General features: G+C 34.8%; 5 protein-coding genes and 2 long non-coding RNA genes across 7 annotated transcripts; 6 read left to right on the forward strand and 1 right to left on the reverse strand.

Moving 5' to 3' along the window:
- The first annotated feature begins 3679 nt into the window (after positions 1–3679).
- LOC105632758 (2-oxoisovalerate dehydrogenase subunit alpha 2, mitochondrial) lies at positions 3680–7855 on the forward strand. The gene is made up of 9 exons (XM_012215198.4): positions 3680–4054; positions 4957–5094; positions 5232–5414; positions 6011–6168; positions 6283–6382; positions 6659–6770; positions 6874–7013; positions 7124–7309; positions 7437–7855. Exons 1-9 carry the CDS (start codon positions 3797–3799, stop codon positions 7602–7604), a joined length of 1443 nt encoding a protein of 480 aa, XP_012070588.1. The 5' UTR covers positions 3680–3796; the 3' UTR covers positions 7605–7855.
- A 5645-nt stretch (positions 7856–13500) lies between these two features.
- LOC105632756 (3'(2'),5'-bisphosphate nucleotidase 1) lies at positions 13501–20525 on the reverse strand. Its single transcript, XM_012215197.4, has 8 exons — positions 20258–20525; positions 17919–17994; positions 15991–16064; positions 15682–15887; positions 14339–14549; positions 14159–14257; positions 13832–13985; positions 13501–13739 (listed from the first exon to the last, which is right to left on the reverse strand). The coding sequence occupies exons 1-8, from the start codon at positions 20477–20479 to the stop codon at positions 13576–13578; spliced, it is 1206 nt and encodes a 401-aa protein (XP_012070587.1). The 5' UTR covers positions 20480–20525; the 3' UTR covers positions 13501–13575.
- Positions 20526–32034: 11509 nt separating this feature from the next.
- LOC110009329 (uncharacterized) lies at positions 32035–35771 on the forward strand. Its single transcript, XR_016319883.1, has 2 exons — positions 32035–34578; positions 35469–35771. It is a non-coding gene; the product is annotated as an uncharacterized LOC110009329 (long non-coding RNA).
- Positions 35772–43602: 7831 nt separating this feature from the next.
- LOC149497686 (uncharacterized) lies at positions 43603–44103 on the forward strand. The gene is made up of 2 exons (XM_089719254.1): positions 43603–43743; positions 43870–44103. Exons 1-2 carry the CDS (start codon positions 43603–43605, stop codon positions 44101–44103), a joined length of 375 nt encoding a protein of 124 aa, XP_089575380.1.
- Positions 44104–45673: 1570 nt separating this feature from the next.
- Positions 45674–61450, forward strand: LOC149497687 (pectin acetylesterase 9-like). The gene is made up of 6 exons (XM_089719747.1): positions 45674–45794; positions 46043–46184; positions 46350–46432; positions 47376–47505; positions 59756–59840; positions 61245–61450. Exons 2-5 carry the CDS (start codon positions 46064–46066, stop codon positions 59800–59802), a joined length of 381 nt encoding a protein of 126 aa, XP_089575873.1. The 5' UTR covers positions 45674–45794; positions 46043–46063; the 3' UTR covers positions 59803–59840; positions 61245–61450.
- A 1198-nt stretch (positions 61451–62648) lies between these two features.
- LOC149497688 (uncharacterized) lies at positions 62649–63146 on the forward strand. Its single transcript, XM_089719745.1, has one exon. The coding sequence runs from the start codon at positions 62649–62651 to the stop codon at positions 63144–63146; it is 498 nt and encodes a 165-aa protein (XP_089575871.1).
- A 4317-nt stretch (positions 63147–67463) lies between these two features.
- On the forward strand, positions 67464–69157 carry LOC149497689 (uncharacterized). Its single transcript, XR_016319887.1, has 2 exons — positions 67464–67549; positions 68952–69157. It is a non-coding gene; the product is annotated as an uncharacterized LOC149497689 (long non-coding RNA).
- The last annotated feature ends 2932 nt before the right edge of the window (positions 69158–72089 follow it).

Here is a 72089-nt window from a genome sequence, read left to right on the forward strand (position 1 = left end):
AGGTAGTGCTTCCATTCCTTTAAGCAATCAACTATTGCCAATAGTTCTTTCTCGTGTGCTGCATATCGCCTCTCGATGTCAGTCAACTTTCAGCTTCTGAACGCTACTGGATGGTCTTCTTGCATCAACACTCCATCCAAGGCAAAGTCAGAGGCATCCGTTCGCACCTCAAAAGGTTGTAGCATATTTGGAAGAGCCAATACAGGTTATGCTATTATAGCCCCTTTGAGATTCTCAAAAGCTTTTTGACAATTTTGCGACAATACCCAAGCCAGACCCTTCTTTAACAACTCCGTCAGCGGCCAGGTCTTGTGTGAATATCCTTGTACAAAACGCTTATAGTAGTTGGTCAATCCCAAGAAGGATCATATTTCTGTCACGCAAGATGAGATCCTCCACTCTTTAATGGCATGGATTTTTGCTTCGTCCATTCTGACACGGCCCTGTTCAATGACATGTCCCAAGAATTTGATGCGTTGCTGGCTTAACGCACATTTTTCTTTTTTTAGGAACAGTTTGTTCTCTCGAAGCTTGTTAAAGACCAGTTGCAAATGTGCTTTGTGTTCTTTTATACTATGTTGTACACCACGATGTCATCTAAGCACACCACCTCAAATTTGTCCAAATACTCATAGAATACCTGGTTCATTAGATTACAAAAAGTAGCAGGTGCATTAGTTAAACCAAAAGGCATGACAAGAAATTTGAATGCTCCATGCCGAGCCACACATGTTTTTTATTCATCCCCCTCTGCTATACGGGCTTGGTGATAGCCTGATCGAAGATCTAACTTGGTTAAGTACCGAGCTTGTGCCAACTGATCGAACAGATCTGCTATCAGTGGAATAGGATATTTATTCCTCATTGTGACCTTATTCAGAGCTCGGTAATCGATACAAAATCTCATACTACCATCTTGTTTCTTCTAGAATAGTACTGGGGCCCTGAAATGAGCCTTAAAGGGTCTGATAAATCCTGCCTCTAGGAGCTCATCTAGTTGTCTCCTCAACCCGCTAATTTTGGTGGTGCCATTCTATAGGGGGCCCGAGCAGGAGGTTTAGCCCCAAGTAGCAACTCAATCTAGTGATCTACATCTCGATGGGGAGGTAAGGTTTTAGGCAACTGCCCCGGCATAATATCCTGGTATTCCAACATCACTCATTGATGAACTCAGGGTGGCCAGTGGGCTCTGTCTCTTCTTTATGGATTGGAATTACTACATATGAGGGTTCATCCTTCTTTATCCCTTTCTTAAACTAGAAGGCCGATAACAACTTCTTTTCATTAATCGGACTAGCAGTTGCTAGCACAACACACGGTTGTTTCCCCATCAGAAGAAGGAAATTCGCAGTAGGGATCGGCATGCCTTTCACCACATTCAAGAAATCCAACCCCAATACAATATCAAAGTCGTCCATCGGAACCACTGTGAAATTTATTTTCCCTTCCCAAGACCCCACTCGGCATAGGACATCAGTAAAATGTCCCACTGTCTTCACAGCCTCGGAATTCACAGCCTTCAACTTCCCCAAGTCCTTCTTCACCTGTAGTTTGAATTTCGATACCATTGGACAATTCAAAAAGTTATCTGTTGCTTCCATATCTACCATCGCCTTTGCTGACTTTCCATTCAGATTGAAGTCAATATACATCAATCCCTTTTTAGGTGGTTCAGTCTTTTCCCCTGCTTGTCGTTCCAAGGCCCCCAGGAATCTCAATGCTCCAACCACAGTGGGATCAAAACTGCCTAAGTCTGAAGCCTGTCTTTCATGCTCTTTTTCTTCTTGGAGCTAGAGGGCATTCATGGCCTTGTCTCTTACCATGCATTTTGACATTCTATGCGGCCCTTTACAAAAGAAACATTTGATGGTTCTAGCCACTCCTCCTCCTATATTATTTCCTCCTGGTGCTCTACGTTCCTCTCGGAAAGTGAAGTTCCTTCGTGGCTAAGCATTCCCGACTACTGCCTGACTTGGGGCATTTTTATAGTTGGAGTTCCAAGGCCTCCTTTCCATATTCACTTCTGAATTGGTTGAACTTCCTCCCCCACCTGTGGGTCTTACCCACTTGTTGGGGCGATTGTCACCCGCACCTAGTTGAGCAAATTTACGTTTGGGAAAGTTCCGGCCTCTACCGCTTTTATGGCTGATTCATAGTCGTTGACCTTCTGAGTGTCCATTTTGTCCTTAACCCAAGGCTGTAGTCCTTCCATGAAAAAGTATAATCGATCATCACTTGATATAATTTTGATATCCAGCATGCATTAGGTGAATTGTCACACGTACTCCTGGACAAAATCTGCTATACTTTTGACAACCTTCGCCAGGCATGATATGCTATTCTCTCAGGGTAGAATGCCGATTTCAATACTTGGCAAAACTCCTCCCAAGTGCCCATGCTAGTCTGGCCAACTCGGACCTCCTCAACTTTGGTGCGCCACCATAGCTTGCCATCTTCTGCTAAAAACATTGTGACAAGGCTCAATTTTTCTTCATCTGAGGTGGTATTCGTGGCCTTAAGTATCCAGATTGAAGAGGAAATTATCCACTGCCCATGCATCTCGCACACCTTTGAGAGGTGGGGGATCTGAAATTTTCATTTTCCCATTTCTCGGAGGGTGGATTTCTGCATTTCTAGTAGCAATTGAGAGTAAGTTGACCTTTTCTTTGACTACCTCGTAGTCTTTCATCCTTTCTGATAGTTTCGACAACTCCTCACAAACTCGTTCACCTTTGTCTTGGCCTCATCAACCACAGGCTTTATGTAATCACAAAATTCAGTGTGGGCCTCATCCAACTCCCTTAGCAACTCCACCAAGGTCTACACCATAGTCTCAAGATTCTTGATCTTTTCTTTGTCTCCTGCCTCACCACCTTGAGTTGCCGAGGCAGGACCTTACTCCCCATCTCCTACCTCACCACCGGTAGTGGCTGACGTGAGACACAGGGCATAAATCGAGCGATTCAATTCAGAGAGTGTGGTCTACATTTCCACCGCTTTCTCCTCTAGCGCATCAATGCGCTCTTTGGCCTCTTGCCATTCCGAAATAATTTTTGGCTCACCAACAATAACATTCTTTTCTATAAAAGCAGCAAGCTCTTCCACCCGCTTCTCTAAAGCTTCAACATGGGAGGATTTCGTCATTTTCATCACTCAATCTATCTACAATTCAATGCTCTGATACCAAATGTCACGGTCCCGTATCACGCACCAAGATTGGACCGTGTGGCGCTTGCTTGACATACCCTCAAACAAGTCGGCCAAGGATATCAATTAGTTATCTGTAAACCAATAATGGGCATTAGAACAACATAATACCGATATATGATCATATGCATTTGAATATAAGAACAATTCAAGCATCATCGAGGAATACATAATAAAACATATTACAACATCGCATATAGGGGCAAAATAGTAATTATTAATTTTATATTAAATATTACATCGAGGCAACCAATATTACAACAAGGCAACCAATGGCACCTTCTAGAGACGTAGAACTACTACGAAGTACCAAAACAAAGACTCTAACATTCTAATGACTTAACCACTCGTCAACCCCTGCACCCGGTTACTGGCTAAGTTCGCTGTCACGGTAACTTGTACGTATTCTTATACTCACGTGGTAACGCAACCTTATTACTGAATGTGCGAAACGAGGTAGCTATCCACAACCAACTTATGTAAATAATAATTAACAGAAACAAAAATCAGGTCTTTCTCACTCTCTAATCTCTACAACATTTCACTTATCTTAGCTATTGGAATAAGAGCAACGATCTCTGTTCCTCTCATGGCTCTCTGTATAAGAAATACAAGAGCAATTGTTAGCCATGTCAAATCAAGAATGGGTCTTTTTTGTGTCCTCAACCGCAGTGCTTCTGTTTCTTCTTCAACCCATAATAGCAAAACTCAATCTACAGCTCTATTCGCTCAAGATTTCAAGAACCCAGTAGCAAATTTCTATCACAAAGTGTCCTGCCGGTTTTTATCCTTCAAAGCCGATAGCGAACAGTTGGGTTCCCACTGTAGCTGCCTTGACAACAATCAGGTATAAATTTCTACCCATTGGGTTTCTGAAATAGGGAATTTATCTCTCTCACTTCATTGGTGGCTGTACCATAGGGTATCAATTAGAGAGAATTTCTTTTTTTTCCTTGGTAGTCGAAGCGTGAAAATGATTGAGTTGTGGGAAAAAATCAATTAAGTTGTTTTGTTTTGTGTATTAAAGATTATTTAACTTCTAGAATTTTAAATATAAATTGTTGCTTTATCGGTAATCGTATTGTTGAATGCTGAAATTTGTTTATAGTTAGTACATTTTGAATGAAAATTTTTGTTGAAATGGAAAAGGAAAAATAGTCTCAAATTACTTACCAGGAAGTTTATCGCGGATTTGTGGGAGGTTGTGGAGTTAACAAGAAAATGAAGTAAGGATAGCACTGTTACTGTTCAAGTTATACTTTTTTTGGTACTTGATGGGCTTCTTGCTCTGGCAGTGAACTTGTAGGTAGCAAATGTAAGAGGTTTCACTGCAATATAATTTCTTTATTTGGGAAGTTTAGTAATGTGCTCTGAGCAGAATACTTCTTGTTTACTTCATAAGTCTTACCACGCTTAACTAGTGACTACCAGATGTTTATATGCTTCTGAATATATATTATAATTAATCTGGTTAACTATGACATATGTGTGTATAACAGGGGATCGTAATGTGGCATTTCAGTGTCATATGATTGTCATATGATTGATAAATTACAAGGTCAAGAATGTTTACATGCTATTCTATAGGGATCAGTAGAGAATGGACTGAGAAACTATACAAATCTTAGAGACTGTTATTACTAAGTTACTTCAAAAATGAACAATGTTTGTGCTGGATGCATCATGTACGCATGCGTCTATGAACACAAATGTATTTGTATCGATGTAACCTCCCTTTATCTATGGCAGGTTTTGGATTTTCCTGGAGGAAAAGTTGCATTCACTCCAGAAGTGAGGTTCTTATTTGGATCTACTGAGGAGCGCATACCCTGTTATCGTGTCCTTGATGACAATGGTCAGCTAATTGAGAATATTAACTTTACAGGGGTATGCTTACCTATTTTCTTTCCTTTTCCCTTCCTCCTTGGTGGAAAATTGTTGCTCATTATTGATATATCAATGTATATTACCCTGTTCCAGTTCTGAGTCCACTAGAAAAGACTTACAGATTGTAATTTAAATAGGTCAGCAAGGAAATTGCTAGGAAAATGTATATTGATATGGTGACACTTCAAACTATGGACACTATCTTCTATGAAGCACAGAGACAAGGAAGAATTTCATTCTATGTGACAACAGTTGGTGAAGAAGCCATCAACATTGCATCAGCTGCAGCTCTCACAATTGATGATCTTGTTGTCCCTCAGGTGACTAGTTCATGCATAGACATGTGTATTTCCCTAGAGCACCTCCCTCTCTATTCTGTGGAGACTCATACATGCTGAAACCCAAACCCATGCATGTGTGTTTATAATGTTCCCTTAGATCATTAGTTATTTTCGGTTGTTTTGAATACGTTTCCTATGCCCATGAGGAGTTCGATTTCACTTTTCCCCTTGGGCATTTTTTTCTTGTGTAGTTAGGATACTGTTTATCTTTTGAATGTATGAAGTCTTAATGACTGACAAGTGAGCTTAAAATGGTGGAAAACATGATTTCTTCAATTGCATTGGTAGCAGCACTTGTGATTGATTATCTTGTTCATCAGGTTACAAGCACATTAAGCAGCCTTCTCTGGCCCCCATCCCCATCCCCACCATTTCTCTACCTCTCCCTCATATGCGTGTGTGAACATACATCCAATTAACACACACTGCTTGTACAGTACGTTTCTCTATATTTTTTGTTCCTGATGAAGAACTGCTGCAATCTTTCTCTTTTATGCATCCATTTGAACATTTCCACCTTATGTTGAGCAAGCTTAAATGATATTAAAAATTGTTTTCTTTATTACTTTTTGCAGTATAGAGAGCCAGGAGTTCTTTTATGGCGTGGATTCACTCTTCAAGAATTTGCAAACCAATGTTTTAGTAATAGAAGTGATGATTGCAAAGGTAGGCAGATGCCTGCCCATTATGGATCAAAAAAGCACAATTACTTCACTGTAGCATCAACAATTGCGTAAGATGAAAAACCTTTTGTACTTCTAGTTATGAGGCTGTTGTTGTTGTTATTCGCTCTCTCTTTTTTTTTTTGAGTTACTAATCGAGGTGTATTTTATTTATTGCACTTCAGCTCACAGCTTCCACATGCAGTTGGTGCTGCATATTCTCTAAAGATGGATGGAAAAGATGCTTGTGTTGTCACTTATTTTGGTGATGGTGGATCAAGTGAGGTATATCTCCTCTGAAAAATCAAAACCATTACATGCTATTATTTTCCATCATCTTTGGACCATTTTGTTTAATTACCTGCAGAAAATTAAGCTTCCAAGAGTGACATTTTTATTTAATGATTTTTTGTTAGTGTCCTTTCATTTGGGTAACTATTCATTTCTTACAGCAAAGAGATGCTGTGATGATTATTTCCAGTAGTAACTAAATGAACCATTTAGCCTCAATGAATTTTGCTTTGAGTTTCTCTTTTTCTAATATGCATCAAATATTGTTAGGGAGATTTTCACGCTGCTTTAAATTTTGCGGCGGTCATGGAGGCACCAGTTATATTTATCTGTCGGAACAATGGATGGGCTATTAGCACTCCTCTTTCCGACCAGTTTCGAAGTATTCTTCCCTCTTCTGCATTCTCATATTTGGGAAATCGTAGTAAATAAAGCCTTGCTACATATAAAAGCAATTTTCTCTGAGGCATTCTATTTATCGGCAGGTGATGGTGTTGTTGTTAGAGGACAGGCTTATGGAGTTCAAAGCATTCGTGTAGATGGTAATGATGCTCTGGCAATGTACAGTGCAGTTCATGCTGCTCGTGAAATGGCAATCAGCAAACATACGCCGATCTTAGTAGAGGTAACAGGAGAATATTTCTCTCCCTTTTCTTCTTTCCTTTGGGGTTAGTTTGACAATTTTGTCTGCTGGGCATGCTCATATTTGCTTTTTGTTTTTTCCCCTATAAACAGGCTCTAACATATCGAGTAGGACATCACTCCACATCAGATGATTCCACAAAGTATCGTTCAATTAATGAGATTGAACTGTGGAGATCGGCACGAGATCCTGTTACTAGATTACGAAAATGGATAGAAAGCAACGGTTGGTGGAGCAATGAAGCAGAGTCAGACCTCAGAAACACTGTGAGGAAGCAGGTAAGCATCATAAGATAAAAGTATTCTGAAATGCTATACTAAATGTCTAAACCTCCATTTCAGGTTGCATTTGAAAGTTTATGTGGTTCACTGTAAAAGGTTCTCACTGACAACTATTTATTAACAGCTATTAAAAGCAATTCAAGTGGCAGAGAGAGTTGAAAAACCTCCAGTTGCAGATGTTTTTACTGATGTGTATGATGTTCTCCCATCCAACCTTATAGAGCAGGAGAAGTTTCTAAGAGAAGCCGTCAGGAGACACCCACAAGATTACCCATCAGATGTTCCTTTGTGAACCTTTTTCCATGATAAATAAACGGGATATCTGATATGCTTCATTTATGAGAATTTGAACTGAACCAATAGTTGCAGGGTTAAAAATCCTTAAGGTTGGCAGGGGCTGGGCAAGGTGCTAGGTTGAAGGGCCCTAGCTAGTACACGGGCTTGGGCAAAATAATGGAGTGACACTAGGAATAAGACTTTTGGGTCGTTTGTTATAACTGAATTCTAAATATTGTATATGAATAAACAACTTATTGAATTGAACGACTAAGGTTCCCTTTGTATCCATAAAATAACTTAGTTCAAAAATATTTTTATGGAAAACATCTTTTTTAATATTTTTCAAAATGATTTATTTTTCGTTATTTGGTTATAATATTAAAAATTAGATAAAAATATTAAAATTTTTATCTCATAAGATTATAAAAATATTAATAATAACAATAGAAATTTTATAATTTAAAAATTTTATTATTAAATATGAAAATAATACAAAAAATATATAAAAATCATGAAAGCCGGAGGTGGCCGGTGGTAGTTGTTGGTGGTGGTAGCTAATGGTAAATGGTGATCAATGATAGTGACTATGATGATTAATAAATTAAAAAATATGAATTTATAAAGTTCATCGATATCCAGAAAGTGTTTTACTCTTGTGAAAAATGGAAAATTGTTTTTCTTAAAAAATTACTTAATTTTCCTTTGATCAGAAAAATATTTTCTGTTGACTTATTTTCCTGAGAGTCCTAAACAATGAAAAATTGTGAAAATTATTTTTCTATAAGTTATTTTATGAAAATAAACGGAGCTTAAGTTGTAAATAGAGTTACGATATTGAGTGATTTTATTTGTTTGGTATACGGATGATTGCATTTTACATATTTAACATTAAAAATATAAATTACATTCTATACAGTAATACCAAATATATAAATATATTTATATTCATTTATCAATTGTAGATGAATAATTTATCTTTAACATTATATAATTTTCAATGGATATTATATATTTAAATATATGAATATATGAAAATGGGGATGACTAAAGATTTTAGCCAATGGCTACCTGACATGATATTGACTCAACCTGAATGGGTCAGGATAAACGAGGGTGGCACGTGGGTCGAATTTGTTGATTTAAAATATATAACTCCTATGTGCAAGTAAATAATTTTTTTCACCCAATCCGACCGATTAAACGCATGAATCCGCCAGGGGTTAGAAACGGATTGAATTGGGTTGAGTACGGATTCAACATAAATCCGTGGATCAAATAAATGATATTAATAAAAATATTCTTAAATAAAATGTAATTATTTAAGAGAAATTACTAAAATTTAATAATACAATAATTTTAACAAATTACAAATATATACCAATAACAATATTAAATTTCTTAACATGATTATTATCATCATCATAATCAACCATGACCACTTAAATTTCCTAATAAGGAATACAATCAGTAAAATTAAAAATATATGATAACATAATTATACAAAAAGTTATAGATTACGATATATATATATTCTAATAGCAACCATTCAAAGCAAGTTTATATAGAAAGAAAAAAAAAAAAAAGCAATAGTTTAAAAGGTAATATCTACTAAATATGTAAATAATTTCGTATTTATGTTTAAACTTGTAAATCAAATCAAATCAAATTAACTAAATAATTCATAACTACACATATACATATATGTATATTTATTTATTTGACATTATTTATGGATTGCGTAGGATCTATGGTTTATCTAGTGAATCCGTGACCCAACTCAACCCGTGAATTATAAAGATGACTCACTCAATCCAATCCGTTATATCTTCAAACCTGTCAGGTTGGTTTGGTTACTCGGAGTGGATCCGATTAGAACGGGTCTTGTGCAGCCCTAAGTAAATCCGACTCATTTGGTGGCAAAGGGATATGGATTTTAGAAATTAAATCTGAGTCAGGTTTGGTATGTGCTCATACTCGTATAATCCAACTCGAAGAGCGCATTTTAGTCTTTCTTTTCTCTTTAAATTGTTGACTTATAGCTCTACAACATTTGACTGAAGCAATGCCTTTCACATTCTAGTATTTTTTACGCAAAATATATAAATTCACCCTTGAACTTACTTGTTAAAAACCTTGTAGACGTAGTATTCTCAACTTTCAGGGAGAACTATTGTGCCCCTAATATTGCATATTTTTCTATTGTAACATTAATTCGTAGAATTTTTATTTTTTATATACAAAATATTGAATTGATGTGTGGTTAACACAAAATTTAGAACAATAAATTTTCACATTTTTAAATCATTTAATAGTTGTTTAATTGATCTAATTTATAAGTTGAAGTATTTAGTAAAAAGTTGAAGAAAAAATATAACCACACAAGGCATAGTTACCCATCTTAATTCTAATATTTTGACGATATTCCCCCAAAAATTAGTGATCTTGTTTTATTTGAAGAAGAAAGGATATGATGAAGTTTTGTTATGGAAAATAGGATTGTGCATTTCTGGTTTTGATTCGATTTTCTTTTTTTTAGAAAAATTAGAACGAGAGCCATTACTTAGTTCTTCCAAATTTGAATCAGAATTGGAAGCGAAACCAAATGATTTAGGAATTAGAACCAACATTCTATTTGAATTCAGTTTTTTGTTTTCAATTCTTCTATTTTCCAGTTAAAAAGTGCCACACTATTATCTACAATGATTAGGTGTTGGTTTAGTTCCATTTGATTCTTAGTAAGAATCGGAATTAAAATTAATATGAAAAATTTTTTTGATTCAGTTCCAATTCGATTTGAGTTTGATTCAATTCCCTTGAGAACCATGCATAGGCTTAATTGAAAACTTCAATTGAGCATATGAGAAGTCAGAAGAATCAAGTGACAATAATGTTTATGGTAGTTTGATCCATTCGGAGAGCAAGAAATCTCTATATTTATCAAAATAAGTATACGATAAAAAAATAGGTTAGGAATCAAGATTTATCTCTACTTGAGGGAATTTCAATTAAACCATGTTGTTTCCAATGATGCCATCTCTTTGAGCTCAGTAATTGATAAAGGTTAATTTAGACGTTGCATTATCAGAATATGCAGGGTATGGTTTAGGTATGGTGATATGCAATTGGAGGGGTGAGGTTATAACGTCAGGTGTAAAAAAAAGTTTCCTCTTATCTCCTTTAATCTGAAGTTGAAGCAGTTGTATTTGCCTTAAACACATCGTTAGAGCTGGAATTCTCTCATATAGTTTTTGAATCTTGATATCCAAATTTTGAAGAGTAATGTACTGCCATCAATAGAGTTAGGAACAAGAATTTTGACACTGAAAATGCTTGTAAATTCTTGTTCATTTTTCACTTGTCACATATTTATAGTGCAGGCAATAAAAGGGCTCATGTCCTTGCAAAAAGAGCTCTCTCTCTCTTGATTTCGAGGAGTGTAGAAGGTAATGAGAGCAAGATAGTGTTGGGATTATAACTGATCCGAGTAAGTTCTGCGGAAAAATACTCCAATAATTACGTATTGGATATTGACGATCGAATCTACCAGAAATAATAACCACAGTAAAAAAATTAAATAATTACCGTAAATGCCAAATGAAAAATAAGGACACCGAGATTTACGTGGTTTACCTTTCAACTGTTATGGGTTACGTCCACGGGACAAAAACTCCGAATAATTCTTCTACTAAAAATAGTATGTACAAAAGAGATTACAAAAATAATGGTACTCTAAGTGTTTTCCAAAAATACCCAAAAATTATAATCCTCACTATTTTCTCTCTTTTCCAATTTTAGGAACCCTTTACTAAAATTCTATACACTCTATGTATTTCTATTCTTTTTGTTTTTATACAATTTGTTGAGAGAAAACATTTTCCTATTTATAGAAGAAGGGGATGCGTTAATTGTTGAGAGAAAACCTTTTCCTATTTATAGGAAAAGGGGATGCATTAATCAACGCATCCACCGACTGCGCGCAAATAACGCATCCAACTGCGCGCAGTCTTCTATGAATAAGAAAAAACCACGTGACTCTTTTTTTTTCTTTCTTTCTTTCTTTCGCAGCCTTCATTGATTGCTAAAAAACGTGGTTTGATTCTTTCTTTTTTCTTCAAACTTGTGTGAGTCCCACATGTTAGAGGGGCCCCACAACAGATAGAAAGATAAGTAAAAATGAGAGAGTTTAAGAGATGAACTTCTCTCTTGGTGATTCATTTCATTAGAAAATCTTTTAACTTATAATATAGTAATAAATGCAAATACATAATTGTAAATACATTCACACAAAATACGAAGATAAATATGACTTAGATATATAGTTCAAGTCTTTTGTGCTTTCTAACTTTTATAATTTCCAGCACAAATCTCATATGGTCCAACTTGTTTGATGTTTTGGTTCTTAGTTTATAAAATTAGTTATTTTTTTCATAAAAAAAAAAAAAAAAAAAAAGCCTTGATGGGTTAATCTCAAAATCAATAGCCAGAGAATTCATCTTGGAGGACTATTTATATATTGAGAGTCAACCTACTGTAACACTCCTCTGCTACCCAGGTTCTAAAACTTGTTACCTTTTGCGAAGCTCACAAAAAGTGGAGTTATTCTAAAAAATTGTCAATATTCTTCTGAAATAGTTGATGAGTAAAAACATTAACTATTAATTTAAAATGAAAAAAAAAAATTCTAATATTAAACATCATATTTAAAAAAAATAATTTTTATTACTTTTCAAATCGGTAGTATATAGATTTCACGAATAGATTTACCGTCCATTGATTTTCACCAGAGCCATCACGCATCTATGCATTAAAATTCATAAAATTAAAAAGATTTGACAAAATTAGAGACTATTGAGAAGTGCAACTTCCTTTTATAATTTGCTAATCCACTTCTTCTGTTATTACGCATCCATACACATCAATGGTGTTACAATATATGTATGTAAAGCCATGCAAGGGAAAGATTTTTCAATCCCACGTGGAACTCTATCCCTTGTCGATTTGTGTTTTTTTAGTTGTTTTTTCTAAAATTTTAAATTATTAGTATTTTGTTTACTTGTTATTCCTTTTTTGAATATTCAATGTTTGCAAAGTTTCTAAATTTAAACATATAAATAATTATTTTTCACATTATAATATTTATGATCCTTCATTAAATGAGCAATTTTAATTAATATCTTCAATGAGTTAAGGATAAAGAAGGATAAAATAATTTTTATTGACTAAATTTTTAATATGCGAATTTTATCAAACCATGCACACAAAATGGGACAGGAAAATATTTATTTTAAAAAATCTTAATACGTTTACCTTTTTTAATTGTGCTAACTTTGTGACTTCCACTTTCATTATGTTATAATTGTTGTATACTTTAATTAATAATCATGAGAGTTAGATTTATGAACTTAAGAAATATATATAAAGCCATATAAGGGAGAGATTTTTCCATCTCATGTGGAGTTCTCTCCTTGATTTATGTTTTCTTTCTAGTTGTTTTTTTTTCTAAATTTTTAAATCATTAGATATTTATTTTAAAAAATTAAGCTTAATATGTTTATTTGATTGTGTTAACTCCGTGACTTCCACTTTCATTTTGTAATTATTGTATACTTTATCAATAACCATAAGAATACAAGGTTTATTTTTATTTAATTTACCAATTTTGAAATTATGTTGTTATATTGCACGAAAATTTGATGCATGCAACGATTTAGAAAAATCAAGTTATTTTCTCAAAATTAAAGTATTTTTCAAATTTTTAAGTAATAGAAACATAACGTACCAAACAAAATTGTCTAAAACAAATTTCAATATTTTTTTATTTTAAACTTTATTTTTAAATATTTATAAAAATTATAATGCGATAAAAAATAAAAATAGTTTCAAAATTAGCGCAAAGCGCAAGACAGATGTAGAATAACTCTCACATAACTTCATAAAAGAAATGGGGAAATCATCATAAGTACAGAAAAAAAGAAAAAAAAAAATTACAGTGATGAACCTTTTTCGTCAAGGGATTCTCGAACTGCCTTTAAAAGAGATGGCATCAACTTAGGATTGGTGACAATGATGCCAGTGTCAAGATCCAGATATCTTCCTTTAGAAAAATCTAAAGGGTTTCCAGCAGCATCTGTGGCCACTCCACCAGCTTCTGCAAAAGTTAATTGACAATCCATATTAAGAACAAGAGATGCAAAATTTCAATTGCTCGGAAGTAATGACTGGAGGCAAATTGAAAAGCACCTGTCACAACTATATATCCAGCAGCATGATCCCATATCTTCTCCCGGTAACCTTTACGAGGGAAACGCAGATATATAGTCCCGTCTCCTCTGGCTAGAGCACCATACTTTGCCTGGCTATCAATTCTAACGGGCGGTGCTTTAACTCCAAGTTTCTGTACGCAAATTAATGTTTTAAAGGATATTGAAACAGACCAAAGGTGTGTGCGTGTGTGTGTGTGGTTGTGTTATCTCTCTCTCTCTCTCTCTCCTTTCTTTTATGCGGTGGAGAGAAGGCCGGGGGAGAGGTGTTTTAGGTATGGGTAGACAAAGGGGAAAATAATCATACTTTTGCAATTGAGCTGGACAAGTCGTGCATAGAGTGTGCTGCTTCATACGATTCAAAGAATGATGCTTCTTCAGGATTGTCAATTGCACTGACTTGCACCTGTGCAGCAGTAGAAAAACCAACTGATATGTGCGCCAACAAATGCAAGCATTAATTAGAATAATCTGCAGAGTTATTAACCTTTACTGCTGATGCACCATTCAGCGGTTGCATGTATGTTCCGGTCCCAACTTCAGCAAAGAAAAGGCAACCAATCTCACCATGCAGGGGAGATTGATTTGCACTACCAATGGAAGATAATGGAAGATTCGGGCAAGCAAGTGCACCCAACACTACTTTCCCTTCTTCAAGCAATCCTAAGGCAATTGCATATTGATCTCCTCTAAGAAACCTATTGTACAAATTAACTAGTTTAGCAGTGTCTATTTCATCCCAGTAGGTTAAAAACACAAGCATATAAAAGATCAACAATTGCACTTGCATAAAATCTCTAAAACAGCTCTAGTTTGAGGCAAGGTCAATTTTAATTTATTCCAAGTGCACCCTAATCTTTATTCCAAATCCAAGAAAGAAAATAATGAAGTAATGCCTCCTACCACAATGCTCCAAATTGATCAACAAATAAGGTCATTTTAATTTATTCCAAGTGCATCTTAATCTTTATTCCCAATCCAAGAAAGGAAATAATGAAGTAATACCTCCCTACCACAATGCTCCAAAATTGATCAACAAATTATTTTCTCAAGCCATGTACCTCATCTCCTTTGTAAACAAATAAAAATAATTCAAGCCTTGTCTCACTCAAACACTGCAAAAATCATCCATTTGCAGTGGGTTTTATGTTCTAATCGACAAAATAGAACTTGCATGGTTTAATGCTATGCATTTTGGTTATTAAAATCTAAGTAGTTTCCTTTCTAAAGTTGTTTATAAGTCCAAAAAACTAAATCTCAACCAATATGTTGTTTAATGATAGCTAGAGATACGATAATTGCTAGGTCACAACTCCAGGAGCAAGAATGAGAAGGATTGAACAAGAAACATGACATGGATATACAGAAAGATTTGCTTTAACTTGGCAGCAGCCAATTGAGTTCCTGATTGAGTGCCTAATCTTACTAGTTTAATTGGCAGCAGCAAAAGTAAAGTTAAGTTAAAAAACGAAAAGGAAACTAACATGTTCTAAAGACAAAGAATGAAAAATGAATTTAAAAAATAAACCAAACTAGTAACATATCACTACAAGTTCCAAATTAGTGTAGTTCAACCAACCAACAAAGACAAAATTTTAAACACTAATATCTTCGTTAGCGATTTTGTTTTTAAACACTAAAATCTTTGTTAATTAGATTCATGATATCACAATTTAATCCAATTCATCTGACTGTAGAAACAACAGATATATATAAATAACTGGATCCTATCATAGCATCAAAGGCACCAACTTCTCAGATTGAAAGATGCAAGTACTCTACTCATTTTATGCATTATGATTCAAGTAATATTCAAAGTTTTATGCTCACCCTTTTGTACCATCTATCGGGTCCAAGACCCAATGTCTGCCATGAGAACCACCTTCCGACTTGCCAGAGTCAATTGCCTTGAGCACATCCTCTGTGGATAAAGTAGAGACACCATATGATCCATCACTAGCTAGGGTATCATTTACAAGTTTTGTAATGCGCTCTAAAATTTCCTGGCCTTCGTTGGTACAAAGATCTCCTGAATCCTATAGATATTCCACAAATATTATGCAATATAATTTTAGATAGTGAAAAGAAAATTCCTCCTGTCCAGGCAGGGAAAAAAAAAATCTAAATAGCACCACTGACCTCTTCAGCCACCAGTGAAAATGTTTCGGATGGAAGCTCTCTCTGTAGCACAAAACTAACTAGTGCTTGTGAGCCTGCAATGAGAATATTAAAAAAGAAAGAGTAGTTAGTTGCAGTTGCTTTTTTATCAAACATAAAATCAGAAACAAATATTTCAAGCAGAAAACCATCAGCAACATAATAAATTCATAAATCACTTCATTTTAAACGCTATAAAAATGGCGAACAATGGCAATAAAAAGGAGAGCCCCAGAGCCCCAAGATCGTATGACATTCTTCATATTCATACCAATACAACCAAAGAGGCTGTTGCGATATAATTGAGCAGATTGTAAGTAGTTCATATCAAGATGACATCAACCATAAACATGGTGCAATTGTGTCCATGCAGGATTTTTCTTAAAAAAAATTAGTAAGCGATACAACTTTATAGTTCAACAGTGTCAAATTAAATATACAACAGAGCATATTATATTATGATTTTCTGGTTCTGGTCATAACTAACACACTAAACATTTAAAAGTAATTATCATTTTGTTGCAATAAAATAAATTATTCCAAACTAATAATCAAACTTAAATTATAATTCCCAGAAAATAAGAAATCAGTTCTCAAATTGTTTGGTAAAATAAACATGACTCACAGCTTTCATAAATGGATTGGTAATGACAAACCAATAAAAAAGCTTGAAAAGAAATCTCATTAGAATCAAGCGTTTTACAAACCCATTAGAGATTGGGACTTACAATGGGAGAAAAAAGAAGCTACTCCCTCTCTCCCCCATGCCCCTCCAACACCCCCCCCCAAAAAAAAAAAAAAAAAAACGCACCAAAAATATAAAGAAAAGATCTTCCTCAGAATCCACATTTTTAAAAATGTTACACATCTGAGAAACGTCATGATAGAGCTGCTTTGCACATTGCAGGGCCAAATAGCACCGATTTCCCATAATTTTGAAATCCAAAGTATCATAAGAACCGCCTTTGCAAATACTAGCCAATAAAACGCAACTTTCAAAGCCTCTCTGATATTCACAGAATCAATTACAAAAAATACCTTGATGATTGCCTTCATTTACACTTTGGTCCCTCCTATTTCAAACCGACAATTTTGGTCCCTTGTAATAATATCAATGGAAAAATGAAAAGTTTTTAGGGAATTTAAGGAACCAAAGGGAATTTTATAATTTAGGGACTAAGCAATTGACTTTAAAATTTTGAGGAAATTTCAAATTTTTAAGATGAAATGACAACAGACAGTAACAAAGCCCAGGGACAAAAATTATCAATTCTGGAACAGTAAAGACTCAAGTGTATATTAAGGAAAACCTCATAGGACTTTTTGTATTCAAGCCATATGTTGAAGAATTTGATAAATTGAAAGATGGATCTTGTCTCCAACTTGTGCAAGAAAGGGGAAAGGGGAAAGGGGAAAGGGGAAAAAAATATTCTTAGCTGCATCTTGCCAACTATTTCCGAAAATTAAAAAGTTTACTAAAACTATAGAGAACAAACATGGCACATTTGGGATGTAAGATTTTCCCATTAGATAAGAACTGCCTGTCTTAATTTTCAATGAATGACCCAATTGTTTCAAATCATAAAGCTATCGAATACGGGTGAACTTTATTAGCAATCATGAACAAAATCCACCGATAAATACTCAAAAGAACAAGAAATCAACACATTAAAAGGGCAGCCTGGTGCATGAAGCTCCTGCTATGCACATAGTCTGTGGAAGGGTCAGACCACTTTGGGTATTAACGTACACAGCCTTACACTGCATTTTTGGCAAGAGGCTATTTCCATTACCCAAATCCATGACCTCCAGTTCACACGGTGTCAACTTTACCGTTGTGCCAAGGCTTCCCTTCAAACTAACGCATTGCATTAATAAAAAATTGATGAATAGAATGTTTGACAACAAACCATAATCAGCCACTGTAACAGGACTTTTATCTGATTTTGATTGGACATCCGATTGCAGTAAAGCCTTTTGTACTTTCTGAAAATCAAAGAAAAGTTAAATACAATAACATGAATCCTATTGGAAGATGCAACAGGAAATTAAGCATAATTAAATAAATAACAAGTTCAGATCAAGTTTCAATTCTAGTTCAGAAACAATTGCGCTAGGTGATGCATAACAGCATATTGTCATTTATCAAGTTATACAATTAACAATCAGGCAAGATATATTTTTGTATTTATAAAGATGTAGCTAAGAAATTCCAAGCATCATTTTAAGGTAGCAAAAAACCAATTGCAAAGCCTATCGGCTCCTACTTGAGGCAAATATTCAAGAAAAACTTAACCACTAAATCAGCAGCAGTTTGCACTTTGTTTCTTTGTCTTAGAATGCACATGCATGCATGTGCACTTGCTTACACACCTTAGGGAGAGAAGGAGAATAAACAACAAAACTCAACTAAGCTAAGACTGAATTCCGAAAACTGAACCAGTTACGTAAACCCTTTGCAAGACATCATCTCCTAATGGATAAGACATGAAGTACAAGAAATGGCACACCTGATTATGCCCAAGAAATGAAGAACATAAACAATACATGGAACAAAGGAATACTAGATTGTATCTGCTTTTGCACCATGACAATCTATCTCACTCAAATTACGTACAGTATAAGGGGATCCCTTGCTAGAGCTACACGTGAAAGTTTCCAAAATTCACACCCAGTTTCATCTTATGCAGTAGATGGGTAATTGTTGAAAATATAACGTTATTATTCTTCTAAAGCAAACTTTTAAACATCTATTACTAGCTTTACTCATAACATATCTATCAGCCACAAAAGTTGATACATCTTAATAAAGAAGCTGATCAAGCAAACCTTAAGGCTAGATCCCAAACTAGGAGTCCCTTGGTTTCCTTTATTTCATCTGCAATATGTTCAACATTCTACATTAAAGCTTTTAGTCTCTAATTTATCTTAAAATCCCTTCTCTCAATTTTTCCTGATTGGGTACTAGTTCCATCTTCCTATGAATGCACGATGTTCTGTTTATTCTTTCGTTTTTGCACATTTATCTTAGCATTCTCATTCCCATTATGCAAATCTTATTTATAGATATCGTTTCTCTAGCACCCGAGACTTGTTGCCATATGCCATTGTTCGTTAAATCACAATTGTCTATTCTGTAATTACCTAAGAATTATTCTAAACTTCTATTCCCACTGACTTAACTTATACTCCTTCACGTAGTCACAAACATGAATGAAGTATGTCTTGGAGATAATTACCTCTTCACAACTATTACCCATCTCTCTTTAGCAGGAAACCAAATTAGTATGTCTATATTTTAGAATAATCATCCAGTAATTTTGTACCTAGTTAGGACTTTCTACTTTGCTTTCCTCTATATAAGGTTCCAGATATAGGCTAGTTCTTCAGTTGAATTAAAGAAAATAGGGTGTGAGAACCTAAGGTACATCTCCCACCGATCCTACTTTAACCCTATAGTTGACATCCTGCTTTCTTCCAACATTCCTTTACATAATAAAAATCTAGATATCAAAAATGTAGGCATTGCAGGACCTCCATTTCATTAAGATTATCCAACTTTAATCAATCCTTCCACAGCTAAAATTGCAGTGCTACGACTAATTTTGCTGATGGGTAAACATTGTGCTAATGTTGTGCCGATAATTTTTCATTCCTGATCCAGTCCATTTAAAGTAGGTTTAACATCCAAATGAATGGGTGATGCATTTTACCTGCATATTCTCTCAAAACCACAATATCACATTTACTTGCTGAAATTTTCAATGGATAAAAGTGATATTTGTTTCAACGCTTGAAAATAGTTTCCGATAACTTCAATTTTATTTTCATCAGACACGCCTCAAACTCCACGTGAAAAAGAATTAGTCCCACCCACCACCCCCCCCCCCCCCAAAAAAAAATTAATGCACTAATAATCAACAAGACAGCAAACCACTGTGAATCTAGTAAGCACCCAACCAGACATCTCCTCATAATTGAGTTGCATTTTCGTATTACAAACTAGCACTTCAACATAGAAATAGACACTTACATCAGCCAAAAACCAAAACAGCAAGAATTAGCAAATCCGCAACAAGCTTATTGCTCAAATAAGAAATTTAGGTTCTGGTTCACGCTCAAATAACAATCTGCAATCCAAAATCTATTATAGACCAATTACAGCTAAAACAATGATAAGTATCCACGAAAAAAGACAGCCCGATTCTGTATATGTGTGTGCATAGACTAGAGAGAGAAAGAACGATGCCTGGCAGAGGCGAGCAGAGAGCGAAGCGGCCTTCTTAGCGGCAACGAGCTCCTTGTCATAAGACATTGAAGAAGAAATAGGTCTTAATGTCAATAACGAAGATGAAGAAGAAGAAGAAAAAGAAGAGGTTTTGGAGTTGGAGAAGAGCAGAGGGACAACAAATGGGTTTTTGGGGTGTGAGAATTTGGATTTAACAATGCCTAAGCCATTTACAGAAATCATTCCTCCTTGCTTAGTCGTGCCTGATTGTATTATTACTATTTCAACTGGGGTTGCGTAAAATGCAACTGTATACAAGGTGTTATAATTTATAAGCCGTTGGATCATTTCTGATTCCATCCAAAAGCAAGAATTTAAAATAGTTAACCTGAATTCTTAACTTTTGAATTTTTTTTTTTTATATATATATAATTCAAGAATTCAACTGGTGTTATAATTCCTTCTGAATTTTTTTTATTTTAATTTTATAGTAACCTTAACTTTGAGGAAGATTCATTGTACTTTTAAAATTACAAATTTTGTGATTATCATATACATTTCTGGATTAACAATAATAATAGTTTTTACAGGCTTTGGTATGTAAAAATGTTTGATAAGTAGAATTTTATAAATTAAAATGTTTAATATATCAAAATAATAGTTTAGGACACAACAAAATTGGATGGGAGTTTTTTTTTTTTCTTTTTTTGAAAGAAAATATTGAAGAAACTAATATTTCACCACGATCCACGTAGTTTGAATCTCTCCGATTTGAAGAGAAAATAATAGAGAACAATGCACATTTCACTTATTTTTATTAAATTACTCTACCCCAAATTTTTATTAAATCACTCTACCCCAAATTAATAATAAACTTTAACATTTCTTAAATACCTCTTAATTAATTGAAGATATAATTGAAAATTTTCAATAATAATATTTTCTTTTCTATAAATTTATTTTGAAACGTAATTCATTAATAATAATATCAAGAATTACAAATAATCATATAGACTAGACATAGAACTTTATTATTTGTAACTAATAAAGTTCGTTGATCTTTTAACAAAACAAAAGAATTCATAATGAAACTAAAATTCAAAAATATAATATTAGATTTTTTTCGCTTGAAGTTGATCTTGATAAAAGATATAAATCTCCATAGCAGCAACTAGTCCCTCAATTAATTTGGACAATAAAATAATAACTTCTCTAGATCTTCTATACATTGATTTATTTTCCAAGAATTTGCAAAATATGATGAACACAAATGAGTTTTAACCACTATGCATTAATAGCATCAATGGAGGAACATGCCACATTACCAAGCTCCATTGATTGAAGATCCATGTCTGCAAAGCATGGTCTAAAATCTCCAACAAAACAAAATCAAATATCATATTTTTATTTTGTAATAAACCCTCATAAAAAAGGGATTATCCTTACAAAGAATGAACAAAAAAACTCCAAATATAGATATAAAACAACAATAATAAAAATTAAAAAAAGACAAATCCAATATAAAAAACCATATCTGAGTTTATTAAAGTGCAAGCAAGATAGTGAAGTGAAAGAAAGAGTAAAAAGAGAAAAAAAGAGAAAGGAGAGGGACTAAGGTTTTCTCTCTTTTCTTTAAAATTTTGCCATTTGCAAATAAAGAAAAGTATATTATGAAATTTGTAGATGTCTTATATAAACTAAAATATATATTGGTAATTAGTGCATAGACTTATATTGTTAACTAGTTGAAATTTGGCGCTTTGCTCTCAGAGTAATTGATATTGTTTAAAATAATTATTATACTAAAATTATATTGTTAGAAAATGATTGGATAGGTTGTTTTTCTTTAAAAAAAATTACTATTTATCTCTTATTTTATTCCATTTAGATAGATTGTGTATTTAAATTTAATTAGAAATAGAGGATGAATTTAAGTTTAAGTTTTGAACGTAAAACTTGTGACGAGGTGAATTCTATATCGGCTATGCATAAAGTGGAAACGAAATGCATAAGAAAAAGTAAGCCTTAGACTAGCAAAAGGCCTTTAAAGCTGTGGGGCTTGAGTTGGTTCGACAAGAGCGGATAGTATCTTGCAGAGTCTAAGGTGGATGTGAGTTGGTTCCATCTTGTCAACTTGTAAAAAGGTGTTTAAAGTCGTGAGGCTTGAGTTGGTTCGGCCAAAATGAACAATATTTTGTTAGGCCTAAGATGTGACAAAACTATAAAAATTAAGTATGTTGTTAAATTATTTGTGTGTAGATGATTATAAATGTATTAAATAAAAAATGAAAAATCAATTAACAAGTATAATATTTATTGTAGATAAATTAATTGATAAAAAAAATGATAATAATTTTGTCAATAAATTGAATTTAATGGATAGAATTTATTTAATCAATTACTATATTAATAGCTGGAAAAATATTCTTTAACAAGAAAAAATTTCAAAACCAATGCTTATAAGATAATTTAAAGGAATAAAGACCAATTTAATAGACTTGTAAACAAAGGACAAAAAGCCCAAATTTGAGCTTTAGGATCATTTTCCCCGTAACTCATGTTATCATGGCCAAATAACTCTAATTTTCATGCGTTGCAGTGACGTGTTCAAACAAAATATAAAAATAAAAAGAAAAGAAAAAATGGAAATGTTATTCATTTTTGGCTTAATTATAAATTTAGTGTCTGAATTCTAGAAAAATTTTTATTTTCAGTGTCTCAACAAAAGAACATTTGCAATTAAATTTCTGAATCAATAAATTTTTTCCAATCAAATGTCTCCGTCTTACATGGCTTGCTGGAAATATGAATAGAATTTGTAATGTTCAAAAAATAACTAAGTAGGACATTTTGTGGTTCGACACATCGAATTTGACATGTCAAACGTGTAAAAGCCAATTGATAAAATTGCCCTTAGTAAAAGGAAAAGGCAACTGATCGATCAAATCACTCTCATCCCCAATTAGAGAGAAAAAAACCCTAGTGCAGTCAAACTTTAACCCCAAACGGAATCAAAGCCTTATCAACCCCCTCAAATTATTTTCGTGATTCATTTGGTATGAGAGGATTCAAACCAATTCCAGCACCATATCTAACTTGTCTTGTAACGCCCCATTTTTCTATGTCTGAAATAGTAAGTTACCGGTCTGTGAATAATGCCATCGGTCCGAAAATTAGTATTATTTTGGTCCGAAAAAATTACTATCTATGTGTCATATTTTCTTTAATATTTTTGGAGTATGCATACATAATTTTTATGGGTAGAAAGTAAGTAATGAATATTTTTGGAGCATTTAGATAATTAGTAAATAATTAATTATGGTGTTATACTAATTACGGAAATTAGAGGCAATATGTTTATGGAGTAAATTTGAGATGGTGTTATATTAATTAAGAAAATTAGAGAAATAATTTTTAAGGATTAAATTTGAGAATTTTGTGGAGATATAATATTTTGAAGGAAATAAATCGGAGAATATTTTTAGCTATTGGATTAGATTACCATTGACTAATCTTAGCCATCCAATGTTGAAAAAAGACTAAAATACCCTTATTGCTCAATTATTTGAGCAACCATTTTCTCTTCTTCTTCTTCTTCTCTTCAACGTGGAACTTCCTCTCCCTTCTTCTCTTTGTTTTTCCTTCAATTTCTACATGATAAACTCACTAAATTTAAACCATTAAACTTGATTTAAGGAATGAATCTTAGAGAATTAAGCTGAGAAGTGATTTGTGGTGATTATTTTAAAGTAATTTGGAGAGTTACTACTTAAGCCAAAGGGTGGAGAACCTTCTACCAAAGAGAAGGGCAAACTAAGGCTTCAAGAGTTTTATTTAAGCTTGTTAGAGCTTATGTTTAAGGTAAGTGTTCATAAACACTCTTACCTTGTTTAAATTTTTGATTTTGTGAAGTTGATACTATTTTGTGAAAATTGGGAATTTTATATGAAATTATTTGATTATTGAATTTTGGTGGTATAAATGTGTTCTTGGGAGATTTCTAAGCATGCCTATATATTGAATTGATGAGGAAAACATTTTCTTCTTCATTTTCCAAGAGTGGCAGAACCTATTGATGAATAAGGCCTCAAGTTTTATTGTTATTCTTTGTTGGTTTATACTCTTAAGATGATGTTTGATGAGTATTTAGTATGTGGTAGACATCTCTACCTTGTATATGATTTAAGTAAGCTGAAATTGGGAAGAAGTGTTATTGGGTGTACTTCAAGACTATTTTTCAATCCTTTTTATTTTCCAGTTGTGTCTGAGTTCTTCATGAAAGTTGTAGGTCTACTTCTTAGCTTTCCAACCCATCCTCTTATGTTCAATTTGGATATATATAGCTCCACTTATGGCTAACACCCAAACTGACTTTGTTATGACGAGCCACATGCATCACTGACTTGAGTGCTCATTTTGACCAATATTGGCAAGAATATTTTCTAAGGTCTTCATGAGAGTTGTTACCCTGTGTCTTGAGAGTTCTTTGGTTTTGGATTGGTTTAATTTGAGTGTTTGGATAAGTAGAAATGCAACAAACAGTGGACTTGGTTTTGCTAAATCAGGTCTGGACTATTGGTTTGTGTTCCTGGTCTTTGTTTACCATCTTACACATTTCATAAACTTTGTATCATTTTGTCTTAGCTTTCTAATGAATCTAATTTCATTCAATTCGAAGCTCTATAATACAATTTATGTCTTAAACACTCAGCAAAGGTCAAAGTTTATTTAATGCTGAATATTTTCTATGTCTTGAATCATAGGTTTGAGAAACAAAAACGATGGAATTAGAAAGTGGTATAAAGAGTTATTTGTTCCTTAATGTTTTAGCTATCTATAAGCTTGAAAATCATCTAAATTGGACTTATAAATTAAAAGATATGACAAAAATGGTATAAACTGTGCAGGCTGGAAACCAAAAGCTGGGCAGACTAGAAGTTGCTATTTTAGCTCAATATTTGACTACTTTACCTATATATTTAAGAGATGTGATAGAAGACATATTTGTACTCTAATGTGTTATCTAACCATAGAAGTTAGAATGATCTAAATTGGACTTCTGAAGAAAGAGTTATGCTAGAATTTATGAACCATGTACAGGCTGCCCTGGCAGATTTCAAGGCTACATTAGAAATGATGTTGGGATGCATGTGTAGATTCATTCAGTCTAAGATTTTTATTGAATTTAACTTTCTGAGTTAAATTAAATTAAAATCAAGAATTTCCTTAATCTGATTGGTATAAATTAAGTTACATAAAGATTAGTAAGAGTTGCGTCGCGGGTGCAACAGTCAGATTATTTCCATGCAAGTTCCTTTACAAGTGATTAATTGTTTGCATTATTACTCATTAGATATTACTGATAATTGTCTATGACATCCTTTTAAAGCATGAAATAGATTAGCAACATAGAGAATGAGACAGCATACAGGTAAACAGTATGGTTTATGCATTTTATGAATAAGTTAATATGTTTATTGTATTAATGACATACAGCTAATATGCTCCATTGAGGTTAAGTAGAAACCACGTAGATAAGACTATGTCGCGACATAGGATGGCAAATCTGTGCCCTATACAGTTTGTTACTCCGGCTACAGGCCGTTGAGTGGATATGATTATATATGGGCCATAGCAGCCCAGCCATACAGTATTCATCCAGTTTCATACAATATTCATCCAATTTCATACAGTTCTTCTTATCACTTAGGTTTCACTATAACCTTATGGAGCCATATAGTTATGAGATTTTATTATTTATAACTGATACGATGTTGACTAAAAATTACATAAGTCATACAGCATAATGAACAGTAAGTAAGATAATGAAAGTATAATGATATGTGTGCTTACATATTTATTTATTTAATTCATATAGCATAAGGCTTACATGTTTATTTATTTAATTCATACAGCATAAGGAACATAAGGTAAGATCATGAAAGTATAATGCTATGTGTGATTAAATGGTTATGTAAAGGATTTCTGGTATAATTAGAACTAAATTATGTATGTTATTAATTATACGATTATTTGATATTTCTTTGCTATAAATGTAAATTTATGTTGAAATTTAATGATTCTATGATTATCAATGATTTTATGAACTTGTATTTTAAGTAAGTTGCCATCGCAACTTTGGTAAGTATGTGAATTATGAGCACCACTGAGTTTTATACTCAGCGCGTCGATTTTTATTACGCGTAGGTTGAAGATTGTGGTTGCTACTTGAAGATGTGAAGAGTAATATCAAAGCAGAAGTGACTACTTTGGTAGTAGTAGATTGAGATTTATATAATTAAGAATTATGACATGTATAATTATTACGTTTTTAGAGATTATGTTATTGGAAATATAATTGAAGCATGTAATTATTTTGGCGTAAGTATTTGGAGAGAAGAATAATACTTATTAAATGATTGAATATGAAATATTTTAAAATAGTTCATTAAGACTTGATATATATAATGAATGCAATTATTTGATGGATATTAAATGCTATTGAGGATTTATACAGTTATGAAAATATAACAGTGTTATTGTGTTATGATGATTATTTGGAGATGTTGGAAGTTTGAAGTTTAATTGGGAGTGATGTTTGTCGAGCTTAGTTTTATGTAGGATTTTTCCAATCTATTTATATATATAAAAAAACATGACATAATATTTAGCATACAGGATGATATCAGCATGACAGGATATAGGTTCAACCAGATTGTAGCGTCTCGGCTCGGTTCATTCGGGTTAATGGGTGGACCGAGAAGAGATGTTACATGTCTTCCATGTCAAGTGAAAGAGATGAGGAATTTGAGTTCGAATCTATAAGCTATAAGGTAGATCGCTTTTAAATGTTTGTTTGGTTTCTGAGAAAACTGAAGTCGGAAGAGGATACGTAACTGTTTCTTATTAATAGAGTATGAATTTGTGTTTCGGGTGTTTGATTTTTAGGGATAAGGTGTCTTTGTATGAAACTACCGGAAATAAAGGCAGCATCAGATGGAGATTTTCATAGAAATATTTTCTCTATATATTCAGCTTTTGTTGGGTACCTTTCTTGATTTTATTGTTATTATTTCTCTCCATTTGATATTGTTTCACTTATTATTATTTTTTATTTTTAAGTGCTTAATTTTTCATGAGGTTTCATGTCTTTCTTTAGGTTTTATGCTTAGTATAAGTAACATGTAAAAAAACTAGTAATCTAGTTATAACTAACGTATGCGTTTTTCTCTTTGTTGCCTCTTTTGTAATGCTTGCAGAATATTTGAGGAATTAAAAAGACATGGAAAAGGAATTGATGCTATTAAGGTGAGAGTGATTTGATATCAGTCGTCTTCTCTTTTTCTAAGGGCAATTTTGCCAATTGATTTTTATACTCAACTGTTTGAAATGTCAAGCCACAATAAGCATTGATTGAAAAGTCCATAAACACATTCATCTAATCTCAAACTTGGATTTTTGGATCAAAACGCAACTTTTGAGTTTCTTTTATCCATTCTCACACAAATCTTTGGAAATCTCCAAAAAGGTAGTTTCTGAGAGCCATTAATGTGACATCCTACTGAGTCGAGTCTTTGCATAGAGTCGAGTTGAGTCGGGCTGAACCAAACCCGGTTGGGGTAGAATGGGATTATAAGTGGACTTACTTGAATGAGAGAAAAAGATCAAAGTATAAGGATTAGGATTTACTTGCACTAAAAGATCAAGCTTGGGTATTAAGTTGTAACCTTCTTACAATTGAGGTACCATTTAGAACTTTTACACATAAAATTTCTTGATATTTTGATGGCCTAACCGTGATAATCATTTCACTTTCCCATTTTCATCTTTATCTTCATCTTCTTCATCTCCTTCCTTTCCCTTCCTTTCTCCATCCATTTTCACGGTAGTTAAGCATTAAGTCAACCTCTATTTCTCCAAGTAAGTAGAATTTCTTGAAGCTTTATGTTAATCAACCTCTAATTGAGTTATATTGTAGATAATTTATAAGAATTCTTATGTATAGGAGAAGTGAGTTCAAAGATTGTAGAAAAAGGAAGCTAAAGAAGAGCTCAAGCTTTTTGGAGTAAGTTTGATATCTCTTGTCATTTACCACTTTCCTTGCATGAGAACTTGTGTGGTGTGTTGATAATGAGACAATATATTTCTTAATTTTGAGTGAGAGGACTGAAAATGGTGAGAAAGCATGGGATGAACTGAATAAATGAAGTAGATATTGAGTTATGCTGAAACAGGTTTTGCTGGAAAAAGAACTAGTGACTTCACCTTGATTTTGACCCTATTTAATGATGGAATTAGGAAGTTTCATAGAAGAGTTATTTGTTCCTCTATGTGTTAGCTTTACATGGGTTTTTGAATCACCCAAATCGGAGTTATATATTGAGAGATATGACCAAAAGAGTACAGACTGCGCAGGCTGGAAAACACGTCGCGCGCTCGCGAATTTCATTTGCGCGCTCGCGAATTGTGCCTGTAAACTCACTGACTCTCATGTGTGCTTCTTGCGCTCGCGACTTTTCAAGGCGCGCTCACGACTTGTGTTTTTATGCTCTTTTGGACTTCATTTTCTATGCAATTGGATTCCTTTGCTCAACTTGTATGCCTCCAATCATTTTAAAACAAAAAGACAACATTAGAACATGTATCAAAACAACATGCAAGCATGCAAATGATGTGAAACCAAGTAAACATTATGATTTATGAAGTTATGAAACCATTAATATGCTGTTGTGTTATACTATTGATATACCAACATAATGCTCCATTGAGGTTAGGTAGAAACCATGTAGATAAGGCTATGTCGCGACATAGGATAGCAGATCTGCAACCCATACAGTTTGGTACTCCAGCTACAGGCCGTTGAGTGGATATGATTATATATGGGCCATAGCAGCCAAGCATACAGTTTCATCCAGTTTCATACAGTTTTTCTTATCACTTCGGTTTCACTATAACCTTATGGAGCCATACAGATATCTTGACATAACATTGCATGAATCATATAGTATAATAAACAGCAAGAAAGCTCATCAAGGTAAAATGAAAGTATCATGATATGTGTGCTTATATGTGCCATATGTTTTTACATGGTTCTTTCTACACATGTATGTGCTTAATTGTTTCTTTCTATGTTGAGATATCCACTGAGCTTTATTTGCTCAGCGAGTTACCTGTTTAACTCGCAGGTTTTGAGACTGGACCGTAGAGAGTCAGCGTACAACTGCTGCAGTTCATCTGTAGAAGACTCAGTCTTCAGGGTAGCTACTCATTTTGATGTGTATCTTTTGTCTATCCTTTTCATGGCATGTACAGGGCACACAGTTGGGCCCATTTCATTTTGAAACTAGTATAATGTCTTATAAATATTAATTACATTATTAATGTAGACAACATCAGCATGATATAAGAGTCATATCCATTATGAGATCAGCATGACAGGTCATTAAGTCAACCAGTTTGTAGCGTCTCGGTTCGGTTCATTCGGGTTTACGGGTGGACTGGGAAGGGATGTTACAATTAACCGCTTTCTCCATGTTTTTCTTTTCATTTTGGTGATAAATCACCATTCTTGTGCCTGGTTGTGAGGGAAACCTGAGATCAACAAAAAAAGAGGAAGTCTGCGCTGAAGTGGTATGCTGAGAACCATGGTGAATAAGCCACTACGTGTGGCGTGCGCCACAAGCAAGCGGCTTGCGCCACTTCTCCACAGACACACCCCTTTAAGCTCTGTTTCCATCTATGATCTTCCTGATCAGGGAAAGTGCCTAACGCTACTACATGCGATACACGCTACACCTATGTGACACACGCCACTTCTCTTCTGGTGCCAGACACTTCATTTCAGAGGTCTAGATTGATAAATAACAATAGAATGGACCGGATTTGGAGATCTAGTGGTAAAGCTCTAGACTTTATTGATCTGGAATGCGTTTTTGTCCATAAATGAATTTATTACTTTTAATTTAATGTCATTTACTTTTAAGCAATTTTAATATTTTGTCCTTTAGATTTATGCCCTTTTATTCATTGTCTTATGGTTATTACCGTACTAACCCATTACACATTACCCTTGGAACATAAACATGCATCATTTTAGGTATAAATTGAATGAATGAGTGTTTTATGTTCCTGTGTATGGGATTATGTTTACGTCAATGTCATATGTGTTATGTTTGTTTTCTATGGTTTATTCTTTATTGCTTTCATTTCATTGTATATTGGCTAAATGTTAAAGGTCCTAAATGGATTCCTAATAATTGCTTGGTTGTAATTATTGGTTGAGAAATTTTAATAGGGTTTGGGTAGAATGTATTTTAGGAGATCAGTTGTAATGTTTTCTCCTCCCCGCGTTTCTTATGGATGATTTAATTTTATGTACAATGTATGATATTGTTTGCATGTTTGACATTCCTTTGAAAAATTGCATTAAAATCATTTTTTGCATCTCAATTTTAGTTAATCTTTTTATTAAATCATTGTGAATTACTGGACAATGAGAAGGCCGATTTAACTGGGCGATCTGGGTGCGGAGCACCTTCCCAATATTGTACCTTAATTTTTAATATCTCTCATTTAAAATCGAGTTAGTCGATTCCAAAGAATCGACTAATTCGAGAATTTTTCCTAAAGAGGGTGGCGACTCTTAAAACTAAAAACTCTTACCAACAATGTAAGAGACCTTTTTACAATCCCTTTTCAAAGGGATTGCCTTTTCTGAGGATTAATAAACGAGCTTAATAAAAGAAAACCACTTTATTGAATAAAATTAACCAAAGCCCATTTCCATCTTTCCTTTTATGGAAAGTTCAAAAAATAATAAGCATCCTCAGCCTAGCGACTCCACTAGGGATTAAACCGAGAATCTCTGATTTTCGATTTTGGGTTTGAGTGAGTGGTTGACTCCAAAAAGTTGTCCACTTATTCAAAATCTTTAATAATATTATTAACTTTAAATTGAGTTTGCTTTTTGCACATTTTTAAATGTCATTCATACATTTATCTCTTCTAATCTCTTTTGTACCCTAAACCCTAAAGGTGATATTCGAGGTTGTGATCCTTTCACTCTATTCGAATGTTGGGATCCGCCACTAATATATGCCAACCATAAGTCAAGTACCTTTAGTATATCAGAAGAATTGACACAATCTACTATCACCATTTGCTTAGACCCAAAGTTAAAGGGGAGGAAACAACCAATGCTCGCTTATGGAATCCAAGAATTAATAAACCCGACCAAAGCTCATGTAATTGACCCTAGTTTCTTCCTTTAGAATTACCTTAATAACTAATGATTGCTTCATTCATACAGTAAATGAGAGAGGCGTCAGTCCAAAACCCCATGATGATTTATGAGTCCAACCAATATATAATACCTAGATTTTTGAAAACTGAAATATTTCATAAAATAATTTTAATTGGATCGTTTCCTAATTTTATTGTGAGTTTAATTTTAAAATTTATTGAATAGTTAATTCTTTGATTTTGGTTTTATTAATAATTATATTTGCTTATTAAATTTCTAGCATTTAATTATCAAAATCTTAACCAGTGATATTGGTAGAGAATATTTGACAAAATAAAATAAATCAATAGAGGTTTTGATATTTATTTTATAATAAAAATAAATATATGAAGGTAACTAAAGAGAAATAAGGAAATTAAGAAATTGTGTTCACTATTAGTGTTTATTACCAACAATTAATAATTATTGGTCAAAATATGAATTATGGTAATTAAATATTTAGTTTATATATATATATATATATATATATATATATATATATATAACAATAAATGAAATAGGGTAGAGAAAAAAAAATGAAAAAGAATGACTCTCTCTCTCTCGTTCAATCTCCCCGACGAGAGGAACTCACCTATGGTCTTGATTTGCGAGGTAGAAGCCTGAAACAAGAAAGTGACTGGAACTCAAGCGATGTCGCGCGATGAGGTTTTCGGTGATCCACACCGTTGCCGGTGGTTGCAGCATGAAGGAGGGGTGCCGATCGTTTCATCTCCTCTGTGTGATTTTTTCCCCTCTGTTAAACTGAGTTTCCGATGGAGAATGGTGAAGCCACCATGATCGACAGTCCCTTTAGCGACTTCTAGGGTTATTTCTGGTCTCTAGGGTACCCATCTCGTTAATCAGACCTGAGATCGGAGATCTCCTCATGAAACGGAGCAAATTGATGTAAAAAGTTGGCATTTCTGGCTGTTTGGATTTCCCGGCCACCGTGGACGACGGCGCCGGCTACTGTTTGGTGACCGGCTGACTAGTCACTGGTGAGACCTCCAGGAAGCAGAAATACCTGCTTCTCACACTAAACCAGATTTTGAAACCCGAAATTACAGAGGGTATATATTTATGATTTAGCAATTTAAATTTAGTTTGTCATATTTCAGTATAATTGCAAGTTGGAAAATTATGTTTATTGAATTAAATTAGTTTTGATTAAGATAACTAAGTTAATTGTTTGAACTTGATAATACGATTAATCATTAGTGAAATTGACAAATTATTAGAATTAGCAAAACTAAAGATAACAAGAATTTGTTAACTATACGGGTTTGAAATTAAGACAGTTTAATGAGTTAATAAAAAATTGGAATAGATATTAATTTGCTTAATTGTGAAATATCATAAACGGCGGATGGGTGTATTTATTGTAATATATGTGAAATTCAGACAAATCAAATAATAAAGAAAATGCCGCTGGATTTTTGATAGAAAAAGAGATTTATCAAAAAATTAAGGTAATAGATAAAATAACAAACTGTATTATTAAATAAGGAAGTAAATTTGTGAAGGAATAAATTAGTCAAGTAAATGCAAAATTTGATTGTATTTGATTAGTACTTGGAAATGAAATTTTAAGTGATGTTTTGAGAATGAGTAAAGTAAAGAAATTTAAGTATTTTTATCTCAAAATCTTATCATATTTATTTGGTAAAATAAATAAGTATATGTAAATATATTGAAACAATCCGAATTTTTATTTTCAAAACATTTGATTTAAATTTTAATAGACTGACACCCTAGAAAATTTATCTAACCAATTAAATGTAAATATATGATTTGTATAGTTGATAACCCGAACAAAACCGATTGAAAAATCAAAAATCAATTGAAAACCATGATTTGAACCGAACCAAACCTGAATCGAACCAAACCAGCCTAAACCATCCAAACCCTTCTGGAATTTTCCCTCTTTCTTCCTATTTCTAGTGCTCACCTCACCCCTCTTCCCCGTTTTGCGCATTCCCAGTTGCCGGCGATCCTCTCGCGCCACTAGCACATTGCCGCCCTCTCCCTCTCTCCTTCTCTTCCTCTTGCTCTCTTTCTCCGTCCCTATTTCAGGTGAGCGCAAAGACCATAGCAGCCGCGACTCTGCTAGCTTGAAGTCGTCGCGACTCCGGCGAACTCAACGACCCTCTCTGTCGCGCTGATGAGCCTCCATCGCGCCACTGCCGTTGCAACTCTCTTTCTTTCCCTTTCGCGATCGCTCTCAGGGAACTCAGTAGCGCCAACAGCCCTGCTTCGATCGCCGCTCTCTCCTGCTCGCGATTCCGGTGAACGGCGCGACTTCCCTCCTGGATCAATGGGAACGCCAGAGACAATTTTGTCTCGGTACGTTCGGCGCTCACTTTGACTTTCCGACGAACCTTGCGTGGTCAGGCGACTCCGGCGAGCACCACTGTCTCCTGCCAACGGATTTCCGACAACGCTGAGTTTTGGGTATTGAGACTGACTCTGGTTATTTTTTTTCCAGAAATTTAATTGATTTCTAGTATTTATGGCAAATCAAGTTAATTTAATTCTTAGTGTTGATCTGTACAGTATAAGTATAGATTTAATTTAAAATACTTTGATTAATTAAGGCTAATTTAAGATTAGTACCAAATAAATTTGATTTAGTAATTTTGACAATAACATTAATTGCATGTAAGTGTGGATTAAGGTAGTTTAGATGTAATGTTATTGTAAATTATAATTTTGGTTGTGTGGTGATGTTGAGATTGAAGAGGATGGGAAATTTGATTTGATTAATTGCCCGATGGATGGGCTGTGTGGATTGAGTTGAAATTTGATAAAATGTTGACATTTTAATAGGTGGATAGTTTAATTTTTAGGGGAGATACTGCCGAAATTTCGGTAAAAACTAGCTTAATTTTTAGAAATTAAATACGTAGATAGTTTATTAGATCAACTTCTTGACTCCTTAGTTTAATAAGTCCTTTGTCCGATACAAATTCTTTCTTTGTATTCTTAAATTTCTTAGATTGTCCAGGCCCATCTATTGCTCCACAAGGTCAGAATTAGAGTTAGAGCTTCAGCTTCCACCACTGTGAGTAATAATAAATAATGCATATCAGTATTGCATTTGTATAGCATTTATATACCGTGTGTGTGTGTGTGTGTGTGTATATATATATATATATAAACAGAAGTTTAATATATATATATATATATATATATATATATATATAATTATTTTAATAACATCAGTATATTTTATGAATATTTTATAAATATAATATGTTACTATATATTTACGTTTGTGCATTGAGATGAATTTGTGTATTATGTAAAGTGAATTGCTTGATTACTTGTGCTGCGAATTATTGTGCCTTGTATGTGTGGAATTGGAATGAAGTGGGTCACCATGGTTTTGTGAGGGTGGTCTACGAGACTTTTGGCCGTATGGGAGATCGGCACCCCATGTGCACCTGATGATGTGATCTGGATGATATGGAAAATCACAGGGTGGTCTCTTATTGGGTGCGCCTGATAATCTGGATTTGATGGTAGCCCGCAAGGTGGCATCCTGTTGTGTGCGCTTGATGATCTAGATTTGATGGAGACGACCGGGTTGCCTCCTGTTGGTATGGAAAGGAAAAGAGAGAATGGAAAAACAATGAGAGGGTTGGTCAAGTGAGGATTAGACCGGTCGGCCAGGTATGGGGGATCGGCTCCCTAGTGCACACGTATGAGAGGGCGAGCCATGTGTGGGACGGCTCGTTGGGGTTTTAGGTGATGCCACTGACTAATTTCCACATGCTTAATTATTTGAAGGTGACATTACTTGTGGGTGCTGGTGTTGTGCCATATGATTGACTGTAGTATGCTCATTTTAGAATATTAGGGTGCATTATGCGTGAATGTGTGTGATGTGTATTATTTATTATTATTCACTGAGTTGCAAAACTCACCTCCCTCTCTATCCAAACTTCTCAGGTAATAGGAAGCTACTGAATCGACCGAAACTCTGCAATTTTCCACAAAAGTAAATTTATAACTTTTTTTTGTTATTATTATCATTAACTAATTTGTGTTATTAAATATGTACACTATTCTACTCTCAAATTATTGTTGAACTTCGCAGTCACAGGGTATTGTGTATTTTTTTTTATTTGGATGATCTTGTTGTTTAATTAAGCGCATGTGAACTGGCAGCCCATATTATGAATGTGACGTAATGTGATTAGGTCCCGATTAAATTGTATTCAAGATAATTGAGACTGGGCCATGATTGTGAAATTATTGTATACATATATCCTAATTTATATGGGCTTACCGATTCTAATAATTTGTGTGGAATGCATGAGTTGAAAGATAGGATTACTATGGGCCTTGGGGGCTTTATGCTTACCTGGCCGGTCTGCCGGTTCGGCTCACGGATTTGGATCATGACATATATGCATTTGATTTTAGTGAATGATATAAATACTTATTTTAAATGAAATCTAAAAGGATAATTACTAAATAAGTTTGAAAAGTGAAATATGATTTATAAAGAAAATGAAGTTTTAACTAAATGATTTCAATAAATGGATTGAACAGGATTGGTTCATTTTATTAAAAAAATCGGTTTTCCTTAGTAAACCATTCGTTTAATCCTCGGAAAATGGTTCTCTTATTTTGGTAAGAGTTTTATTTTTGGAGTCGCAACTCTTATTAGGAAAAATACTTGAATTAGTCAATTCTTTGGAATCGACTAACTCGATTTTAAACTAGAGACGGGGTTCAGTAGTTAGGTACGATAAGGGAAGTTGTTAGGTACCTCGATCACTTGGATAAACCGACCTCCTCATTGTCAAAAGATTCACGATAACTTAAATAATGCAATTAACTACAAGTGAGTGAAAATACTTTTCAATGCATGTTTAGAAAACTATGTCAATCATACATTTAGATAAAATATAAAGTAAAACATTCACAGAGAAAGAGGGAGGAGAAACAAGTTATAAACCATCCCTAATTATTACAATCTACCTATTACCCTTCAAATTTCCCAATTCCCCATTAATTATTACATAAAAGCATTTTAATGAGATTCATTAAGATCTCTTTACATTTTGCAATAACAAACACTAAAACACAAGAAGAAAGAGATTTATCAAAGAATTAAGTTATTAGATAAAATAACAAACTGGCAGATGGGAAATTAATATGAGGAACCCGATGGATGGGCTGTGTAATTATTGTAATACATGTGAAATTCAGACAGATCAAATAATAAAGAAAATACTGCTAGATTTTTGACAGAAAAAGAGATTTATCAAAGAATTAAGTTATTAGATAAAATAACAAACTGTATTATTAAATAAGGAAGTAAATTGATGAAGGAATAAAATTAGTTAAGTAAATGCAAAATTTGATTGGATTTAATAAAGTACTTGGAAATGAAATTTTAAGTGATGTTTTGAGAATGAGTAAAGTAAAGAAATTTAAGGATTTTTATCGCATATTTGGTAAAATAAATAAGTATATGTAAATATATGCATTTGAGTTTAGTGAATGATATAAATACTTATTTTAAATGAAATCTAAAAGGATAATTACTAAATTAGTTTGAAAAGTGAAATATGATCTATAAAGAAAATGAAGTTTTAACTAAATGATTTCAATAAATGGATTGAAGTAATCTAACGTTTCTTTTAATTAATGAAGTAGATAGATGAATTTAAATGTATGCTTAAGGAAATATTGACTTTAAAGTGATAAATAAATTTATAAGAAATTTAATTAATTGGTTTGTTTAAAAAAATATAAATTTACAACATTTGATGAATATAAAGAATAAATGTGGCTATGAATAAGAATGTTAAAGAATTTAAATATCAAAGAGGAGCTAGAAACAAGCAAAAAAAAAAACTGAAAGTTTAATGTGTGTAAATTTGATTGTAGGTCGAGGACTGCCAAGAAATTGTTTTGAAATTCTAAATGATCGAGAGGAAACAAATTATTGCTTCCAAGGTGAGTTATGGTGTTTAACCCCTTCTCTGTGTGTGCTTAAATTATTTGATCCAATCCATGTTGTTAGAATGGTTGAAAGAATCTATCCAGTTTCCTATTATCATTGATTTTGTTTGTGCTATGCTATTGTTTGGGCTAAATGATAAAACCCAACCTTGATGAGGGTTATACCATCAGACTATGTGCATATAGGTGAAAGTGAATGCATTCGAAGGGAGAAGTTACTGCCTGAGAATTGTGAATTAAGTGATAGTACTGAAATGTACATAGCAATATGTTTTCTTCAGTATTGTCTATGTGAAAATAGTGAATTTTAAGTAAATTGTGCTTTTGTGGAAAATTATGAATTGTCAGAATTATCTGAAATATCTGTGTGAAATAAGATAACATTGAAATGTACATAGCAATATGTTTTCTTAAGTGTTGTCTAAATATTTATCTGTTATATGATTGATATCACATTAACAATAAGTGATCCGTTTATTATGAATTCTGATTATATGAATTTAAATCTGTACTGAGTTATAATGATATAATCATACTGTAATAATTTGATTTGCAAACCATGAAATATTTTAGTTGTTTGTCATTATTTTGGCACTGTATCCTCACTGGGTTCACGTCTCATCAAAGCGTCCATGTGTTTTAGGTGGAAGTAATCTAGTTATATCAGCTTCTTGATCTTCTTCTTTCGATAGGAAGCAAGTGCATAATGTAATTGACTATAAGATAATATAAGTAAGTGATGTAATCAAATAAGAATTTATGAGTAATTATGTATTGAATGGATAACTTTAGTTGCTCCATAGACATTTGTAAAGGGTATTAGTTGAGTGTGAATGTAAAGATCAATATCGGAGGAATTGTATGAGAGCAATTTGCTTTATTTAATAAAAGTGCAAGAGAATGTATAAAAAAAAATGTTTTGGGAAATTAGTTAAACAAAGTGAAAAGTCCATGGCTCACCTAAGTAATTGAATATATATATATATATATATATATATATATATATATATATATATATATATATATATATATATATATATATATATAAAGTGACACATCTATGATAAGATTGATTCAGATGTTGGTTCTACACTGTACTCTGTGGCTTTAAGCCTACCTGGATCCTAGGACCGTCACATCTCCATTTTTAGGGTCTGACACAATATGACCTAGGATTTTAGAAAAAACTATTGACCCTGAATCGTGTGTGGAAGATATAAGGGTGGAGGTCAGTATTTCCCAACTCCTGTTCTCCTTTGTTTGTATATACTTATGCCATAGTTGTGTTGAGTTTTCCTTATGCATCACTTAACTTGGTTTATTATAGCCATATAGGAATATTTTAGCATGACTTGATCTCGACGTTCAAAGCGCCAAAGGACGAAGGGCTTGAGAGAGGTGCTAGAAACAAAACGAGCTCTTTCAAATGTTGATTATAAGGCTGAAGCTCAAGTGTCTAAGAGGGAAGCTCCTCCAATTCTGACACAGACTAAAGAAGACCAATTAGAAGAGGCTCATCAACTCTTGCTTGAAATTAAACAAGCTCAACTTTTGGCCATGACCCTCTTCCAAGGTGTGGAGGTGCGTTTCACGCTTATGTGCAATATCAACAATCGCCTTGTAGAGATTCGGCACTTCACCTTAGAGGATGATAGGCCATACCAAACCTCTTAAGTTATGAGTTTCAAAGTTGTAAATATTTAGTTAGGGCCAAAAGAAATATCAATGTAAAAAGTCAACCTTTGAAAAAGTAATGAAAGTCTATTTTGAGCCATATATTGTTAATGTTGAAAACAAAAAAAAAAAAAAAAAAAAAGAAAAGAAGAGAAAAAAAGAAAATCCTCAAATGTATATAAATAAAAATCTTGCTCGAGTATCTTCATGCTTGAGGCAAAAAGAAAGGGATACAAAAAAATAACAAGAAAAAGGTCATTATAAATATTTGGCTATAAAATAGGGCGTGTTTTGACCTTGATAGTTCTTAAGAGCCCTTTTCTGATCTTAGTCTCGAACGGTCATGATAAAGCCATGATGGAATATAACATTAGTCACATTTCACGATGTGTTGTGTGTTTGCATTTTTGTATGCCATACCATATTCACGCATTCACGCATACATGCATCATGTGGTGTTTTCTAACCTTTATTTTGCACAGTCAAGATAGCGCCCCGAAGAGAGAAGGCTCCGCAAGAGATCAACTGGTTGAGAGCAGATAATCGCTTGGTTAGAGTTGAAGAACCTTCAATCCTCTCCGACCTTCCTAATTCGATTTTCGCCAGTTCTTTGGGCTCCCGTATTGAGATTGAGAACCCTCCCAATTCAAGCAACTTCTACTTCTACCTCTGTTGATAATGTAGGTGAAGCCAGTGTTTCCATTTCGTAGATTAAGAAACTAGTTGAGAAAATAGCGGTTGCCAGCCTAGAGAAGCTTCTACGATCAAATAAGGGGGCGATGAAGCCAAAGGCGAATCTGAGAGAAAAGAGCAAGTGGATGACACGTGGCAAGATGAGGAATTCTTTGCTAAGAAAGTACCCACTAAGAAGGCGAGTCTGAATTGGTCATTTCTGAGAAGTTTGAAAAGCTAGACAAGTAATTGGGGAAGCTTCACGTCTTCATGAAATCAAAAGGGGTGGATCAATATGTGGATATTAATGATGATGATGATGATGAGCTTGAGCTAAAGACCTATATTCGTTTGACCTACAAGATGCCTAAAGTGTCGAAATATGATGGCATGGGCAATCCAAAGGTGCATGTAATGTAGTATAAAGCTATGATGGAATTGGCGTGTCTGCCATCAAAAGAGATTTTGAAGATGTTCCCTATGTCTTTGACCGGGTCAGCTCAGACTTGGTACTATAACCTGGAGAAGAAAGTAAAGAGAGATTGGAACGAGCTCACTACAGTCTTCCTGAAGGAATATGCTTACAACCTCCAGAAGAGTGTCACCTTGAGAGATCTAGAAGATAAGGTGTAGAAAAGTGATGAGTCTTTCACTGATTACATTGCTATATGGAGAGCCAAGGTCACAAAAATGAGAAATCGACCCAATGCTAAGGAATAGATCAAAATCTTCATCAAGGGAACCTTGCTAGCTTTCCGAGAGAAGATATTACATGCCTCTGACTGAGTTTTCACAATTTTATGAGGTCGGTGCTACCATAGAGGATAAGATGAGGGAAGATAAGAAATATGGGAACCGATTTGGGAACTTCAAGTCCGGGGGGTCTAGTTCTTCTGGGAAGACCTCGAGTGCAAGCAAGAATACCATAATAGCTACCCTAGATTTGAGAGCCACCAGTATGTAGCCTAGGAGATTCTCCGATTTTGGTACTCCTTTATCGAAGGTGTTTGAGAAAGTTAAGTCAGTGGGTTTGTTGCAATCGCTAGCACCGAGACCACCTCTGGAACCTTTGCCAAAGAACTTCAACTGTAATGCTTATTATCAGTTTCACCATGGCAATGGTCACATTACCAACCAGTTGAGATATGAAATCTAGAATCTTATTGATGAGGGCAAGGTAAAAGATCTAGAAAAATCCAAGCCTAACACAAGAATCAATCCATTGCTGAACTTTTCAATGTGCCACCTCCTAAGAATCTCTACATGGTTGAGTCTGGCAAGACTCCTGAGGAGGTGATGGCTGAGTTGAGAAGGAGGAGGAAGACGGAGTGAGAGAGCAGTTATTAGAATAGATTTTTGTGATGGTCCAGCTAAATGTGTGGGATGATAGTGACGAAGAGTGGCTAAACCAGAATGAAGAATGGGTTGAAAGTGAGGATGAATTGCAAGTAAGTCCTATTACTCTTGATGTTTGGAGTAGTGAGGAAGAAGAAAAATCTAAAGCAGTGAACCATATGACCCGCAATGGTTGAATTTATCAGCCCGATATGAAGAAGCCTAGAGAGGAAAATGAGAAAGCTAGCTCATCGGTCATGCTGAAGAAAGATGATGAAGATGACGTATTGATCAAATAGCTGAAAATAACCCATGCTAATGTGAGCATGTGGGACCTACTCGTCTCTTCCAAGAAACACTGAGAGGCTCTGCTTAAAGCTATGGTCGATATTCCAGTCTCATCATCCATTTCAATTGCTGATTTTGTAGGGTTAGTCCAACATAACCCCCTTACAATCACTTTTTCTGATGACGAGCTTCCTCTCGAAGGAAGGAATCACACTAAGGCTTTATTCATAAAGGAAAAAGTTGGAGGGAGGATAACGGGTAATGTCATGATTGATGATGGGTCAGCTTTGAATATTTGTCCATTAAAACTTTTATGAAAGTTCAAGTTGGAGGTGTCAGATCTAGAATCTTCAGATGTTGTCATCCGAGCTTACGATGATTCAAAGAGACAAGTGGAAGGTATATTCAAGACTGTTGTAAAGGTGGGGTCGATTGAAAAGGAGACAGAATTCGTTGTGATAGACATTCTCTCGACATTTACCTTACTATTTGGGCACCTGTGTTAACATTTTTTAGGAGGTGTGCCATCTACGCTACACCAGAAAATTGATTTTCCATTTAATGGTGAACTCATCACCATCCCAGCTGCTAATGAGAGGAGTGTAGTCGTACTGAATATTGACAAACAGGTCATTCTCCCATGGACTGGCTTCCAGATTGCAGTTTTGAGTACCTATATAGGGCCCACTATCTCCAACATCATCAAGAAAATGAACTTTGAGGAAGGGAAAAGATCAGGAAAGAACCAATAGGGTATCACAGAATTACTAGAAATTCATGCCTAGAGGAACCGTCTAGGCTTGGGTTTCAAGTATGGAAGCACATCGAAGAAAACATTCGGCTGGTTAGACATGGATGGATGTTTCATTCGTTCAAGTGAGCATTCCTCTCCATGTCTGCCGATAGAGCCCTTTAAGCGTAATGGGAAGACATACCCAGGCCTAGAGATTTTCGCAAATGTTATCGAGGTCCTAACGGTTGAGCCCAAAGGATGAAAGCTTGAGAAGAAGGGTGAGGAAGAAGAGAAAGAACAAGAGGAGGGAATTGATGGGCCAAAGGCGATCGAGGAAGAGAACAAGAAGGAGGAGCAAGCTACTCAACAACAAGAAGAAGAAGGGAATAAGAAGACAAGCACATAAGAAGAAGATGAGGACCCTACGGATCAAGTGCTCAAGGCGATTCAGGCCTACATTGAAGAAAGCTTTGAAGAAGTTGAAACCCTTTATGATTTTGTGATTTATATTAGTGATGAATCTGATTGTAATGAACTCTCTATGCTTTTTAATGAAATGAACTTCAATTTTGCTTACTTGTTTGATATCTTTCCTGATGGTTCCATTCATCGAGTAGATGAGCTCATGCACATATTGGACATTAAGTCATTATGCATGCTTGAATTTAATATTAGCATAAAAGATAATCCACATATTTTGTTAATTAGGCCAAACCTAATGCCATAATTAAATATAAAATTTCAAAGTCTGCTCATGGACAAGAAAGAGGCCTTCGCATGGAGCTATGAGGACATGCCTGGAATAGGTAGGTCTATAGTCGAGCATATGATTCCACTGTATCTTGGGGCCAAGCCAGTGAAATAGAAGAGGAGAAGAGTAAGACTAGAATGGGCTGAGAAAATTAAAGAGGAAGTGACCTAGCATATAGATGTAGGATTTTTAAGAAGTGGTTCACTATCCGAGTGGTTAGCAAATATAGTTCAAGTTCCTAAGAAGGATGGATGGGTCAGAATGTGCGTTGATTATAGAGATTTGAATAAAGCATCACCAAAAGATAATTTTCCCCTTCCTCACATTGATATCTTGATTGACAATGCAACAATGATGGGATGCTACTCCATTATGGATGGGTTTGCAAGTTATAATTAGATTCTCACGACATTGTTGGATAAGGCCAAAATAGCTTTGGTTACAGAGTTTGCAACTTTCTGTTACCGGGTGATGCCGTTTGGTTTAAAGAACGCTGCAATTATGTACCAAAGGATGGCTACCATACTATTTCATGACATGATCCACAAGAAGTTAGAGGTTTATATTGATGATATGATTGTCATGATTAAGACACTAGAGGATCATCCAATGGCTCTAGAGCGGTTCATGGATAGAGTGATCAAATACAAGCTATGGTTGAACCCAAGAAGTGTGTAATCGGGGTAACTTCAGGAAAAGTGTTGGGATTCGTAGTAGGACCTAAAGGAATAGAGATCGATCTAGACAAAATCAAAGCGATTCAAGAGATGGAGTTGCCCAAGACAGAGAAGCAAGTGAGAAACTTTCTGGGAAAGATTCAATATATCAGTAGGTTTATATCAAACTTGACTATCGTATATGATCCAATTTTCAAGATGTTAAGGAAAGATTAACCAATAAAGTGGAATGATCATTGCCAGATAGCTTTCAATAAGATCAAGGAATATTTGTCAATTCCCTCGATTTCATGCCCACCAAAACCAAGGAAACCCCTAATTCTATACTTGATAGTGGAAGATGTTGGAATTGGAGCCATATTAGCACAAGCTGATGAAGTAGTTGTTGAGAAGGCAGTGTATTGCTTGAGTAAGAAGCTTCTTCCAAATGAACAAAAGTATAACTTGATCGGAAGAATCTGTTTAGCAATGGTTTAGGCAACCAAAAACTTCAACATTACTTTTAGTCTTACAAGGTTATAGTAGTCTCAATAATGGATCCGGTCAAATATTTGTATGGAACACTAGCACTAGTGGGGAAACTAGCAAGAGGGTTAATCCTGTTATCATAATTTGATATTGAGTATGCCACGAAGAAAACTGTTAAAGGATGAGCAGTTGCAGATTTTCTAGCAGCACATCTAGTTGAAGATAATGAGTAATAAGAAATTGATTTTCCTGATGAACATCTGAACTTAATAGAGAAGAAAGGACGGAAGCTCTACTTAGACGGTTCATCTCATAATAAAGGAGCTAGAGTAGGCGTCTTGTTAGAATCCTCATAAGGAGAAGTTATCCCAATGTTGAAGAGATTGCAGTTTACGGTTACGAATGACATGGCAGAATATGAGGCCTGCTTATTTGGGTTAGAAGCTCCAATTGCTGTTAAAGCTAAAGAAGTTAAAGTTATTGGTGATTCAAAAATGGTAATCGAGCATGCTAATAGAAATTGGGAAGTTAAGGAAGACAGGTTGAAGCCCTATATTGACTATCTGCACATTTTTATTCAGAACTTCAAAAGAGTAACCTTCATACACACAAGCAGAGTAAACAATCGAGTATCGAATGCTTTGGCAAATTTAGCATCAGCCTAGGAAGGGATTTTAGCTATGCCTAAGAAGCTGTTTGTGATGTCTTCGGGTAGTATCCCATGCTATGAAGGAGAAAGGATAATGGATATAGAGGAAGAGGATCAGCCATGATTTCAGATGTCCTGTAGTGGATGACTAAGAGGGTTTATCCCAACTCGACTACTAGGATGACAAAAGATCTGTACAATGTTTGGCACTACAATTTGCAGTTCTGAACAGTCAATTGTATAAGAGAATGTTAGACGGGTTATTATTGAGGTGTATATCAAGGAAAGAAGTTGAAGAGATTATAGAACAGACCCATGTAGAGGTTTGCGGCACCCACATGAACGGAAAAGCATTATCAAAGAAGATTCTCAGACAAGATTTCTTTTGGTTGACAATGGAAAAGTATTGTATTTCTTTTGTGAAAAGGTGCTTTGAATGCCAAATTTATGGAGACCTGAATCACGTTCCACCTTCAGAATTTCAGAATTACATCATTCTATTTCGCCATGGCCATTTGCAGCTTGGGGAATAGATATCATCGGCAAAATTTCACCACCTGCTTCCAATGGACATGACTTCATAGTGGTGGCAGTGGACTATTTCTCGAGATGAGTCGAGGCAGAATCTTTTAAGAACATTGACGCCAAGCAAATGGCCAAATTCATTGAAAAGAACCTGATCTGAATCTCCCTCATATAGTGACAGATAATGGAGTTCAGTTTCAAGCAAAAGTGAAGAATATGGAATTGAGCATCATAAATTAGAGAGGAAGGAAAATAAGAGAGGATTATTACGTTCATTTTCCCTCCTTATTTTCCACCCTATATTTGGTTGTTAAGGGAAATAAGAGGTGGAAAGGAAAACAATATTCTTATAAATTTAAAAGTTTTGTACTTTTTTAGGAACAATAAAAATTTCCCTTCATTTTCATCACCTTCTCTCTGATTTGGAGAGATTGAGAAATTGTGGGCACTATAGGAAAATATTGAGAGTTTTCCCCTCTTCAAATTTTCTCACTTCTTCCGAACAAAAGAAAATGAGAATTGCAAGGTACTTTCTACCCATTTTTTTTTCCTCCCACAAAATCTTCCATTCCCAAACATAGTGTTAATGTCAATTTCCATAACATTTCCTTCGTATCAACGACGTAGATTTCCCAGCACACTCTTTATAGTATCGTTTTTAATTTATAATCTATCTCAACACATTCGAGATTTGAATTAATTAGTGTACTTCGGCTATAAATTCTCTTTAATTTGTATGAGATTCATTGTATTCGTCTTTTGCATTTCAACCAGCTCTCTAGCTAGCTCCTGAAGATGAAGATGGCAGCAGTGATGTTCCTGATTTTGCTGAATTGCACTCTATGGCGCATTTGCTTGGCCGATCGGCTTATGGTGAACATGACTCTGTTTCACAATGCTTCGGCTCTCGGTGCCTGTAACTCTCTTTCTTCTCTTTCTTGTTCTTCCTTTTTGAGGGGAAAATTTTTTTCAAAAATTATTGGAGAATAAAGTGACGTTTGTTTATTTATTATTTATTGATCAGACAATTATTATTCTTGGTTTTTTTAACAGATTTTTTTTGGCTTGTGAATATTCGTAGTTTTTTTGGTTGTAAGTTTGCCGGCATATCATTTGCATAGAGGATCCAGAGCTAGTGCACACAACTGGATTTTGCAGTTCGAGGTAAGCTCTTTGATTCTGCTTTATAAAATTAAGCAAATGAGTGAAAAGGAGAGCGAAACAAGATTGGATTAGAAAAAGGCTCCAATTAGAACTTCCCGCATATGCAGTTCTGCTACTGAAATTGTTTTTTGAAAATCAATACGGTATCGTTGTTCTTTTCCTTATTGTCTTGTGACTTGTGAGGCGATATTGCCTTCTGCAATTTGCACTTCTCATACCGCTTTATTGCCTTACTGGAGACCATTAAAAAGGAAACTGGAAATTCCACAGTCGGGATAGGAAAAGTAGCACCAAGCCGTCAAAGCGAAGTTGGGGGGAAAAGCTGTAACTTAACACTTTTGTTTGGAAACACATAGAAAAAAGAAAAAAAGGGAAGAAAGGAAAAGAAGGAAGAAAAAGAAGGTGGTAAAGAAAATTTTGAAAAAAATATATTACTTTCGCCGTCTTAAGATTGAGCAGTTTTCTTAAAACAGTCAAATTAAATCTGCTTGATTTGATTGAATTGTTTTAAAATTCGCATTTGATTCAATTTAATAAAATAAAAATAAAAATTTTTTGATTTAATTGACTTCAATTGAAATCGCAAAATCAAATTGATCAATATAAAAATAAGTCAAAATAAAAAATCATATGAAGTGGTATTAATTCAATCCAATTTCCTATTTGTCCACCCCTACTATCAATCCAATTTCCTATTTGTCCACCCCTACTATTAAGATTGTTATAACTTTTTCTATTTTCCTCCGATATAAGGAGAAAATTTTGGAAGAAAAATAACACTTTTTTTTTTCTCCTAATTTTTCTTTCTCTTTTCAATTTTCTAGATAAGCTAAAATATCATTTCCTTTTTATAATGCATTGGCGGGCCCAACAGCTTTAGCATATGGGCCTATTTTTACATAATGTTCATATATTCACCGATCAATTATGAACTGGTTGATAGGGAGGTGGGTCGTGTTATGATTTACGATCATGCTTGGAGAGAGCCCCAACACGCCATGGATCTACACAGCACATGAACAAGCTGGCGCATTTCAATGGAATCCTAAGCGACGATGCTTCTCTTAATCCAGGTAAATTAACATATATCTTAATTCCAGAATTCACAGTCCATTTTAATTTCCATGTTTAACGAATTAAATTTATTATCTCAATCGTATCTATATGGCATTTATTTAGTTTGTCAGCTATGAATTGCGTTTTTGAAGAAGGGTATTTCTGGAAATACTGCACACATTTGTCCATTTCCCTCACATTTATGAGACTGAAAAAGATGATGGTCATGCTAAAATAAGAAACTTTTTACCAAGTTCAAATAAGGTATGATGGTGATGCTTCGATAATAACAATAATAAAGTATGATAGATGCTATTAGTAGAGGAGCTTTGGTGGATAAGACTTCGGATGATGCTAAGCGTCTTATTTCAAATATGGTTGCCAATTAACAATAATTTTGGGATAAGAATGGATCACACATCCAAGAAAGTTAATGAGGTTAAATCTAATCTTGAGAAACAAATTTCTGAATTAACTTCTTTGGTGAGACAATTGACATAGGGAATATGCAAACAGCTAAAGTGTGTGGAATTCGCTCGGTCTCGGGTCATGCTACTGACATGTGTCCTACATTGTAAGAAGATGAGTCAATTCAGCAAGCTCGAATGTATGATCCCTTTTCTAATTTTACAACCCGGGATGGCATGATTATCCAAATTTGAGTTATGAAAATAACCGAAAGCAGTAGCAACCTAGACAAAATGTCAAGCCCCTCCTAACCAAAGTATTTCTTTAGATGAAATCATTTAAGCCTTAGCTAACAATACTCAACAATTTCAACATGAGACTAGAAGCAGCATTTAAAATTTGGAGAAGTAGGTTGGTCAACTTGCTACTTCAATGACCGAACTCGAGGCTCAAGATTTAGGAAAATTGTCATCTCAGATAGTCATTAATAGAAGGAGAATGCGAGTGATATAGTCTTGCTAATGGAAAAGAAGTTGAGTAAGTCCCTCGTATTTCTATAAATAATAAAAAGCAAGAAGAAAAAGACTCTAAAATTGGGTAAATTATGAACCTGTTATGAATAATGTTGTTCCCCCTTTTCTTCGAATGTTGGCAAAGAGTAAGAAAGAAGAGCAAGAGAAATAAATTTTGGAGACAGTAAAAAAGGTAGAAGTGAATAGGGGGCAAAATCTGAATATTTAGGCCATTTATTGAGTTCGCATGGTTATAAACATAAAGATTCCATCTAAGTATTCTTTTTTCTCTGTGTTGTTATTTTTATACTTACAGATATATGCTCATCCGATATCTTCTGTACGCCTGACGGGCAGGTCGTATAGGCTCTTCTAGGCAATAGGTCAAGGTCTTTTGGTCCAATCGGTATGCCTATTTCGGCTGCTCGTTGCGTCATTAAGAATTGCATATGCCATATAAATTAATGCTCAAAATTAATGCCACTTCGGGAACATTAGCAGTTTTTGCCCAATATCTCTCTATCTATTGCTTACCACGCCAGTTGAGGCCATAATATTTTGTCTAAGACATGTAGGAAGCATTGTAATAATTTCCAAGCCATCCTTAGCCATTGCTACTGGGCTCCAAAATCCAAGGTATACCCCTTTGGTCTGAAAAAGCTCTGTGTGAAGGCCTATTCCGAAGCCGATATCTTCTGCACGCCTGATAGGCAACTCATATAGGCTCTTCTAGGTGATAGTTTAGGTTCTTATGGTCCAATTGGTATGCCTATCTCGGTTGCTCGTTGCGTCATTAAGAATTGCATACGCCATATAAATTGATGCGCAAAATCAGTGCCACACTGGAAGCATTTAGCAGTTTTCGCTCACTATTTCTCTATTTGTTGCTTGCCACGCCATTTGGAGGCCATGATATTTCATCTAAGACATGTAGGAAGCATTGTAATTATTTTCAAACCATTTCGAACCAGTGCTTCTAGGCTCCAAAATCCGAGGTATACCCCTTTGGTTTGAGAAGCTTGTGTGAAGGCTTGTTCTGTAGCCGATATCTTATTTACGCCTGACGGGCAGCTCATATAGGCTCTTCTAGGCGATAGGTTAAGGTCTTGTGGTCCAATCGGTATGCCTATCTTGACTATCCGTTGCGTCATTAAGAATTGCATACGCCATATAAATTAATGCATGAAATTGGTGCCACTTTGGAAGCATTTGGTAGTTTTCGTCCAATATCTCTCTGTCTATTGCTTGCCACGCCATTTTGAGGCCATAATATTTTGTCTAAGACATGTAGGAAGCATTGTAATAATTCCAAGCCATTCCGAGCCGGTGCTGCTGGGCCTTAAAATCCAAGCTATACCCCTTTGGTTTGAGAAGCCCTGTGTGAAGGCCTTTTCCGAAGCCGATATCTTCTGCACGCCTGACGGGCAGCTTGTGTAGGCTCTTCTAGGCAATATTTTAGGGTCTTGTGGTCCAATCGGTATGACTTACTCTTTTTGTTTCGATTTGTCTAAAAATAGAATCTGATTTAGATGGTGACATTAAAAATCTACATCAGAACCTTATATAGCTCTTCTAAAACACAAAAATGTTTTTCAAAGTCACACAGAATAGAATATTAAAACATAATACCGAACAGATCTTTTAATCTCAAATATAGAAAGCACTTTAGAACACACACAAAGTTCTAAAGTTAAGAGTTTAAAATTAACATACCCAATTCTCTTCCAATTAAGCAGAATTGGCTTTCATTTAAATTTTTAGTGAAAATATCTGCCAATTGCTTTTTTGTAGGAATGAACTCAATCACTATATCACATTTTTGAATATGATCACATATGAAGTAATGTCTGAGTTCTATGTGCTTGGTTCTAGAGTGTTGAACTGCATTCATAGATAAGTTGATAGCGCTTATGTTGTGACATTTGACTGGAACTGTTTCTAATTTCATATCATAGTCTACCAATTGTTGTTTGATCCACAAAACTTATGCAACACAACTTCCAACAGTAATATATTTTGGTTCTACAGTAGAGAGAGCAACAGAAATCTGTTTCTTGCTAAACAATGATACAAGGGTGCTACCTAGAAATTGGCAAGTTCCAGATGTGCTCTTTCTATTTGTTCTATTTCCTGCAAAATCAGAATCACTATACCCAATAAGATCAAATGTATCATCTTTAGAATACCATAGACCAAAATTAGAAGTTCCATAAAGATATCTTAGAATTCTTTTTACGACAATTAAATGAGATTCTTTCGGACATGATTGAAATCTAACACATAAACAAATACTAAAGTCAATGCCAGGCCTGCTTGCAATTAGATATAGTAAAGAACCAATCATACTTCTAAACATCTTAATATCCACATCCTTTCCATTTTCATCTTTTTCTAATTTTGAGGATTGGCTCATTGGTGTACTACATACCTTGACATTCTCCATTTTGAACCTTTTTAATAATTCTCGAGTGTACTCGCCTTGTTTTATGAAAATCCCACTATCACATTATTTGATTTGAAGTCTAAGGAAGAAGTTTAATTCTCCCATCATACTCATTTCAAACTCACCTTGCATAATCTTAGAAAATTCCTTACAAAGAAGGTCATTAGTAGAACCAAAGACTATGTCATCAATATAGATTTACACAACTAGAATATCAGGTGCTTTATTCTTAATAAATAGTGTAGTACCCACCTTTCCCCTAGAAAAACCATTTTCTAATAAAAACTTACTTAATCTTTCATACCAAGCTCTAGGAGCTTATTTTAAACGATAAAGTGCTTTAGTAAGTTTATAAACATGATTTGGTTTATCATAAACTTCAAAACTGGAGGGTTGTTCTACATGCACTTCTTCATTTAGAAAACCATTTAGAAAAGCACTTTTCACATCCATTTGATACAACATGAAATTTTTAAAACATGCAAATTCATGAAGCATTCTAATGGCCTTAAGTCTAGCAACCGGAGCAAAGGTCTCATTAACATCAATGCCCTCTTCTTGGTTGTAACCTTGAGCCACTAACCTTGCTTTGTTTCTCACAACATTACCTTGTTCATCAAGCTTATTTTTAAACTTCCATTTTGTTCCAATAACAGAATAGTTTTTAGGTCAAAAACAAGTTTCCAAACTCGGTTTATCTCAAACTAATTTAGTTCTTCTTGCATAGCAAGAATCCAACTTTCATCATTTTGAGCAGCTTCTAAATTCTTAGGTTCTAATTGATAAACGAAAGCAAATTACTAAAATATCTCTTAAGTTGAGCTCTAGTCATCATCGTTTCTGAAGGGTTGTCCATAATATCCTCTTGAGGATGCTACTAGTGGAATCGCCACTCTTTTAGTAATTCAGAATTGTCATTTTCTGTTTCTGGCATTTGAATTTCAGTTGCTTTCTGATCTGCATGTTCATCTTCTGGTTCAGCTTGATTATCAACATTTTGCTCACTTTCTAGCTGTTCTAGTTGTTCTGATTGTTCATTCTGCTTTTCTTGATTGAAATCTACAACATCATCATTTTCTAAAATACTAGGAGTAGAATCAGATTCATCAAACACAACATGGATAGATTCTTCTACAGCTAGAGTTTTTTATTAAACACCCTATATGCTTTACTATTACTAGAATATCCTACAAAAATTCCTTTATAAGATTTAATATCAAATTTAGCAAGGTGATTTTTCTTGTTATCTAGAATAAAACATTTACACCCAAAAATGTGAAAATAACCAATATTCGACTTTCTACCTTTGTATGGCTATATGGAGTCTTTTTCAGTTTAGATCTTACCAAAGCCCTGTTTTGAATATAATATGCAGTGTTAAAAGCTTCTACCCAGAAATACTTTGATAACTTTGAATCACTTAGTATGGTTTTGGCCATTTCCTGAAGTATTCTATTCCTGCGTTCCACTACTCCATTCTGCTAGGGTGTTCTAAGTGCTGAGAAGTTATGGAAGATTTCTAATTCTTTGCAAAAAGGATCGAATTTCTGATTCTCAAATTCTCTTCCATGGTCATTTCTAATCGCAGAGATGTTGTATCCTTTCTCATTATGTATTCTCTCGCAAAGATGAACAAACACATAATATGACTCATCCTTATTTCTAAGTAAGAGTGTCCAGGTGAATCTAGAGTAATCATCAACAGTAACAAGTGCATAAAATTTACCTCCAAGACTAGAAGGAGTTACAGGTCTAAATAAATCAAGGTGTAGTAATTCTAAAGGTCTAGAAGTAGAAACCATGCCCTCAGATTTGAAAGATGTTTTGGTTTGTTTGCCCAATTGACAAGCATCACAAATGTGATATTTTTCAAACTTTAGCTTTGGCAAACCACAAACCAAGTCTTTCATAGACAGTTTAGAAATAAGGTACATGCTTGCATGTCTAAGTCTTCTATGCCATAACCAACTAGAATTGTCAATAGAAACTAAGCATTTTTCTAGGTTATGCATATCAGAAAGGTCTACTAGTATATATTCCCAAACCTTTTTTCAACAATTAAAGTTTTGTTATCATGCATGTTCGAAACTTCACAATAAAAGGGTTCAAAGATCACTGTTCTATTTTACCACAAATCTGACTTACATTTAACAAGTTATAATGTAATCCTTCTACTAAGCATAAATCTTCTATTAAAGGATTAGAACCTACGACACCAATACCAACAATTTTACCGTTTGCTTTGTCTCCAAAGCTCATTGTACCTCCCTTTTTCTTTTCTAATCTGGTGAATTTCTTTCTATCACAAGTCATATGCCTAGAGCAAGCGCTGTCCATGTACCACATTTCTATTTTCAGCTCACCCCTTAGGCACACCTGAAAAGATCACGTAGATTTAGGTACCCAACTTGTATTGGGTCCTAAAGGGTTAATGGTAACAGGTGTAGATCGTTTTACATTTTTCTTAATATGATTTTTCTTTCTGTTGAGACTACCGGATATTTCAAAGTGCTTCTAATGTTCTAAAGTCATAACATTAGAAGTAGCATTTCTCTTAATAGAAACATGAGATTGTCTTTAAATGCTATCATAGCTAGAACTTGTCTTTTCTTTAGAAAATGATTCTAAAACCGACTTTAGAATTCTAATTTCAGTGTTCATAGATTCATTTTCAGAAATCAGATTTTTACATTTTTCTTCAAAGTGTTTCAGATTTTCAGAAAATTTATCATTACAATCTTTAAGATCTTTGATCTCTACGATAAGATCTTTGTATATAACTTCTTGATAAAAAGCATCTTGCAAATGATTACATTCAATTTTCAATTTTCTGTAATCCTTCTTTTGAACTTTATGCTTTTTAGCAAGCTTTTCAAATTCAGTGCAAAGGTTATTATAAGTATCTAGAAATTCATTTTCAGATTCAAGTTCAAAAAAACTTACATTACCTTTATCATGCTTTTGGTCTGTTGCATCTGCTTTACTACTTTCAACTTTCTGTGTTGAAGTCAGAGTGCTGATTTCTTTGGAGTCAGAATCGATAGTGGCCATTAGACAGATATTCGCAATTTCCTTCTGGTCATTTTGTTTTTTAGAATTAGAATCGTTTGAGTCACTCTAAGCAACTACAAATGCCTGCTTTAGCTTTTCTTTCTTTGACTTATTTTTCAGCTTAGGACAATTATGCTTGATATAACCGGACTTGTTGCACTCATAACAAACCACTTCAGAAGGTTCTTTCTTAGGCAAGTTGCTATTTTTAGATGAAAAGTTCTTTTTGATAAACTTTTTCTGTGGCCTTCCACCTTTCTTGTAGAACTTCTTGAATCTCTTAGCAACAAGTGTTACATCATCACTATCAAAATCAGAAGAACTTTCTTCACTAGAAACTACTTTCAAAGTCAGTCCTTTCTTTTTCTTATCTTCTATAGTCAAAGAAGATTTCATCTCTTGTGAAAGAAGAACTCCCATCAAATAATCATAGTTTACTGGATTCGCTTTATAGTTCATTACAGTTCCTATAAAATCTCATTTTTTAGGTAGTATTCTAAGGATTTTCTTAACAAGATCATCTTCTGAAATTTCTTTTCCAAGAGTTCTCAAAGGATTAACTATATTTATGAATTTGGAATTTAGTTCAGCTATAGTCTCTCCTTCTTTCATACTATACATTTCATATTCTCTCCAAATGATATTGATTTTGGATTATTTCACTCAATCAGTACCCTCATATAACTTTGAGTTTTTCCCAGACTTCTGTTGCAGATTACATCCAGACACTTTGTTGTATTCTATTGGATCTAATGCACAGTGAAAAATATTAATGGCTTTAGCGTTTATAGAAATGTTATTCCAATTAGCATCGATATATTCTTCTTCTGTCTGTCGGACTCTTACATTTTCTACAGTTTTCATAGGAATACGAGGATGAGTAAGAACGTTCCTCTAGCAGTTTATATCAGCTGATTTTATAAAGTTTTCCATTCTGATTTTCCAGTAAGAGTAATTAGAACCATTGAATAGAGGTGGTCTAGAAACAGATTGACCTTCTAAAGATGTAAGAGGAAGTGGGGCTGCCATGCGATCTTTTCTCTTAAGCTGTTAAGCTTCGGTAAGTCAAGAGCAAAGTACTCTGATACCAGATTATGGGTTCCGTTTATGTATGACACAACCCAAGAGGGGGTGAATTGGGTTTTCTAAAAATTTGGATTTCAAAGCAAAAGATCAGAATTCTGTTGTAGCGAAATTAGAAAGCATTTGTGAGAGTTATTTATCAAGTTTAGAACTATCTCACAAAGCTTGTTGCAAATTTAGAAAGACTTTATGAAGAACAGCTATTGCATTTAGAACTGCTTCACAAAGCTCAAGCCATTTTAGAAAGACTCTGTGAAGAATAGTTTTTGCGTTTAGAACTACTTCACAAAGCTTAAGCAGATTTAGAAAGACTCTGTGAAAAATCAATTATTGCATCTAAAATTGCTTCACAAAGCTTTAAGAAAAATTGGAAAACAGATTATAATTCATATTGTGATTTACACTGAATGTAGAAGGACAGATTAGAACTTGGTATAATCATAATATAGAAATCCAGAGTTCTAATGTTCCATAGAGATAAAGCTTATTCACGTTTAAAAACTGAAATTCATTAACAACTTTGCATTTATTAAAAAGATTAACAGTTGTGTAAATAGAATATAATCAAATAGAACTTTAGAAAATAAAACAAGATAAACACAGAGATTAATAGTGGTTCGGCACTAACTCGCTTACATCCACTCCCCAAGACTCATCTTTAGATCCTCCACTATGTTATCTCTTTTCAAGGGTAAGAGGCAAACAACGTTACAAGGAAATAAATCAACACCTAGATCTAACCTTTGTCCCACTAGATTTTCCAAAGGTTCTAGTCAACCTCAACCCTTTCTGTTTTTGCAGAGAACTGAAACTCACATCAAGACATTAGAATCTCACACAAGGAGAAGGTCCTTGATAACCTATTACACCATAGCTTTTCACCTAAGCTATTACACAAAAGTTTTTCATTTAAAAATCTCAAGTCTACAACAGATTACAAAATCTATATAGATAGAGAGAAATGCAATTATAAGCACATGAAGAATAGAAAATAGATTTAAATATCAAAGTTGTTCTTTAGAAAATGTTGTTATTAAATTTTCTTTCTCTGAAAAATATTTCTTGAAGCAAAAAGCCGAAAAGAAATAAGGGGGTTTTAAGAGAGAGCTTTGAGAGATTTAAACTTTTAATCAATGGACTATTACTCTTATAAAAACCTGAACATTTTCAAAAGAAGAAAAATGTCTTTTATAATAGTAATGAAGATAACGTTTAGAAAGCATTGATTCTTTAGTTTTTTAAAAAATATCTTTGACATTCTAAAAATAAAAGATGCACGAAAATCTTTTATATACTCATTTATTTGTTGCCAAAAATATTTAAGTCAAAATCTTTTCATTTAGGTAAGTAGAATAAAGAAGAGATTTGACTTTCTTTTTATAAGGTAATTTCCAGAAATAATAGATATGCAAATCTTTTTCAAATATTTAATTATTTGTTACCAAATATAATTAAGCCAAAATCTTTTTCATTTAGGTAAGTAAATTTAAAAAGAGCAAGATTTGACTTTTTATTTAAAAAATAATTTTTGAAAGAGAAAAAATATATATTTTTGTGCTTATAAAAGAATATTCTCTCTATTCTACAATATACCTTAAGATACTAACCACTAAAAAATCTTTAATAATCTTTCTGATCTCCAAAGAATCTTGGATTTGTAGGAACTTACCTTCTTTAGCAATTTCCACATTAAAAATTTGCGTAAAATAATATTAGCACATATAAGAATATCAAATTTATTTGTTTTACATAATCATCAAAATCTTAAGATAAAATTGACCCTTGAGCCAACAGCCTTGAATGCACCACCGGGTTTTCCTTCTCAAGAGAAGAAGACTCATAATAATCTTCTTACTGCTCTCTCTAAATCTCACATGGATTTCATGAATGAAACTTAGGAAAATCATAAACTAGAACAAGCTACGATAAGGAACTTGGAGATTCAATTAGGGCAGTTTGCCAACATGATGGCCTTAAGATTTGCAGGTATGTTACCAAGTAACACTGAGAAAAATCCCAAAGAATGGGTACAACCTATGACTTTGTGGAACGACAAACAATTGGAGGATCCACCTAGGAAGGAGGAAGAAAAGAAAAAACAGAAAAAGATCCCCATCATTAATCTTGAAGAAAAAGAGGAAGCCTTATGTTCCACCTGTTCCTTTTCCGCAAAGGCTCAAGCAATCACAAGATGATAAAAGTTTCCCCAAGTTTCTTAATGTTTTCAAAAAGCTGCAAATAAACATTCCTTTTGTCGAAGTACTTGCTCAAATGCCCAGTTATGCGAAATTCTTAAAGGAGATTCTAAGCAAGAAGAGGAAGATTGATGATCAAGGAACGGTAATGCTAACGGAGGAGTGTAGTACAATCATTCAAAATAAATTGCCTCCAAAGTTAAAAGATCAAGGAAGCTTTTCTATCCCTTATAATATTGAAAATCTTGATTTTGAAAAGCTTTAGTTGATTTAGATGCAATCATTAATCCTGTCTTATGAAGTTTTCAAGATGCTAGGGATGGGAGAGCTAAAACCAACAAGGTTGTCTCTACAATTGATGAATTGATCAATCAAATATCCAAAGAGAATTGTAGAAGACGTGCTCATCAAGGTAGCTAAATTTATTTTTCCTATTGATTTTGTTATCCTTGACATTGATGAAGATAGAGAAGGATCCTCAATTCTTGGAAGACCTTTCCTTGCAAGGATCCCTAATTCTTGGAAGACCTTTCCTTGCAACTGCAAGAGCTTTGATTAATGTTTATGAAGGTAAGTTAACTTTAAGGGTAGGCCAAGAGGAAGTTGTTTTTTATGTTCTTAAATATTATAAGCTTCCTATGGATTATAATGATTGCTTTAGAATTGATGTTATTGATGATTGTGTAAAAGACACCTTGCATGTTAAAGATAAATTGACCATTGATAAAGGTGACATTAACATTAATATTCAAAGCATCAAAGGTGAGGAAGAGAGTGAACCACCAAAGCAAGAATTGAAACAACTTCCATGTTATTTAAGTATGCATTCTTAGGTGAGAACAATTCTTTCCCTATTATTATTTCTTTTGACTTCTCACTTGATCAAGAGGATAGGTTGTTACAGGTTTTAGGAAAGCATAAGAAGGCTTTAGGATGGTCAATTTTAGATTTGAAGGGGATAAATCCAAGTGTGTGCATGTACAAGATCTTGATGAAAGAAGACTACAAGCCTAAAATTGAGCATCAAAGGAGATTAAATCCAAACACGAAGGTAGTAGTCAAAGCTGAAATCATAAAACTTTTGGATGCTGGCAATATCTATCCAATTTCAGACAGTAGTTGGGTAAGCCCTATTCAAGTTATTCCAAAGAAAGGAGGTATGAAAGTTATTTCTAAGAAAAATAATGAGTTGATTCCCACCAGAACTGTTATAGTTTGGCGTGTATGTATTGATTATCAAAAGCTGAACAAAGCAACATGCAAAGATCACTTCCCTTTACCTTTTATTGATCAAATTCTTGAAAGACTTGCATGATATCCTTACTATTGTTTTCTAGATGATATATGAGGATCAAGAGAAGACTACTTTCACTTGCCCTTATGGTACTTTTGCTTATAGGAGAATGCCTTTTGGGTTGTACAATGTACCTACAACTTTCAAAGGTATATGATGTCCATATTTTCTGACAAGTCGAAAAATTCATTGAAGTATTTATGGATGATTTTTCTGTGTTTGGTTCTTCTTCTGATTCTTTTCTCTATAACCTTTTTCTAGTAATGTGGCGATGTGAGGACACTAACCTTGTTTTGAATTGGGAAAAATGTCATTTTATGGTTAGTTAAGGTATTGTTTTAGGGCATAAAATTTTAGAAAAGGGGATTGAAGTGAACAAAGCCAAGATAGAGGCAATTGAAAAGTTACCACCTCCAAATTCAGTGAAGGGGGTGAGAAGTTTTCTTGGCATGCAGGTTTCTGTAGGAGATTTATCAAGGACTTTTCAAAAGTCACAAAACCTTTTTGTAATTTTGTAACGCCCCATTTTTCCTGTGTTTCAATAGTAGTTTACCGGTCTGTGAATAGTACCACCGGTCCGGAAGTTGGTATTATTTTTGGTCTGGAAAAATTACTATTTATGTTTTATATTTTCTTTAACATTTTTGGAGCATGTATGCATGGTTTTTATGGGTAGAAAGTAAGTAAGGAATATTTTTGGAGAATTTAGATAATTAGTGAATAGTGAATTATGGTATTATATTAAGTAAGGAAATTTGAGCAATTATTTTTATGGAGGAAATTTGAGGAATTATTTTTATGGAATAAATTAGAGAGTTTTGTGGAGATAAATAATATTTTGAAGGAATTTATTTGGAGAAAAGACCAAAACACCCTCCTATTTGAAGAAAAGACCAAAATACCCCTTAGTTGCTTTATTAAAGGCAACCATCAATTATTGAGCAACAAAATTTGCCTTCTTCTTCTCCATACACGTTTCCTTCTTCTCCTTCTTCTTCTTCTTCTTCTTCTTCTTCTTCATTTTCTTCAATTCCTACTTAGTAAACACCCATCCAACTTGATTTAAGTCATAAATCTTAGAGAGTGAAGCTAGAGAAGTAATCTTTGGTGACTAATTTCAAGGAATTTGGTGATTTTCCTACTTGGGTCAAGTAAGTGATTTTATGATAAATGAATTATTTTTGGGTTTAGAGTTGTCTTTTAGCATATACATGCTTAATCATGCTCCAATTACTTCTTTTATTTGTTTTCTTTGTTTGATTTTGAGTTTCTTCCATGTAGAGGGTGGAGAGCCTTCTAATAAGGATAAAGGCAAGACCAAAGCTTGAGAAGCTTTGATTAAAACTTGTTAAAGCTTGTTTTGAAGGTTAGTGTTCATAAACACACTTACCTTACTCAAATTTTGATTTTGTGCCTTTATGCTATTATGTGTATATTTTGAGATTTTGTATGAAATGATTGATTTGTTAAATTTTGGTTGCCATTACATGCTCTTGGATGATGTTTGATGAGTATTTATGTTGTGGTAGACATTGCTACCTTGTATCTTTGTTGTTCATGTTCCTTTCATGGCTAAAGTAAACTGAATTTGGGAAAAACGTGATTTTGAGTGAGATTTAGGACCATTTTTCAATCCTTTCTAGTTTCCATTTGTGTCTGAGTCCTTCATAAAAGTTGTAGGTCTATCTCTTAGCTTTCCAACCCATCCTCTTGTGTCCAATTTGGAGATATATAACTCACCTTATGGCTAAAACACCCAAACTGACTCTGTTTGTGTCGGGCCACATGCATCACTGACTTTAGTGCCCATTTTGACCACTATAATGACAAGATTAGATTCTGAGTTCTTCATAAAAGTTGTTTCCCTGTGTCTTGGGAATTCTCTCATTCTGAATTGGTTTCATTTGAGTGTTTGGTTTAGTAGGAATTCAATAAAAAATGGACTTGGTTCTGCTAAATCAGGTCTGGTCTGTCAGTCTATGTTCCTAGCTTTGTTTTGTTATCTTCCACATTGATCTGGGCTGTGATCCCTTCATAACATTTGTATCATTTTGTCTTATCTTTCTAATGACTCTGATTTCATTTAATTTGGAGACCCATAACTCAAGTTATGTTTTAAAAACACAGCAAGGGTCAATGTTATTTTTATGCTGGAAGTTTTCTATGTTAAGTCATTTTTGTTTAAGTATGAGAATTTTTATGAATTACTTAAGTTTAAATTAAGTTTTTATTATGAGAAGACTAAAGAACATGAATTTTATGAGAAATGTTTTTGGGCTCTAATATACTTGGTGTGGATTTGATGCATGATTTGATTTTATTATGTATGATGAGCATGCTCGGCATTTGATGCCATTATGATAAGAAGCTATGATCATATGCTAGGCACGTGGGTGTCTTATGTTAGGGCGGACGCGCTCTATATGTTATGAAAAGGTTGGCGACCTAAGGCCATTATGAATAAGCTATGAAAACTTATCTGCTTCTTTTTCTCCTAAGTGTATGTGAGCCCTTATAAAATACTTTTAAGGAAGTGAAATAAATGAGATCACATTATGTTAATAACTCTTTGTTTACCATAACATATTTATGATATCAAATGAATTTTTAAAGCATGATGTGTTGGTGTACCTATGTAATACATGTTCAAATTTAATGATTTTATGTATATCAATGATTTTTAAGTATGTTGTCATCACAACATTGGTTTGTTGTGTTTTATGAGCACCACTGAGTTTTATACTCAGCGCGTTGATTTTATCACGCGCAGGTCGGAGATTGTGCTTGCTGCTTAAAGACCTGAAGAGTAGCATCAGAGCTGAAGAGATATTTTGGTAGTTACTTAGTATTTTTTTTTTTTTGTAACTAAGAATTATGGCATGTATAAGTATTACATTTTTGGAGACTGTATTATTTCATTTATAACTTAAGCATATAGTTGTAAATTATTTTGGTGTATATATATTGGGAGATAAACTTGGACTTATTTAATGGTTAGAACATTAGAAGTTGAGATGTTTAAATGAATGTATTGAATTGATGAATATTAAATTGATGAATATTAAAATGTTATTGAGGATATGAAATGATAGAAGTGCTCTTGTGTTGTGTTATTGGAGTTTGATGGGGTTTGGAGTTTGGAATTGGGAGTGCTTTGTATTCATACGTTTGGCAACTTCTATTTTTAGGGGAAACTCTTGCAGTTTTTCTGTAGGACTCTCCCAAATCATTTTCAAAACAAAATATTATTACTTGCTAAACTTATGAATACTAAGTCACTTCTAATTCATCATATGATTGTATGATTTATATGTAGGTTAGGACGGTGCCTCCGGCACCAAATGTGGCATCCACGTCGGGTCTTTCGGGATCGGGCGGCGGGTGTTACATTTAGTGGTATCAGAGCATAGGTTTAGGCGGTTCTTGGACTATATGCATATATATAGGAATTCAATAGTATGAGTAATTTAAGTTAAATACATGCCATATTGATTTGGTTTGGAACTTCTCTCTGATGCGAACCTTTTGGTCTTTGTAGGAGTTGAGTGATGTCTCAACATCTGTCTGATGAGGAGGTGGATAGTTATGTCCCTCCTAGTGGTGGTATTCCTGTTGGAGATGCCGCTAATGGTGCTATGGGTTCTGATGCGGAGCACGCCTCGAGGGTGGGGCAGGCTGCTGCAGGTCCTGCTGGGCCTAACCAGGATACATTTGTTCAGCAGTTAGTTGCTGCTTTGAGGCAGGCAGCGGGAGCTGTTCCCCAGGCTCCAGTTGCTCTAGCCCTTGTTCCAGTTCGTCCCCCTATTGAGAAACTGAGGAAATATGGAGCTGTTGAGTTTATGGGTAGGAAGGATGATGTGGCTTCTGCAGCAGAGTATTGGCTCCAGTCTGTGGAGAGGATATTGGAGCAGATGCAGTGCTCACCTGCAGACAGTTTGGTTTGTGTCACTTCCTTATTAAGAGAGGAAGCTTACCAGTGGTGGGATACTGTATCACGGACAGTTAGTGTTGAGCAGAGGACTTGGGACTTCTTTCTTTCTGAGTTCAAATAGAAATATATTGGGGAGCTTTACATTGACCAACGTAAAGCCGAGTTTTTAGCATTAAAACAGGGCAGAATTCTGTGGCTGAATATGAGAGAGAGTTCATTCGGTTGAGCAGGTATGCTACTGAGATGATTCCTACTGAATCGGATAGATGCAAGCGCTTTAGGAAAGGCTTGCATGATGAATATCGCATGGATCTAGTTGCTCATCCTCATACATCATTGTCTTCCCTAGTGAAGGCAGCTTTAGAGCTTGAGGAAGTGAGGAATGAGCAGCAGGCTAGGAGGCAACGAAGTCAGCAGGGTCAACAAAAGAGGTTTCAGGGTATGGTATCTGGACAGACTTCTGGGGCTCAGTCTAGTAGTAAGAGGCATAGAGGTTCATCACAGACCTGGTCTAGACCGATTCAGAGACATGGACAGGGTACTCATGGCAGAGTAGCTCCACAGACCACATCTGTTGCTAGTGGTGGAGGTGCTACATGGATTGATATTCCAACATGTGCTCAGTGTGGAAAGAAGCATCCCGGGGTTTGTAGGAGATTTTCTGGGGCATGCTTTCGATGTGGGTCTACAGAGCATTTGCTTCGAGACTGCTCTATGACTTTGGCTAGTTCAGCTCCGTAGGTAGGGAGGTTAGCTCCCTTTATTTCGAGAGGCAGAGGCAGAGGCCGTGGTGATACAGGAGGTACTGGGAGTCAGAGGCCAGTTTCAGAGACAGTGGAAAAACTTGAGTCCAGAGCACCTGCCAGAGCGTATGCCATCCGGACTAGGGAGGAGCAGGATGCCCCAGACGTTATCATTGGTACATTCTCTCTCTTTGATATTTCTGTATATGCTTTGATTGATCCTGGCTCTACTCATTCATATTTAGGCATACATGTGGGTAGATTGGGTAATATGCATGCTGATATGTTAGAGCATAGTATTGAGGTTACAAATCCCTTAGGCCATAGTGTCGTAGTTAATCGGGTGTATAGAGATTGTCCATTGGTAATCTATGGCCATGTGTTTCTGGGAGATCTAATAGAGTTGCCTTTCCGGGAGTTTGATGTGATCTTGGGTATGGATTAGTTATCTAGACATGGAGTTATGATTGATTGTAGACTTAAGAGGATTACACTCTAGAGTAGATTGTAGTTGTGGGTGAGAGGTCGGATTACCTCTCTAATGTTATTTCTGCTTCTACTGCTAGAAGATTGATCCAGCATGGTTGTGAGGCCTACTTAGCCTGTGTACTTGCTCCAGAGTCAGAATCTCCTAGTGTCCATGATATACCCACAGTATGTGATTTTCCGGATGTGTTTCCAGAGGAGTTGCCTGGTTTACCTCCAGAGAGAGAGGTTGAGTTTGGTATTGAGGTTATGCCTGGTACTGCACCGATATCCATTGCTCCGTATCGGATGGCGCCTGCTGAGTTGAAAGAGTTAAAGATACAAATTCAAGAGTTGCTTGATAAGGGTTTTATTCGTCCTAGTGTATCTCCATGGGGTGCTCCAGTATTGTTTGTAAAGAAGAAGGATGGATCACTTAGATTGTGTATTGATTACAGACAACTTAACAAAGTTACTGTGAAGAATCGGTATCCATTGCCTCGGATAGATGATTTGTTCGATCAGTTGAGAGGAGCTAGTGTATTCTCGAAGATAGATCTGAGATCAGGTTATCATCAGCTAAGGGTGAAGGCATCGGATGTACCTAAGACTGCTTTTAGGACACGCTACGGTCACTATGAGTTCTTGGTAATGCCATTTGGTTTGACTAACGCTCCTGCAGTGTTCATGGATTTGATGAACCGAATCTTTCATCCTTACTTAGATCAGTTTGTGGTTGTGTTCATTGATGACATCTTGGTATATTCTCAGACTAGAGAGGATCATGATCACCATTTGAGAATTGTACTTCAGATATTGAGAGAGAGACAGTTGTATGCTAAGCTGAGTAAGTGTGAATTTTGGTTGTCTGAGATTGCTTTCTTGGGTCACATTATTTCTGTTGAGGGTATTAGAGTTGATCCGAAGAAGATAGAGGCAGTGCTTGAATGGAAGCCACCTAAGAATGTTACAGAGATTCGGAGTTTCTTAGGATTGGCTGGTTATTATAGAAGATTTGTCAAGGGATTTTCTCTCATTACGGCTCCTTTGACTAGACTTCTTCAAAAAGATGATAGATTCGAGTGGACTGATAAATGTCAGAATAGTTTTGAGAAGCTTAAGACGATGCTTACTGAGGCTCCAGTGTTGACACAGCCAGTTTCGGGTAGACCGTATGATGTGTATAGTGATGCTTCACATAATGGATTGGGTTGTGTGCTTATGCAGGAGGGTAAGGTAGTTGCTTATGCTTCTAGACAGCTTAAACCACACGAGAAGAACTACCTTACGCATGATTTGGAGTTAGCAGCTATAGTCTTCGCTTTGAAGATTTGGAGGCATTACTTGTATGGTGAGAAATGTCATCTGTATACGGATCATAAGAGTCTCAAGTATCTACTTACTCAAAAGGAGCTTAATCTGAGACAGCGCAGATGGTTAGAGCTACTTAAGGACTATGACTTCACCATTGATTACCATCCGGGTAAAGCTAATGTGGTAGCAGATGCACTTAGTAGGAAGTCCTTGGTTGCTTTACGTGCTATGAATACTCGATTATTTGTAGCTAGTAATGGTGCACTCGTGGCAGAGCTTATGATCAGACCTAGTCTACTTCAGCAGATTCGAGATGCACAGAGAGATGATGAGACAATTGCCTTGTGGAAAGATCGAGTCAGAGATGGAAGGAAAAAGAGATTTATGATTAAAGATGATGACTGCTTGTACTTTGGGGATCGGATTTGTGTGCCTAAAATTTCAGAGCTGAGGAAGAGTATCTTAAAGGAAGCTCATAGTAGTCCCTATGCTATGCATCCTGGCAGTAATAAGATGTATCAGGATTTGAAATCACAGTATTGGTGGCCGGCGATGAAGAGGGATATCACAGATTATGTGTCGAGGTGTTTGACGTGCTAGCAAGTGAAAGCAGAGCATCAGTTTCCTTCTGGTTTGTTACTTCTACTTCTATTCCAGAGTGGAAATGGGATAAGGTTACTATGGATTTTGTGACTGGATTGCCTTTAACTCCTAAAAAGAAAGATGCTGTATGGGTAATAATTGACAGATTAACTAAGTCAACACACTTTCTTCCTATTAGGACCGACTTCACCATGGAGTAGTATGCAGAGCTTTATATAGATGAGATAGTGAGATTACATGGGGTTCCTTCTTCCATCATTTCAGATAGAGATCCGAGATTTACTTCTAGATTTTGGAAGAAGCTACATGAGGCTCTAGGTACTAAGCTGAATTTTAGCACAGCTTTTCATCCTCAGACAGATTGTCAGTCAGAGCGGGTTATTCAGATTTTGGAGGATATGTTAAGAGCTTGTGCTATTGAGTTTGAGGGCAGTTGGGAGAAGTACATTCGACTTGTAGAATTTGCCTACAATAATAATTATCAGTCGAGTATTTAGATGGCCCCTTTTGAAGCACTCTATGGTAGGAGATGTAGGACTCCACTGTCTTGGTCAGAATTGAGTGAGGGCAAGATGGTAGGTTCGGATTTGATACGGGATACAGAGGAAAAGGTCAGAATTATTAGAGATAGATTGAAAGCAGCTTCAGATCGTCAGAAATCTTATGCGGATTTAAAGAGGAAAGATATAGAGTATGCAGTGGGAGATAAGGTTTTCCTTAAGGTATCTCCGTGGAAAAAGATATTGAGATTGGGAAGAAAGGGGAAGCTTAGTCCTAGGTTCATTGGTCCATATGAGATCATTGAGCGTGTGGGTCCATTAGCCTATAGACTAGCTTTACCACCAGACCTGGATAGGATACATAATGTTTTCCACGTATCTATGTTGAGGAGGTATCGGTCCGACCCATCACATGTAATATCAGTGGAATCTGTGACTATAGAGCCAGATTTAACTTATGAGGAAGAACCAGTGAGGATACTTGCTAGGGAAATTAAGGAACTAAGGAATAAGAGAATTCCGTTGGTAAAGGTTCTTTGGAGAAACCATAAAACCGAGGAAGCTACATGGGAAAGTGAAGATATTATGAGACAACAGCATCCTCAGTTGTTTAATTCAGGTGAATTTCGAGGACGAAATTCTTTAAGGGGGGAGAACTGTAATGCCCCATTTTTCCTGTGTTTCAATAGTAGTTTACCGGTCTGTGAATAGTACCACCGGTCCAAAAGTTGGTATTATTTTTGGTCCAGAAAAATTACTATTTATGTTTTATATTTTCTTTAACATTTTTGGAGCATGTATGCATGGTTTTTATGGGTAGAAAGTAAGTAAGGAATATTTTTGGAGAATTTAGATAATTAGTGAATAGTGAATTATGGTATTATATTAAGTAAGGAAATTTGAGCAATTATTTTTATGGAGGAAATTTGAGGAATTATTTTTATGGAATAAATTAGAGAGTTTTGTGGAGATAAATAATATTTTGGAGGAATTTATTTGGAGAAAAGACCAAAACACCCTCCTATTTGAAGAAAAGACCAAAATACCCCTTAGTTGCTTTATTAAAGGCAACCATCAATTATTGAGCAACAAAATTTGCCTTCTTCTTCTCCATACACGTTTCCTTCTTCTCCTTCTTCTTCTTCTTCTTCTTCTTCTTCTTCTTCTTCTTCATTTTCTTCAATTCCTACTTAGTAAACACCCATCCAACTTGATTTAAGTCATAAATCTTAGAGAGTGAAGCTAGAGAAGTAATCTTTGGTGACTAATTTCAAGGAATTTGGTGATTTTCCTACTTGGGTCAAGTAAGTGATTTTATGATAAATGAATTATTTTTGGGTTTAGAGTTGTCTTTTAGCATATACATGCTTAATCATGCTCCAATTACTTCTTTTATTTGTTTTCTTTGTTTGATTTTGAGTTTCTTCCATGTAGAGGGTGTAGAGCCTTCTAATAAGGATAAAGGCAAGACCAAAGCTTGAGAAGCTTTGATTAAAGCTTGTTAAAGCTTGTTTTGAAGGTTAGTGTTCATAAACACACTTACCTTACTCAAATTTTGATTTTGTGCCTTTATGCTATTATGTGTATATTTTGAGATTTTGTATGAAATGATTGATTTGTTGACTTTTGGTTGCCATTACATGCTCTTGGATGATGTTTGATGAGTATTTATGTTGTGGTAGACATTGCTACCTTGTATCTTTGTTGTTCATGTTCCTTTCATGGCTAAAGTAAACTGAATTTGGGAAAAATGTGATTTTGAGTGAGATTTAGGACCATTTTTCAATCCTTTCTAGTTTCCATTTGTGTCTGAGTCCTTCATAAAAGTTGTAGGTCTATCTCTTAGCTTTCCAACCCATCCTCTTGTGTCCAATTTGGAGATATATAACTCAACTTATGGCTGAAACACCCAAACTGACTCTGTTTGTGTCGGGCCACATGCATCACTGACTTTAGTGCCCATTTTGACCACTATAATGACAAGATTAGGTTTTGAGTTCTCATAAAAGTTGTTTCCCTGTGTCTTGGGAATTCTCTCGTTCTGGATTGGTTTCATTTGAGTGTTTGGTTTAGTAGGAATTCAATAAACAATGGAATTGGTTCTGCTGAATCAGGTCTGGTCTATCAGTCTATGTTCCTAGCTTTGTTTTGTTATCTTCCACATTGATCTGGGCTGTGATCCCTTCATAGCATTTGTAGCATTTTATCTTAGCTTTCTAATGACTCTGATTTCATTTAATTTGGAGACCCATAACTCAAGTTATGTTTTAAAAACACAGCAAGGGTCAATGTTATTTTTATGCTGGAAGTTTTCTATGTTAAGTCATTTTGTTTAAGTATGAGAATTTTTATGAATTACTTAAGTTTAAATTAAGTTTTTATTATGAGAAGACTAAAGAACATGAATTTTATGAGAAATGTTTTTGGGCTCTAATATACTTGGTGTGGATTTGATGCATGATTTGATTTTATTATGTATGATGAGCATGCTCGGCATTTGATGCCATTATGATAAGAAGCTATGATCATATGCTAGGCACGTGGGTGTCTTATGTTAGGGCGGACGCACTCTATATGTTATGAAAAGGTTGGCGACCTAAGGCCATTATGAATAAGCTATGAAAACTTATCTGCTTCTTTTTCTCCTAAGTGTATGTGAGCCCTTATAAAACACTTTTAAGGAAGTGAAATAAATGAGATCACATTATGTTAATAACTCTTTGTTTACCATAACATATTTATGATATCAAATGAATTTTTAAAGCATGATGTGTTGGTGTACCTATGTAATACATGTTCAAATTTAATGATTTTATGTATATCAATGATTTTTAAGTATGTTGTCATCACAACATTGGTTTGTTGTGTTTTATGAGCACCACTGAGTTTTATACTCAGCGCGTTGATTTTATCACGCGCAGGTCGGAGATTGTGCTTGCTGCTTAAAGACCTGAAGAGTAGCATCAGAGCTGAAGAGATATTTTGGTAGTTACTTAGTATTTTTTTTTTTTTGTAACTAAGAATTATGGCATGTATAAGTATTACATTTTTGGAGACTGTATTATTTCATTTATAACTTAAGCATATAGTTGTAAATTATTTTGGTGTATATATATTGGGAGATAAACTTGGACTTATTTAATGGTTAGAACATTAGAAGTTGAGATGTTTAAATGAATGTATTGAATTGATGAATATTAAATTGATGAATATTAAAATGTTATTGAGGATATGAAATGATAGAAGTGCTCTTGTGTTGTGTTATTGGAGTTTGATGGGGTTTGGAGTTTGGAATTGGGAGTGCTTTGTATTCATATGTTTGGCAACTTCTATTTTTAGGGGAAACTCTTGCAGTTTTTCTGTAGGACTCTCCCAAATCATTTTCAAAACAAAATATTATTACTTGCTAAACTTATGAATACTAAGTCACTTCTAATTCATCATATGATTGTATGATTTATATGTAGGTTAGGACGGTGCCTCCGGCACCAAATGTGGCATCCACGTCGGGTCTTTCGGGATCGGGCAGCGGGTGTTACAAATTTACTAGTTAAAGATGTTCGTTTTGATATTAACGAAGAGTGTTTGAATGCTTTTAACAGGTTGAAGAAGGAATTAACCTCAGCTCCTATCATTGCTACACCAGATTGGAGCTTATCTTTTGAGCTCATGCGTGATGCTAGTGATCATGCTATAGGAGCTATTCTTAGAGAAAGAAAAGAAAAGAATTGCATGTTATTATTATGCTAGGCGTACATTGAATGATGCACAACTTAATTATGCCACCATTTAAAAAGAGCTCCTTGCTATTATTTTTGCTTTTAATAAATTTAGAGCATATTTGTTTGGAGCTAAAACAATAGTTCCTATTGATCAATCAGGTATTAAATATTTGTTAGAAAAGAAAGATGTAAAGCGTAGACTATTTCGTTGGGTTATTCTTTTATAGGAAGTTGACTTGGAGATTCATGATAAGAAAGGAACCGAGAACCTTATTGCTGAGCACTTGTTCAGGCTTGAATTGGGGGAAGAAAGACAAGAATAGAGGCAAATTAATGAAGACTTCCCCCATGAACATCTTCTCCTCCTAGCAAGATGTTTAGACGATGCGTGCCAGAAGTAGAGATGGAAAGTTGTTCTTTGCTTTTGTCATTCAATGAAATCTGGAGGACAATTTGGAGGAAACAAATAGCACAACGTATTCTAGAGAGCGGTTTGTATTAGCATATCTTATTTAAAGATACTTTTAACTTTGTTCGTCTTTGTGGTTGTTGTCAAAGTTTAGGGAATATCTCCAAGCACTATGAGATGCCATTGAACAACATTCTTGAAGTGGAGATATTTGATTTTTGTGGTTTGGATTTCATGGGACCTTTTCCTTCTTATTCTAACCAATACATCTCAGTGGCGGAAGCTATTGCTCTCACTAACAATGATGACAAGAGTGTGATTACTTTCATTAAGAAATATATTTTCACTCGTCATGGTATGCCTAGGGCAATAATCACGGATGGAGGTAAGCATTTTTGCAATAATTACATAGATTCTCTTCTTTCAAAATATGGTGTCACTTATCTTTTAGGTACTCCATATGATCCAGAAACAAGTGGGCAAGTTGAGGTAACAAATCAAGAAGATATTGGAGACTACAGTTGGACATTCAAGAAAATATTGGTCTAAGAAGCTTGATGATGCATTTTTGGGCTTGTAGGACTGCATTCAAAACTCCAATTGGTATGTCTCCATATCGAATGGTTTCATGCTTTTGAGAGTGCCCAAATATACAAAGATATGACAAAGCAATGGAACGACAAGAAGATCGTAGAAATGACTCTGCAAGTTGGACAAGAGGTGTTGCTTTATAACTCAAAACTCTGCCTTTTTTTAGGTAAGTTTCGCTCACGTTGGACTGGACCTTTCATAATCAAGGAAATATCTCCTTATGGAGCTGTTGAATTAATAAAAGGCAATAAGAGCTTTAAGGTCAATACTCAAAGATTAAGAGTACACAATGAAGGGAGTTTTGATCCAGAAAAGAGCTCCTTGGCCTTGATCTAAAAGGGGTCCAGCAAGTCGAGCTTAACAATATTAAACAAAAGCACTTATGGGAGACAACCCATGTTCTTGTCTTTAAACTCTTTTAGTTTCACTTATTTTATTATTTCTTTTTATCATTCTCCCAAATTTTTAATCATTTTTGCTTTTTATTTATTCGTACAATCTTGTTCAGGTAAAGTATAATTCAAAAAAGCTTAAATGCAAAATTGGAAAAGTTGAGGTTCAAGCTCTAGCACGCCCTAGGCATGCTACATAGCATAACCGTGCTATTTTAAGTGAGAATTTCTTTGAGGTTCAAGGTCTAGCATGCCCCAGCGGTGCTATTCAGCACCCCCGTGCAAGGCAAGTGCAATTTTCTCTTACAGGTTCAGACTCTAGCTCACCCTAGCCGTGCTAGGTAGCACACCCGTGCTACAAGGAGACGTTGAACCTAAAGTGTGCTCACCTAAGCATGGCCCGTGCCACCTCCTCCTTAAGACTCAGGCCTTAGCACACCCAAGGCATGCTAATCAGCTCGCTCGTGCATCGCAAAAATGCTAAACCCTCTCTCTTTTTAAAAAGATCATAGACTCGTCCTCCCTCATCTTTCAAAGAGCATGCTCCACCTTCTCCCTCAACCCTCTCTCTTCTATTTTCTCTCTCCAAAGCCTTAGCATCCCTTCATCTTCTTCTCTTTCTTATATTTTCACTATGCCTCCATGCTACAAGAGAAACAGATATGTCTCTTCTGTGGCAACAAAAGTCCAGCCCACGACCCCCACTCCGACTCCTGCTCCTCCTCCACCAATTACACGAACTTCAAGAGGAATGGGAATGACTCACCACCTCCTACTACTCCTCCAACACCACCGTTTCCTCTTACCACGCCAGAGCAAAAAGAAAGGTATGAAAAACTCTCTTTATGACCTATTCTTCCAAATCGTTCCATTGATGAGAATGCTCTATCACAAGTAGGCCTTAGACATGCAGTTTTAGAACCATTGAAAAGAATTGGGTGGGAG

Source organism: Jatropha curcas, chromosome 3, assembly GCF_041381405.1.
Source record: "Jatropha curcas cultivar XTBG-Jc1 chromosome 3, XTBG_Jcur_1.0, whole genome shotgun sequence".
In the NCBI taxonomy this organism is placed as follows: Eukaryota; Viridiplantae; Streptophyta; class Magnoliopsida; order Malpighiales; family Euphorbiaceae; genus Jatropha; species Jatropha curcas.

Excerpts from the sequence above, each read along its gene's own strand:
- LOC149497686 (XM_089719254.1), top strand. The coding sequence starts at position 43,603 with ATGGTTGAACCCAAGAAGTGTGTAATCGGGGTAACTTCAGGAAAAGTG. Across the intron at positions 43,744-43,869 it reads TGCCCAAGACAGAGAAGCAA|ATAGCTTTCAATAAGATCAA; the intron begins GTGAGAAACTTT and ends GATCATTGCCAG.
- LOC105632756 (XM_012215197.4), bottom strand. The coding sequence starts at position 20,479 with ATGATTTCTGTAAATGGCTTAGGCATTGTTAAATCCAAATTCTCACAC. Across the intron at positions 16,065-17,918 it reads TGTTACAGTGGCTGATTATG|GCTCACAAGCACTAGTTAGT; the intron begins GTTTGTTGTCAA and ends TTCTCATTGCAG. Across the intron at positions 15,888-15,990 it reads TTTCACTGGTGGCTGAAGAG|GATTCAGGAGATCTTTGTAC; the intron begins GTCAGTGGTGCT and ends GAATATCTATAG.
- LOC149497688 (XM_089719745.1), top strand. The coding sequence starts at position 62,649 with ATGATTCCTACTGAATCGGATAGATGCAAGCGCTTTAGGAAAGGCTTG.
- LOC149497687 (XM_089719747.1), top strand. The coding sequence starts at position 46,064 with ATGAAGATGGCAGCAGTGATGTTCCTGATTTTGCTGAATTGCACTCTA. Across the intron at positions 46,185-46,349 it reads TGCTTCGGCTCTCGGTGCCT|TTTTTTTGGTTGTAAGTTTG; the intron begins GTAACTCTCTTT and ends GAATATTCGTAG. Across the intron at positions 46,433-47,375 it reads ACTGGATTTTGCAGTTCGAG|GGAGGTGGGTCGTGTTATGA; the intron begins GTAAGCTCTTTG and ends ACTGGTTGATAG.
- LOC105632758 (XM_012215198.4), top strand. The coding sequence starts at position 3,797 with ATGGCTCTCTGTATAAGAAATACAAGAGCAATTGTTAGCCATGTCAAA. Across the intron at positions 6,383-6,658 it reads GTGATGGTGGATCAAGTGAG|GGAGATTTTCACGCTGCTTT; the intron begins GTATATCTCCTC and ends AAATATTGTTAG. Across the intron at positions 6,771-6,873 it reads TCTTTCCGACCAGTTTCGAA|GTGATGGTGTTGTTGTTAGA; the intron begins GTATTCTTCCCT and ends ATTTATCGGCAG.